Source organism: Physcomitrium patens, chromosome 1, assembly GCF_059467195.1.
Source record: "Physcomitrium patens ecotype Gransden chromosome 1, ASM5946719v1, whole genome shotgun sequence".
In the NCBI taxonomy this organism is placed as follows: Eukaryota; Viridiplantae; Streptophyta; class Bryopsida; order Funariales; family Funariaceae; genus Physcomitrium; species Physcomitrium patens.
The window spans coordinates 21,442,028-21,494,711 of NC_143410.1; the positions used below are offsets into that span (position 1 = coordinate 21,442,028).

A 52,684-nucleotide genomic window follows, 5' to 3' on the forward strand; every position below is an offset into this window, starting at 1 on the left:
TAATCCTTAAATAAGCAAAATTTAAAAAGAGATTAATCACATTAAATATTACTAAGTTATTATAATCTTTAATTGCTATATCTAAAAGAATTATTTCATAGATAACATCTTTAGAAGATAATAAACAAGCATTTATGACTTCTATATGTACAAGTTTATTTTTCTAAATTATAGATATTTCTTGTTTTTTAATGACATTTTTTATAAAAGAAGTTGAGGCTCTGAAATCTACCAAGGAAAAAACTTAATGATTTTTAGATCCTAAATAAACTTCTATTGTAAAATAAGGTAAGGAATTAGAAAAAAAAAAAATAAGACTTTTAGTAGGTGTTATACAAGTTTTTAGCCACATGATTTCTATTATAGTTAAGAAGACTCATTTTTTGATACATTACCTTTTTTAACAACTATGATCTTTATTTTTTGATTATATGGCTTCTTTACACAATTTTGAAGAGTATGCTTAGATTCTCTATAATATAAGCATAATTCTTCTTGATAATATTAAGTCTTTTTTTGCTTAATAAGAGGTTTGAAACGTATCATGTTAATTTGCATAGGATTTGACCTTGATGAATAAGCTTTTGCAAACTTAGAAGTTATTGCCATGACTTAACTTATACTTCTTCAATCAAACCTTTGTCCTTCGCATCATTCAAAAAATCAATTGTCACAAGCAATTACTTAAAAATTAAATTCTTCCAATGAATTTGTTCTTGGCATTGCCAACAATAAATTTTTGATATTATCTTTTAATCTATATTAAAATTTATTGATAAAGGATTTATTATTCCAATCTACATCACAAGCAAGGTTTTGAAATTTTGCAATATATATGGTGGCTGAATGAGATGTTTGTTATAAAAACAAGAGTTTAGTTTGTGCGACCATTTTTTGATCACTTTTTCTAAATATAATTATAAATATTTTTAAGAATTAATTAAAATTATAAAAAGACTTGAATCTTTTCTATTAAAGGTGCAAAAAAAAATACTTCTAAATAGAAGTATAACTATGAATCTAATGTAAGTAAATCCATTAGAATATAGAAAAAGATGCAACCTTAGAAAAAGCTTCACTTGTTATAAAAATCCTTAAAACTTTGATTTTGTTCTATTAAACTTCTTGGCCATACTTATTCTTGCCTCTTTCATATTTATAAAAATAAGCCATCTTGGATTTAATTGTGAATTTGATCTACTTGCTGCTCTCAATTATACAATTTTTTAGCGTAGAGTTTGAAGCTTATTTTTTTACTTCTTTTATAGGCATAGAAATAGTAATTCCATATTTTATATTAAAAATACATAAGATTTTGATCCTAAGAGATCTGACAAGCTCTTAAAGATTTGCAATAGTTACAAATCTATTTTTAATTTTACTAAAAATAATATCCATAATTTTTCTTTCTCAAAATAATTCAAGAAAATTCATAAATCAAATTAGAAGAAGATAATCTATAACTTTTAATATCAAATAAATATTTCTACAAAAAAAATAGTCTTCTCTTTTTTAAAAAAAATCAATGTTAAAAAACCAAATTACTTAAAGATAGATAATTTACAACCTTCAAAATACCATAATAGAGGTGAAATAATCCACTCCCATTTAAAAAAAAAAAAAAAATAATGAATTAGCACTCTTATCAAACTATCAATGATATGAATATTAAAAAAATAAAAGATCAATAAATTCTTACATTACTCAAAAAGAATAGCAAATCATTGAAAGATAGTATGATATTAAAATAGAATAGCTATTGCCAAAGATAATAAGATTAGAGAGTCTTGAAACAAGACTAAGTATTAAAAAGATATTGATAAGAGTAAAAAAATCTTTATTCTTACTTCTATATATAATATCTAATTAGGAGCTATATAACAATGTTCTATAAGACCTCTAATATGTATCTAATTAGTGAGACACATGTCCTATCTTACAAGGTAAGTTTCTTATAAAAATGCCAACTTATTAGCTTCCACCACAAGCTACCCACACGTGTGATATATGACTAATTTGTTGGCCAAGTTTCTAACCTATCAATTAATTATAAATATGCATCAAGAAGTTGAACAAAAGAATTTCAACAAAATACCTAATAAAAACTTGATTAAATAAAATGAATATAAGATCAATACTAAGAAAAGTAAACTAAATATCTAAGAGATGTGTTGTTAAGAGTGAATATCTCTTCAATCTTAACTCCAATATATACTAGGTATTAGAAAACTTCTCAAGAATTTTCTTATATTCCTTGAAGATGATGTAACCTTAAAAAATTTATCAAAAAGTTTCTATGTTGCTTAAAGATGAAACAATCTTTGGAAGCTTCTTAAAAAGTTTCTAAATTGCTTGAAGATGAAAGAACCTTTGGAAGCTTCTCAAATAAATTCTTTAAACTTCTTAAAACTTTTTAGAACCTATTAAAATATTTTAAGAACCTTTTAAAATATTTTAAGAATATTTTAGAATCTAATAGAATATTCTAAGAATATTATTAAAAACTTCTTGTTAGATATCTGTAATATCATTTCCTCATTTAACTTCGAGTTTCACAAGGACGATCAATTTCACATCAGCTTTTTTTATTATATACATCATTCTAGTAGTAGCTTTATAAAAAAGTTATCCTAAAATAGATTTAGGTTTTTGAAGATAGTATTGATGAAACTCTTATATCTTTTTAGTATATTAATTAGATTTTCTATTGATTTCTATATATGTTCATTAGTATTATAGCTATGCCAACGAATAAAATATTTCAACTTATTTCTTATCCATTGAAAATCAAGGAACTTTTCTACCTCATATTCTACATAATTATCTATTTCAATACAAGGTGGTGATAATTGTATTCTTTTTGAAATAATTGATTTTGAATAAACTTCTAAAAGAAAAACATAAAAGACTAAATGTATTTTTATAAATGTAGGTAATTCCAATCAATAAGCTATTGAATTGATTTGCTTTTGAATACAAAATAACTTTATTCTTTGATGGTCCAAATTTTTGCAAAGTTGATTGATTTTAATATTTTATCAAAGAAGCCATACTTTATCTTCAACTTAAAAAGCAAAGAATTTTTTTTTAAATTTTCTAAAGATGCCTTATAAGAATCTTGAGCTACTCGTAAATAGAGTTTCAAAGTTGTTTGAAGCTATGAGAATTATTTTGTAAGATCTTCAATTATTGGATTTTCATCTTTTGATGTATCTAATAAATCAAGCTTTAGATACTAACTATAATTGGCTTAAAATGGTATTTATTGAATTGAACCATAAAAAATATTATTATAAAAAAACTTTACTAAAGATAAATACAAGGTCCAATCATCTTATTGATAATTGATAGTATATTTTAAATATTGTTCTAAAACTTAACTAACTTATTTTGTTTGACTATTTTTTAAGGGTGAAAGATAAAAGAAAGTTTAATATTCACCTTTAATATCTCAAAAAAAGATTTCCAAAACTTTGATATAAATTGAGATCTTTGATCAAAAATGATGTCATTACATAGCCATGATATTGATATATATTACCAAGAAAGAGCCTTACTGTTTCTTCTCCAAAAATTATCTTTTTGTATAGAACAAAATGTGCTATCTTTGTAAGTTAATCCACAACAATGTAAACAGCTTCAAATATAACTAATGGTAGTAAGTCAATGATAAAATCCATTGATATTCAAGACTATGGTTGCTTTGAGATTGGTAGTAGTTATAGAAGTCCATAAAGACGATGTTGGAAAATCTTAGATCTTAAATAAATGTCACACAAGAAGATAAAGTCCTTCACAATCTTTCACATTTAAGACTATTAAAAATCTAAAGAGATAAGCTCTAATATTTCATTAAATCCTAAAATATCTTGTAGCTGAAATATCATGATAAAATTGAAGGACACAAAATCGTATTGGTCTTTTTAGAATATATAAATGATCTTCAAAATAAAAAATATCATCCGTAAACTTGAACTTATTATTGTCATGATACTACTTGATATTACAAAATAATGAATTTATAGCTGACATTGTACAAATCTATTCAAAATAAATTAAATCGATAGGTATAACCATAGAAGTAGAACATAGGCATAATTGTTTTGACTTCAAAAGAGTAGTTTATTGGTAATCAAATTTTGCTTCTTCAGCCTTTGGAGTAAGATATGATCTCTTTACTAAAGTATTTGATGGTCCTTCTTGCTTTCTTGATGAATATATAATCACATATTCTAACGAGTTTAGTAGAAATTTTATATCGAAGTTGACATAAAATACTCCAAATTTTTGTAATCTATATATACAACCATTGGATGTATAGTGCTTTCTAACAAGTGATGCCATTCTTAGAAAAAGTCTAAAATTGCAAGAAGTTCTTTATTATGAATCTCATAAATGATTTCTATAATTGAAATTTTTTTAAAATAGAATCTATTTGGAAGAAGCTTTCTATCATTATCCATTGGTGATGATATAGCTCCTAATACAAAGTCGAAAGAATTAGTCTCTAAATAGTATGCCTTTGTAAAATTTGAATATAATAAGATTAAAATTTTAGTAAAAGTTATCTTCAAATCTTAAAAAGTCTTTATAATTGAGGTCTCTATTTCAATTCATCTTTGGATATCAATTGAATAAAAGGAGTGGCAACTTGAAAGTAATTCTTTATAAATATCCTTTACAAATTAACAAATCTAAAGAAATATTATATATTTCATATTGTCTTTGAAGTTGCCTATTCCATTAGAATTTAAATTTTCTTTGGATCCATCAATAAGCCTTTATTGGATATAATATATCCAAAAAATTCTAATTTTGGCTAATAAAATATATATTTTTTTAATTTGGCATATAAATCTGTATCTTATAACTTTTACAAGATTAATTGTACATGTTCTTTATGTTCTTCATAAATCTTGGAATAGATTAAGATATCATGAAGATAGCAAATAACAAACTTGTTCCTAGAATTTTCAAAAAACAAAATTCATCAAATGTTAGAATGTAGTTGGAGCATTTGTCAATCCAAAAGACATGATATTATATTCAAAATGTTTGTACTTTGTCTAAACTATTATTGTCTATTCATCTCTTTCTTTAATCTATACCAAATTATACACTCTATAAAGATCTATTTTGGTGTAGATCTTAGCTTGATTGAGTTTTTCTAAAATCTCTAATATCAATGGTAATGGATAACAATTTTTCTTCATTATTTTATTGAAGCTGTGATAATCAATATACATTTGCAAAGATCTATCTTTTATCTTCACAAAAAATATTGGTGTACATATTAGAGATTTAAAATGCCAAATAAAATTCTTTGCAAGATTTTTATTAATGTAATCCTTCAATGCCAAAAGCTTGTTTTGTAATAGGTTGTAGATTGGGCCATTTGATAGTTGAGTCTGTTTTTAAAGATCACTAGCACAATCATATGGTTGATGCTTCGGCAATATGTCAATATTCTTATTTTTGAAGACATCTTAAAACTCCTTATATTGCTCTAAGATAGCTACTAGCAAGCTTGCTTCTTCACAACTTGGAATTGTATAACTAACAAATGATATTTCTTTCTTAACCATCTTTATAAAAGCTCTTGCTTCCAAAAATAAAGGCTTTGTTGTTGATGACTTTTTAATAGATTTTTCCTAAAAAGATTTTATAGGAAATTCAATTTGATGACACCTCCAATCTATATGTAGATTATATCTTTCTAACCATTAAAGTCCTAGAATGATAAGATTGGATGGAGTTTTAATAATATTAAATATTATTTTGCTACTATGGCTCTCAAATGATATTTCTAGCAGTATGGTTTCATGAATAATATTATCTAAAAATAAAAATCAATCAATTATTATTTTTATATATACATGTTTTGACTTCTATATTAGAGGAATTTTATGAAGTTTAGAAAAATCCTCATCTAAAAAACAAGCACATGCTCTTGAATCTAATAAAGCATTTGTTTGAAGTTTTTGTGGACTAAGAAATAAAGATATAATAAATCAATAAGTAAGTTGGATAAAAAAAGAAGAACCTTACTGAATTTCAGATGTTGCAATGTTGAGCCATATGATTCCTATTGTGGTTGGACGTCTTCATTTTCTTGAACAATCATACTCCTAGTTTAATTGTATATTGTTTCTTCAAACAATTCATAGATTTGAGATCTTCTTTACTACAATATAAGTATAGACCTTGTTGTTGTCTATTGAGCCTTGTCAAGTTCTTCAAATGCCTCTGCAAATACTTCTAAGAAAGCTTAAAAGTTGCTCAAGATTAAAGATTTCTTCTCAAATAAAAGAGAAAATCAAGATAAAGCTTATGTTATGACTAAGGTTCCAACTAAACCAACTTGAGGCTCTTTTGTTGAATATTGTTGAAGTTGTAGAAAAGTTACTAATCAAATTTGGTTAATAAATCCTTAGAATTGTGAGCATGTGCCATCAAACTTTTTTAGAAGATTAATTCATTTATTCAACAACGTAATGTATAAGATTAATTGCAAGTAGAATTAATGTATTTAATATAAATAGTATCAAAGTCAATTATATTGAAATGAAGCAAAATAATCCCAAATTAAAAAAGACAAGTATCACTAACTAAGTAATATGCAACCTTCTTTTTCTCTAAACCTTGCTAGTCTTTTGGATTTTTTTTATTTCATACTTAATTCTATTACATAGACATATAAATATTAAAGAAAGAAAAAAAAAAAAAAAAAAAAAAAAAAAAAAAAAATGGTGAGACTTAAGAGGTGTTAGGGACATAATCCTTAGAACCTTCTAGAGACAAGTTTCTAGAACCTTCTAGAAGCAAGTCTCTGGAACCTTCTAGAAGCTTCTTAGTTAGCAGAAGATGTTAGGGACATAGTCCTTAGAACCTTCTAGAGATAGGTTTCTAGAACCTTCTAGAAGCAAGTCTCTGGAACCTTCTAGAAGCTTCCTAGTTGGTAGAAGTTGCTTGAAAAGCTTCCTAAATAGGAGTATATATTGGAATCGAGGTTGAAGAGTTCTTCAATCTTGACAACACATCTCTTGGAGCTCTAGCTCACCTCTCTGGTGTTGTTCTCATCTGATTAATCTAGTTCTTGCCAGTTCTTCTTGAACTTCTTGTTAGATCTCGAGTCTGTATTTCCATGTCCGTGACAGTTTGTCGAGACTTCACTCACCTCAGATATCAGAGCTAGTTTCTTCTTTATTAGAGTGTGGATTACCCCTCTGCTTGGAAGTGTACTAGCATTTTAGAGGTTGCGGATTACCCTCCTCTAAATTGATACTTTTTTTGTTACAATATTGGAGTCTTATTCTTCTTGGAGAGAGTGGATTATCCCTTTTCTTGAAGCTCTTAAGCCATTTTAGAGGTTGCGGAGTACCCTCTTCTAAACCAATATTATCTTCTTGTAGAGTCATTTCTGTCCTTCTCTTAGAATGGCCGGGGGCCAAGACATTAGTATGACAGAAAGTTCGGAGTCCAAGTTAGATGCTATCATGAATGCCCTCGCTACGTTAACGCAAAGAACTGCAAAGATTGAAGGAGTCGTGGCAAGGCTTTATAATGATGGAGCATCTGGCATGGTACAATCTAGGTTGTACTAGCCTCAAACTTCTGTACTTGGAGAAGCAACTTTGCCTCAGGTTTGACAAGCACCGCTAGTTCTACAACATAAGGAGTCCCGAGTTAGCCTTCCGGACAAGTTTGATGGTATGCGTTCCAAGTTTCGAGGATTCGTGAACCAAATCAGGTTGATAACAGTTTTACAGCCCGAACGCTATCTAACGGAGGAGTCGCGTGTTGGGCTTGTTGGAACCTTACTTACAGGACAAGCTCTATCATGGTTTGCTCCTTTGTTTGAGAAATGATCGTCCATACTAAACAACTTTGAAACCTTTTTGGAGGCATTTGCAGAAGCATTTGGTGAACACGACAAGGTTCGATGGGCTACAACAAAGATCTGGTCACTACGACAAGGGATGCGCTCTTCATCAGTCTATGCATCGGACTTCAGGCAATTAGCATGCGACATCAATTGGGACGAAGAAGCGTTGATGAGTCAATTCTATTGGGATTTAAAGGATGATGTGAAGGATTTGCTGTTAACTCTTCCTGATCCACAAACGCTCAACGAAGCTATTAGCCAAGCTGTGAAGTACGATAACCACCTATTCCAACGCCGCCAAGGCCAACAAACGTTCAAGACAATATACGGTTTGCCACGCCCCAACTATATAGGCAAGCATCGTGAATTCACATTCAGAGATAGAAGATATGCAAATTGATGTGGTACATGTCAAATTCCTTACTCTAGAAGAAAAAAAGCGGCGTATGGAGGAAGGTCTATGCTTGTATTGTGGTGAAGAAGGCCACAAAGTTGGAAACTGTCCCAAAAAGCAAAATCGACATATTGTCAGGACTAGGGGCGTGTTTATTCAGGAAAACGAGGATGCCCAGCCACAATAGGAACCATGCGGCTGGATAGTGAAACATTGCAACAACAACTAGGTTTCTTTCTTTCAGTTCAACCTACCCTTTGTTTTACAATTCCTTTACTTATTGGCCCTCAGAAACTGAGAACCTTAGCATTATTAGATCCTAGAGGATTTGCTTGTTTCTTAGACGAAGAATTTGTAAAGCATCATAAGATCCCTTTAGTACAAAAATCCAAACCTATTCAAGTTAAGGTCATAGATGGGCGATCTTTATTCTCTGGTAGTGTCACCCATAAATCAGAACCTATAGAAGTGACGTTTAAGGGCCATAGTAGTCATATTATTTTCAATATTATTAGAACCCCATCAAATCCTGCTATTCTTGGTCTTTTTTGGTTAGAAAAGCATAACCCATCCATAGATTGGAAGTTACAGAAGATGACCTTTCCCACAAAACCACCTAAGAGCAAGCCTAGTAGAAAACCCCGAATAGAGAAATCCTTATTTATTGGAGCAAGAACGTTTATAAGATCGTCTAAGGAAGGCACACCGTTTGTCATTTATGCAGCTCCAACTACCGGGGAGAAGATCTCGACAACAAGTATACCGGAGCAATATAAGGATTTTAAAGACGTGTTTCAAAAGAAAAATGCGGACATGCTACCGGAACACAGACCATATGATTGCGCCATAGACTTACAGGAAGGAGCACAACCGCCTTTTGGCCTAATCTACAATCTATCGCAGACGGAGTTGGCGGAGTTGCGAAAGTACATCGACGAGAATCTAGCCAAGAACTTCATCCGTCATTCAAAATCGTTAGCTGGAGCACCCATCTTATTTGTGAAGAAGAAAGATGTCTCATTGCGGATGTGCGTGGACTATCGAGGCCTCAACAAGGTAACAAAGAAGAATCATTACCCATTATCCTTGATTTCTAGTCTCTTTGAACAACTTGGATGTGCAAGGATTTTTACAAAAATTGATCTAAGGGAAGCTTACAACTTCGTACGAATCAAAGAAGGAGATGAGTGGAAGACAGCGTTCAGTACAAGGTATGGCCATTTTGAGTATAATGTCATGCCCTTTGGTCTTACCAATGCTCCAGCGATCTTTCAACATATGATGAATGATATTTTCTGAGAGTACCTTGACAATTTTGTTGTCATCTATTTAGATGATATTCTGATATTCTCCAAAAATGAGGAAGAGCATGAAAAGCACGTTCATTTGATCTTCGAGAAACTACATGAGTGAGGACTATATGCCAAGTTGGAGAAGTGTTTATTTCACCAAATAGAGATGGAATTTTTGACGTTCGTTGCGACTACGAAAGGCTTGAAGATGGATCCCAATAAGGTGGAAGCAATCGTGTCCTGGGAGGTTCCAAAGATAGTGAGAGACGTACAATGCTTTCTTGGCTTTGCCAACTTCTATCGAATCTTCATCAAGAATTATTCTCAAGTTGCTGCTCTTCTCACTCGGTTGACATGCAAGGATAAGCTGGAATGGAGACCTTTAGCAGAGAAGGCATTTCAAGACCTAAAAATCGCATTTACTATGGCTCCAATCTTGGTACATCCAGACTTTACAAAAGCCTTTTATTTAGAAACTAATGCTTTGGATTTTGCTTTAGGAGCTGTACTTTCACAAATGGGAGAAGACAAGAAGCTCCATCCAGTTGCATTCTATTCTCGAAAGTTCTTTGTTGCTGAAATCAATTATGAGATCCATGATAAGAAACTTCTTGTTATAGTGGATTCTTTCCAAGAATGGCGTCATTTTCTTGAAGGAGCTGTACACCCAGTGACCGTATACACAGATCACAAGAATTTGGAGTATTTCATGTCGGCTCAAGTTCTAAATCGACATCAAGCTCGATGGAGTATGTTGCTATCTAGGTTCGATTTTGTTATCACTTATCGACCTGAAAAGCAACAAGAACTATCTAATGCCTTATCGAGGAGATCGTATCTTGTACCAAAGGCTGGAGAAGCAACGTTTGATCAACAATGTATGACGTTGTTGAAGCCAGAGCAATTTTGGCTTTACGCTACTATTGTGCCAATTGATGCTGACTTCTTGAATCAGGTACGTGCCGCGACCATTAAAGATTCAGTAGCCATTGATATCAAGCAACGTGCCAATGACGACAAATTCAAGGTGGATAGAGATCTTTTATACTTTAACAAGCAGTTGTATATCCCAAAAGGACCACCACGACTCCGAGTTCTTCAATCTTGCCACGATTTTCCACTTGCAGGACATTTTGGATTCAATAAGACCTTGGAGCTTATTTCTCAAGATTTTTGGTGGCCCCAAATGTGGAAGGATGTGAAAGATTTTGTCTTCTCTTGTGACATCTGTTCAAGATCCAAGAATCCTCGGCATTGCGTTTATGGACTCCTACAGCCATTGCCGATTCCATATCGACCATGGTCTTCAGTTTCCATGGACTTCATCACGGACCTTCCATCATCGAATTCATTTGACAACATCTTTGTCGTGGTAGATCGGCTTACAAAGATGGCACACTTTGTTCCTTGCAAGAAGACATCATCCAGTGAAGTCACAGCAAGGCTCTTTCTCGATAATGTGTATTGATATCATGGACTACCAGATGATATCATATTAGATCGAGAAACCCAGTTCGTATCAAAGTTTTGGAGATCTCTCTTTGAGATACTGAAGGTGGATATCAAGCTTTCTTCGGCTTTTCATCCTCAAAATGACGGCCAAACGGAACGGGTGAACTAAGTCTTGGAACAATATTTATGATGTAGCATCAACTATCAGCAAGACGATTGAACCACATATCTGTCACTAGCCGAGTTTGCATATAACAACACCCTCCATGCGTCGACTCAATACACACCATTCTTTTTCAACTATGGGTATCATCCGAAGCTTGATTTATTGAGTCCGTCAACAAATAACAATCCAGCAGTTGAAGGATTTGTGAAACAACTATCAGAGCTTCAAAATATGTTGAAGCTTCAATTACAATCCGCTCAAGAATCCTACAAGGCGTCTGCAGATAGATTTCGGAATCAAGCACCTACTTTCAAAATTGGAGATAAAGCATGGCTTCTTTAATGGAATATCAAGACCAAGCGACCATGTGATAAGTTGGACTATCGAAGATTGGGACCATTTATCATCCAGAAGCAAATCAATCCAGTGGCGTACCGTCTGGAATTACTGGCTTCTATGAAGGTACATCCAGTCTTTCATGTCTCTCTGTTAGAGCCTTATCGAGAGTCGTCTTTTCCTGGAAGAGTACAATGTCTACCACCTAGTATTGAGATCGAGAACCACGAGGAATACGAGGTTGAAAAGGTACTGGATTCACGGCGAAGGTGGGGCAAGTTGGAGTATCTTGTTCATTGGTGCGGCTATGACATTAATGAGCAAATGTGGGAGCCAGCTGAAAATCTCGCCAATGCGCCACAAAAGGTACAGGAGTTTCATCAACAACATCCTCATAAACCTAAGTTGATTCGACGATAGCTTCCTTCTGAAGCTTGCTCATCCAAGAATATAAGAAAGGATGAGAGCACCACCAAAATTCATAGTTGATGTAGTTATTTTCTCCAAGATAAAATAGGATTTTTTCAGTAGCCATAGTTTGATCTTCTGATATGGATAGCCAAGAGATAGATACTATGCCAGTCAGATTATCTCAACCGACTAGCTCAGGAAGGCGACCCCGAGATGAAGAACCGCCTACACCACGACGACGACGGAGGATACTGAGTAACCGATCACTGGTGATTGTATTTGAGTCCGAGCTTGGTTACGATGGTGAGCCAGAAGGCGTGTTTGCAGGACAATTTCATAATGAGGACACGGAAGTTAATGCTTGGTCAGAAGTTGAAGGAGTAGGCCACTACCGTTGGCTTCAAGGGCCGATGAACCACTTACCTCGCGAACAACAGTTGGAGTTCATAGTAGACTTTATGTGACAAATCTTCATTTTCTTGCATTGGTACTGATTAACAACAACATTGCTTCTCAGAGACCTCGAAGCTAAAGGAGGGGGTGATGTTAGGGACATAATCCTTAGAACCTTCTAGAGATAAGTTTCTAGAACCTTCTAGAAGCAAGTCTCTGGAACCTTCTAGAAGCTTCCTAGTTAGTAGAAGTTACTTGAGAAGCTTCCTAAATAGGAGTATATATTGGAATCGAGGCTGAAGAGTTCTTCAGTCTCGACAACACATCTCTTGGAGCTCTAGCTCACCTCTCTGGTGTTATTCTCATCTGATTAATCTAGTTCTTGCCAGTTCTTCTTGAACTTCTTGTTAGATCTCGAGTCTGTATTTCTGTGTCCATGACAAGAGGTGGTTTTTATTTGTATTACATCATGTAGATAAAAACTAGATTTAATTCTATAACAAAAAAAAATTGTTACTTATTGACTAATTTCTTACAACTTTAAATAATCTAATGTTTTGAAGACTTGTCTTATGAATCTAGACAATAAAGACACCAATCTAACAACTTCCAACAATGATTACAACCTCAATAAAAATAAAAAATAAATAAAATATATATATATATATATATATATATATATATCTTAACAATAATAAATAAATAGCTATATTCGTCTCTAGCTTGCAGCACTAAGCAGATGAGGCTGAGCAGTGAGTTCTTATTGATGTTGAGTCATGCTCAAGAGATTTATTGCTCGTTAGAAAAAAAATCTACCCATACAAGAGGTTTCCCAGTTCCTCAGTAACTGGACCTAATGCTGTTGAATGGCTCGACGTCAAGCTCGAACATGTATCAGATTGTCAATTCCATGAATTTCCTCAACAACATTTGGCTCCTTGGCATTAACACTAACTTGTGCAATTTGGCTTCCTTACTTACTTACTCACTCACCTCATATATTTCCCTACTCGCCGCTACATCAACAACCTGAAGTTGATTTCCTCTGCACCGATGGTGGCCGACAATTCTGGATCTAGATCTAGTCAAATGCTGTCTCCGACTTTCCTCGCTCTACTTCCACGCACGCCAGAAATTCGCCCATCTTCCCTGGCACCACGCCTCCCTGCGCAATCTCTTAACTAGATTCACCAGACCAGCGGACTTCTCCACGCTTACCTTGCTGATCTCCTCTATCATTACTGTCGGGGTCGACATCGCGAATACGGGCTAGGCTCTGCTCAAACTCTCTTAGAACACAATATATCTTTAATCTGTATTATTGAAGTTTTCTTTAGTGGATTCAAATAATGTCCGTACTTTGGACTCGTCAATGATCTCCACATTCTTATAATTGAAAAACAAAATGCTAGTGGTTGTGACCTTTTACCAGACTCACCTAATGACTATGATTTGATACACTCCCAACATGCACCACCACAGCAAACAATGAGTACTCTACCTCCGACACAGGTGTATTGTATTATGTGTTGCACACTTTGGTTCCAGTAGGAATATTACACATTACGACTGTTTTTTTGTAACGCCCAACAGATCGATGTACTTGAACTGCTTCAGGTGGAGTGATAACTTGCAAAAAGATGACTTGATTTTCATCCTCTCCTCAGCCTCCTGCAAACCTGAAGAATTTTGTACACCCAGGTAATAACTAGTTCCTTGTGGTTCCCAATTGCCTGTCCGTTCGTTGACCGTTGCTCACCACCTGATAATGATTCTGAAATATTGTTCGTCATTTCTTCCACCAATCGCTGAAGATGTTAACCCAGCAAGCAGATCATCTGCTAGAAGGATTTTTCTTCCAATCTATATCCTGACCTTGTCCTAGTTTTTGAAGAATACAACTCTCGGTAGAAAAGTAATATGTTCACGACCAAGATCCTCTTTCCATGATATGACGCGGTGAGGTTTTGCAATTATTTGTCTGATTGTCAGCCTCAGCTTTTTTCTCTAGAGACACCACCATCCTAAATCAATCTATTCACTGCTATATGTGATCCAAAATTCCACACAGCCTTGGGTGCTAAAAAGCATCATCAATCAGGGACAACCCACACAACTGCTTTGTAATCCTTTAACACTCCATATTTTGCTAGCGGTTTGTGATCGGGAAAACCTTTCACATAAATAACAACACATCAATGACTAATTTTAAATTCGTGTGATGTACACTAAAAACTGTGCTGCGGGATATTCCTCCCATAAATTTCCTTGCACCTGCCTGCTTGCAATATCTGCTTCAACAAAGAAACTATCATATTTTATCTGACATCCACGTGAGTTACCATCGTTGTTCTCCAAAGAGAGTGATTACGTTTAAGGAGTAAGCTAGATGTAATCCGAGCACTCCTATGTCTATTACCAAAGCAGGTTGTTCAATCATCCAAGGCTCCAGCACCACTGAATCGGCAGTAGCATGTATTATAAACTAGGTGAGAAGAGGCAGAAGCTCCATAACTCCAAGAAGCTCACACATTCTTTAAGCTGCAAAACACTCCTCAAGCCTCTGTTACTTTGCACTTCCATCCCTAAACTGGGTCTATGCCTCGTCCTCACCGAATGGATCTCTTCTTGATGTGCATCCTACATCTTCTACAAATCACATTTAGCTGCTTCAACTTCGTTCCTTGGGTCTTCAGAGGAAACTTGTTTGTTCGACTTGATTTTAAGGCCTAAATCAGTAATAAATATTGTACTTGATCTGCATTCCAACAATTGCTTAAACTTCAAAAAGAATTGTTTCAAAGTCTTGTTGAATAACTCCTACTCAGGTACTACTCACGAAGTTGCAAGTAAGCTCCCTGTTATGAAATAGTTGAATTACACATAATCCCAAATTTTGCTTCACATATGTGTAGATCTTTTTTAAAATTTCAAATAGTGGTGAACATATGTTTTTAATTTTACTTTTTTTTTCTTTTCTTTTCCTGTATTAATGACAATTAAAAAAACTTATTTTTTCAATTTCTTATAAAATATAAAATTATGCATATTTGCACCACCATATCTAAATTTCCAACTGATATACATATTTTTATATACATACTATTTATTTATTTATTTATGATATATATATATACCTTCATGTACACTCTTGTAAGATTTTCTCCTATTTGCTTTTTAATCACTAATTTTGAACAAATTGTATGTTTCGTAATTTTTTTAATTCTTTTGATATGCTTCCTTTTACCTATATATATATATATATATATATATTTAAAAAAATTACTTATTTTTTATAATAATTTAACTAATAATATGAAATTTAAATTATTAATTAATTTTTTATTCCTAAATATATTTATTAAAGAAATCATTGTCTTCAAGAAAAGATTTCAAATATTATAGAACTACTTGACCTGTGGGCACTAAGATTATTTATACTGAAACAAGTTCTTTAGTACCTAAGAATTGTTAATCAATCACTAATCTAACCACTAATAATAATCTCAAATGTCTCTAATAAAACTTATGCTATTCTATTTAAGAAAATTATATTCCTTATTTTAAAATTGAGAGTTAAATAAATTTTAAAGATTATTGCTAAGATATCCATGATTACCTTTGTAAAAAATATTATAAAAAAATAAATAATTCTTTTTGCAAATTAAAAAAAAAAAAAAAAAAAAAAATGTTGTAAAGTAATTTTATATCATTTTTTTAGATTTAAACTTATAAGAGACAAACAAAATGTAATAATTTTCTGTCATTTAATAAATACATGTAAAGGGAATTTATCATTTAATTTTTTAAAAACAAAACAGATGTTTTGACGAAATAACCAAATCAAAATTTCTCCTATCCAAAATAAATCTACATATGTTTTAACTTATATTTCTACTAACAATAGTTTACAAATTTATTGAAAAATTTCGTATTTTTTTCAAGATAATTGCAACGATATATATATATATATATATATATATATATAATATTTTATATTTTTATCAAATAGTAATAAAATAACAAACTTGTTTTTATATGGGTTGTTATTTTTTCTATCATCTGTTGGATACATTTTTATTTTTAAAAAAATCTATGAAAACTAACTAAAAATGTGGAAATAAAGTTCTTGTTTGTATTATATTATGCATAATTTCTGTAAATAATACATCAATTTTTTTCCATTGGTATAATAAATAAATATGTGTATAGTAATAAATTTATGTAATAAGATTTACATATGTGTTTATTTATTATCTTATTACATAAATTTATATAATAAGATAATAAATAAACACATTCAAATCTTAAATTATATTTTTAATATTTCTTTTACCTACAAATCTTTCATTTTATTTTAAATTTGTATTTTTTATTATTAGCATCGATATGTTATTTGAAATATCAAAAATATTGTTATGATTTTGTTTTAAGAATTCTATTTTTTTAAAAATATTATTTAAAAATTAAGGAATAATACTATATTTATTCTATATGCCTTATAAATCTCAACTAACTTCCACATCTCAAAGACTATTTCATATTTGCATTTGTATATGCTATAAATAGTTATACATAGTTATTTTTAAAAATCTAACTTTTGTGTCATCTACATCTTATTTTGTTTTAAAACTACAATTTTTCTTTAATTTATCACCTACATACTTTAAAAATATATCTAAAATCTTATAATAAATTATATAAATAATTTTTAATGTATTAGAACTTTTTTTTATTAATATTAATGATACATCTATTTTCAATCAATAAATATATATATATATATATATATATGTGTGTGTGTGTGTGTGTGTGTGTATTTTTATATTATTATTTAAAATTATTTTTAAAATATAGATTTAAATATATATAATATATATAATTTAAAATATAATTAATTTAGGATTACTAATTTTAAACTAAATAATTTGAATTTATAATTTTAATATAAGAATATTCTATTTAAAAATACAAAAAATATATTTGAAATTCATAAATTATAATTTTTTAAGTTTTTAAAATATTCTACTAATTAATAATAATATGTCTACTTATGCTTTAGAAATTGTTTTTTTTTTTTTGAAGAATAAAATATACAAGGGCCTCAACTATCTTGAAGGTTGTTTGTTAAAGTTATATTTGTTGATGTTGAGTGCATATGATTTTGATTATGTCTTTGATGACCATATTTGATATTAATTATTGTGGTTTAAAGTTTCATGTATATAAAATAGTAAGTAATCTTGTTTATAAGCAAAGAATTACTTTCAATTATATATCACCTAATGAAATCAAAACTAAAATAAAAGAAATAGATTCTTTGAAGCTTTCAAAAAAATCATTACAAAATTAAACTAAAAGGTTAAGAATTGAAAATTAAATCGTGGAACAAAGTATCAATATTTTATTTAAATCTTGTTTAACATCTATTTTCTTTTGATATAGTCTATATTTGTACTTATAAAGATATAAGGAGTTGATGGCTTAAAAATGAGTTAATTATTCAATTATGTTTTTCTAAATATTTAAAATACTAATGTTAAAACTTTTATCAGCACAAACCATTTGATATGTTTTGTAAAATTCATATTATGAATTGTACAACGTAAAATATAAAAAAATAAAGCTATAAGGTATACCACAAGTTTTCCTCTTAATCAGTTGAATTTTCTTATTATGGTTTTCCTCGTGCTTATATATAGTAAATAGTGTCCTTGCAAGTTTAGTCTATCTTCAAATAAATATGAAATAAAACTTTAGCCACATTGCTAGCTTAAAATAGATTGGGCTCAACAGTAAAGTTTGCAAAAACCTTGGTTGAATTAAAAAAAAAAAAAAAAAAAAAAAAAAAAAAAACACACACACACACACAAATACACACACAATGGTCTCAAAATGCCTTAAGAAATAGAAAAGATTATATGAATCTCACTGTAAAGTACCGTGTTCACACAAGTTTGAGAGAGTCTCCGCTGACTGTACCCCTCCTCACCATTATCATCCACGTGTCACCTCCTAATACGAGAAATCGAGGTCAATTCTGGATTGGCGAAACCCCTTCATTGCCGCCAGGTCAGCACAAGTGACGACGATGTCGTTCAAAAACATCATCCAGGAAGTGGATTATTTCGGTTACTCTGACCCAGGGATGAGAATCCAGGAACCGAGGCAGACGAAGGAATGGCGCCGGAATGGCTGCAATGGATTCAAACCACGTGCCGCAGGGGATTTTGCTCATGGAAAGTCCTTTGTCGTGATCGGTGAAGGCGGAGGAGACCCCGTGGACTTGCCAGATTGCTCAAAGTTGCGCGTCGCGACGGGACTCGCATGACGTTGAATAGTATTCAGATTCAATCGGTTGCGTCGCGAGCTACACAACCGTGTCAAACTTCGCAGCAATTTGAGAAGTTAACGTCGCGGATTCGCGAGTGTTGGCGAGTTGGAGCGATGAAGAAGCCCGGGAGCGGTGGTATGATTTTGGAATCCCGGAACGAAATTGGAGGCTCGGAGGTTTAGCGGGGATTGACGGAAGAGCTGGCAGGGGGCGAGAAGGGAGGTGATCGGCGATGGCGCTCTCGGGGATGAGAGGACTCTCTGTGTTTATCAGCGACGTGCGGAATTGTCAGAATAAGGAACAGGAGCGGGTGCGTGTTGACAAGGAGCTTGCTAACATTCGGACGCGCTTCAAGAACGAGCGGGTACCTTGCAATAGTTAACTGCGGTAGATAGTAATTTTGTGGAGATTGTTTGTCATTGTAGTGTCGCGTAGGGTTTATTGTCTCTGGATTTTGTTTGAATTGAGGAGAGTATTGTTGGTGATGGAATGAGAGCCCTAGGTAGAGTTGGAATCGTTACGTGTTAGTGAGAAGGCTTGATTGGTGACTATGCAAGCATCGCCAATTACAGCGGGGTTTTGAGCATTCAAGAATGTAGGTCGTGTGTTCTTCTGTTGAGTTTTAGCTACTCAAAGCTTGTATTGGTTAGGATCGTTTGGAAAATGTCTAGCCGGGAAAAAAATTGTCTCTCTTAGTTTATGGACCACTTTCAATCGTCGTATATGTGTTGATTGTTGAAAAGCATGAAAATGAAGAATCCGAGATTCAAAGGATAAAGTGTCAGTTGTATTCCGTTCTATTCTTCTCCTACTTCAATTCTCACTTGCCTTTGTCCTTCAATCCTTCTGACGTTTTTATCATTTCATGATCTGTTTGATCTTGCGACGTCATAGAATTATCAAATGCAGGCTCTTTTCACGTATATTTGTTTTTACAGAAGGATTAGGACGTCTCAATCAGTTTCTGTTATAGAAGTCAAACGTTAATGCAATGCAGATTTCATGGCTCAGTTCCTCAGCGAATCAGACCGATATAGATAGATGCGGTGAACGTTCTACTATCTCCTCTATCATGGTTTTGGTTTCCACTTTTCTGCAGATGCTGGGTTTTCGAACTCAGACCCAATTCAAAGTTGTCGAAGAGGATATCCTTAAGGCATCCAGTCTCAGGGTTTCGATCGTTGAAGTAGGATTCTACCCGGAGATTTGATTTTGTGGCAATCCGTGCTTCCAGGGCTTGTCTGTTTACGAGAAAAAGAAATATGTCTGGAAGATACTGTACATATACATGCTTGGGTACGATGTTGATTTCGGTCACATGGAAACAATGGCACTCATTTCAGCTCCAAAATATGCAGAAAAGCAGGTATATACGCTTTTTAAAACATTATGTGTAGTCGTCTTGTGTTCCACTGTTGTATTTGTCACTGGTTTGGCAGAATATACAGCTCTGCTTGACTATTACGGGACTTGTCATCGTTGATTATACCTGACATTGCTAGTTTATGAAGATACGTGAGGTTCATAGCTCGCTCCATGTTGTGAAATGGTTGGAATACCTTTTAATGAGGAAATCATGATACCCAGGTTGGCTACATTGTGACATCTTGTCTCCTCAATGAAAACCACAATTTTTTGCAATTGGTCATCAACACTGTTCGTAACGACATCGTTGGGCGAAATGAGACCTTCCGATGTCTCGCCTTAACAATGGTACATTTTCCATGCTTTTTTTCTGTTGACATACCTCTTCGCAGGATGTTAGTACTTATTTAACACGTAAAGATTTGAACCACGTTTTGGTCTTCGTTGTAGATTGTGTTCTTTACCTGCGAAGCAATAATAAAAGAATTACGTTATATAGGGAGGTGATATTTGTGCGATTTCGGTTCTGTTGTTCTTAACGTCGTCCACGTATCATATAGGAAAATACAAATTCCCTACTCTCTTTCTGGGATTAAACAATTCATTTATTTTCTTTCGTTGGGTTCCATATTTCCTTGTTCAATACATTTTGCCCTACTTGTCTTTGGCAGAACAGGTGTGCAATCTGTGATTGATGTTACTCTTTGTTGTGCAGTACCTTTTCAATATCATCATTTTGGAATTACTTGGCTAGGATTGTGTGGTCAGGTTTATTCTTTTAGTTCTGCGTGTTTCCATTTGAGAAAATAATTCTCGCTTCGGACTGGCTAAGAACTAAGTTGCTGCCTAAAGCAGTTGTGCTGAAAATTAAGCTAATAACTTCTGTACTCCTGATTGTTAAATTTTGGAAGTTTTACATGTCGTATTTATAAAGATTTACGAATTATTTTTAACTAATTATTGGAATATATTTTCTGAGGAAGAATCTCAAAGTCCGTCCATGCTGAAAATTTTACTAGTTTCTATGTGACTATCATTCTTGACAAGATTGTGACATTTGATAATCAGGTGGGTAATATTGGTGGTAGGGAGTTTTCAGAATCCCTGGCTCCAGATGTACAGAAGTTGCTGGTAAGAGTAAATAGTTCATGAAGTTTCTTTATTTATTTCTGTTGTATGGTGATGCTTTTTACTGAAACGGTGCAAATTTGCTTCACGTGCTGGATATGGTTGATGAATGGAATCCTTCAGCAGCAGCTGTCATGTCAGTTCTACGGTGTAGGTTTGTTAGCATTCAAGTGCATAGTTGTGTGCGTGATTTTTCCTATTAAGGATGGCGCTTGTTCCAAGCAAAGAACCAAAGCAAATCAGGTTAGTATAAAATTATGTGGAATTCCAGAAGAAAGCTATTAACCGAGAACGGATGTTGACAGGATTATAATTCGTACAAGGAAAAGGTAACAACAAACAGTGCTTACTTTGTGTTTGGAGGTGTTCTGTTGCAGATGTCGAGCTCATGTAGACCCATTGTGCGCAAAAAAGCAGCTCTGTGCATGCTTCGCCTCTATCGCAAGAATCCCGACGTAGTTAATACCGATGGCTGGTAAGTGGCAATCGTTTCAGTGATGAGTTTAACTTGAGTTACTGCGGCTTTGACGATGGATACAGCGCTGAACATTCAATTTTATTTTTGAACTCGGCCCACTTATTATCTGCTTCAATCTGCACCCTGGGCCCTATAGGCTGCCGTTTTCTTGTTCTTTGTCAACACTGTTGAATTGTCTGGTCTTTATGGGGAATATTTTAATTTTTCTAGCTCGTTGACAGGCCGGAATGCATGGCGCATTTGCTGAACGAACGAGACCTTGGGGTTTTGATAGCTGTCATGAGCTTGTTAGTGGCGTTAGTGGCCAACACTCCCGAGGCGTACTGGAATTGTGTACCGAAGTGTGTGCAAATTCTGGAACGATTGACTAGGGGTCAAGATGTTCCGCAAGATTATACATATTATGGCATCCCCTCTCCCTGGCTTCAGGTGTGCTTCCAAATTTGTTCTAATTAATCTTTTCTTCTAGACATCAGTATTTCACTCTATCATGATCCTTTATTGGTTTGGCATCTGTACCACGGTTCTTAGAATGTCAACACTACTTCCATATCTATAGGTTGATGTCCAGTCTTCTTATGCGTTGTTTTCGTCATGGTTACTGACCTTCGCCTTGGTTGTCTTGTATATTTTTTCAGTAAGGATTTTTGGTTCCAGGGAAGTCTGCGTGTAAGTGCTTAAAACGTTCATATTATTAGCGTGTATTGATGTTTGAGTCTTTTTTACTTTGGTTACTGAACGGAATAGGTTAAAACAATGCGAGTGTTGCAATATTTTCCTTCAATTGAAGATCCTAGCATCAGGAAGTCTCTGCTTAATGTAAGTTGATTACTCAGATTCCTTGAATACCTTACTTTGTCTCTAACTTGTGTATTTGTAGAAGTACGTTCTCATTCATGCGTACTTCTGCATATTGAATGTGATGTACTTAAATGTGTGATTTGAATTGCTCTCTGCGTCACGTTTTGGGTAGAGGTTTATGTTAGTTACAGTTTAAATGTGACTGCGCCTCTGTAATTCCTTAGGATCACAAATTTTTCTTGCTGTGCAGGTTCTACAAACAATCTTGTTGCGTACAGATGTTGTGAAAAACATTAATAAAAACAATGCATCTCATGCTGTTCTCTTTGAGGCACTTTCTTTGGTACGTCGATTTTTGCCTGTTTAATGTTGCATGTCTCCAGCGTGATTGCTGCTTTCAAATCTAGTTTCTGGAGTTTTCTCGATTTCTGTCCCACTCATTCTTTTAGCGGAACAACGTGAACTGAGAGGTTAGCAGGTTTTCATATGTTGTCGATTTTCTGTCAAGTGCTACGTCATGGACACCTTGTTATGCTGTTGAGTTTAATGCAGCAGCTGTCCTTCATATACGCACAACATTCTATTACGGATATTTCAACTGAACATATTCTTTACCAGGTGATGCACTTGGATGCCGAAAAGGATTTGATGTCTCAGTGCATAGTGTTACTGGGCAAATTTGTCTGTGTCCGGGAGCCAAATATTCGTTACTTGGGTCTGGTACGTAACAAATTTTGTGAGGACAAATTCAGTGTTGAATTTCTAACTGCTATTCCCGGAATTATTAATCTTGGACAATATGAAATATCATCTGGAGATGATTGCAAGTTATGAAGTGAGATATCCCTGATTTGGAAATATCAGCGGCTCATCGTTCGGTTCCCTTTATCGATATAGGAAAACATGACAAGAATGTTACTAGTAGCAGATGTGGTGGACACCATCAGGAAGTATCAAGCTCAAATTATTGCATCGTTGAAAGACCCAGATAATAGGTAAAGGAGATGTCTCTGCGTGAGTTAATCAGGCCATATTTTCTTGTTGCCGTAGCGGATTTAGAGTCTTCCTCTAAGGATAAGTAAGCTGGGGGACGAAATTTCATTACACTAAACACATTTGTAATTTTATGTGTTTCTATGTATTCATTTATTTCAATGTGCGGCGAAAAATGTCGCGCAGCACGTGTTGGGCGGATATAGTAATGGTTGTTGCTGTATACAGGGTCATTTCTATGCAGCGTCTGAAGCTGAACGATAGCACATAATCCTATAACTAGTTTCTTTATTCAAATTGAAGATTCTGACAGTAATATGAGTTGTGTAGCATTCGGAGGCGCTCTCTGGACTTGCTATACGCCATGTGTGATGTCAGCAATGCCAAAAATATTGTGGAAGAGCTTTTACAGGTCTCCACCCCCACTCGATGTCACTTGATGTCTATTCATGATGATACACATCTTCATGAAAAGCTTGGATTCTGCTGTTCTCTATCACGGAAAAGAGTGTTATTTTTTGATTGTTCAATCAGCTTCGTTTTTGTGACAGTATTTGACAACTGCTGATTTTGGGATTCGGGAAGAGCTCGCTTTGAAAGCTGCCATTCTGTCAGAGAAGTTTGCCCCAGATTTGTCTTGGTACTCCTCTGTCTATGTTAAAAAGCTCAAACTTAGCTGACTTTGTTCCACGCTTTTGGTATCTGCCTCCGGGGTATTCATTTGCCTATTTAGGTTATTTGAAATCCACTGTCAGGATCGAGTTTTTTATTTTTGGAAATGATATTATTATCACATTCTCATTTTGAATAATCATTTGCAGTCTTTTAGTGTAGAGTATTATGGTGCGCTCCCCATTGTGGTTGTCGTGGCAGGTATGTGGATGCTGTACTGCGGCTTATTGACAAAGCTGGTGATTTCGTTAGTGATGATATATGGTATCGAGTGGTCCAGGTTGTGACCAACAATGACGATCTGCAGGTATTTATGTATTGAACAACGCAACCCATTTAATTTGCATGTTATGGAGAGCAGCGTACTGTGCACTCCAGTTTATCTAAATTTATGAGAGGTATCTTGATTAGTCGTGGCTGAGGAATTCAACACGATTATGAAGATTTCTTAAGTGTCAATGTTCTTTGAAATTTTATGTAAAACACAGGCTTATGCTGCTGAGAAGGCACGTAATTACTTGGATAAGCCTGCTGTGCATGAAACTATGGTGAAGGTATTGCTTTCTGTTCCTCTAAAATTATCATTTAATATCAATTTAGAATATGGCATTCCATGGGCGGGTTTCTTCAGTATTTACCAATTTCTTCTGATGAAGCATTTGGAATTGAAGTTCTGGGTTTTTAATGCTGAAATCTTGACATGTGTGAGAAAAGAAAGAGATACATTTGGTCACTGCACTTTCTTTCACTTCGATTTTCTGGCTATTGCAGACAAATCTGCTATGGTTGTTTCAAATGACACAATGCCTGGTTATTCTACGAATATCATGCATTATCACGTACAGATTTGTAGAGTTTCTGGCTATAAGTTCTGGAAGTTCAAATTCATAAACAATTCTTTCATGCATATAGGTTTCAGGATATTTATTAGGAGAATATAGTCATCTTCTAGCTCGGCGACCTGGTTGCAGCTCTAAGGAGATTTTCCATATCATAAAGGAAAAAATTTCAGCAGTCACGTGAGCAATTTTAGTTTTCTTATTTCCTGCAAGTTTATTGAAAATAATTTCTCAAGTTGTTATCTGAATACCATGTCACATTAGTTGATGAATGTAATTATTTATCCACTCCCACCGCATCTGAACCTGTCGTATCTTCTTACTTGTTAATGTCCATATTGCAGAACTGTTACCAAGGCCATTCTTCTTTCAGCTTGTGTGAAGGTTTTGATGCACTGTCAACCTCCTAACCAGGAACTGTTTGAGCAGGCCACTGCAACATTTAGAAGGTAACTTAAAGCTTATTTCGAGATGCGTAGGTTCGTCATTAAGATTTCCACTCTTGGTCACTTTCGTCGAGACTTATTATTCCTTTCCTTATAAACAAATGAAAAGTTCGATAAATTCTTGTATCCCATCTCTTTCTTTCTTGCTTGCTTTTTTTTTTTTTTTTTTTTTTTTTTTTTTTTTTTTTTTCTTTCCCCTCTTCTAACTGCTATTTCTTCTCCTGCATTTTTCTTTTCTTCTCTTTCTTTCTTCCGTTCTTTCTTCTTGATTCGTTATTGTGCTGAAAACTTCAATCTCTATTTATTCCACTACAAGTTTAATTTGTGTATTAGAAGACAACATGTTATTGTTTCGGAGTGGTGGTACATCAAAGTGATTTAAGATTGTTTATTATTGCCTCTTCAATTCTTTTTGTTCTTATAGAACTGTTTAAAAAAACTGATGAGCAGATATGAAAATTCAGTGGATGCTGAGGTGCAACAGAGAGCGGTGGAGTTTCTTGCACTGAGTCGCAACGGACTAGCTATGGTGGACATCATGGCGGAAATGCCTAAGTTTCCTGAGCGCCAGGTATGGATCAAGTTAGGGAGTCATCAAGTTTGGATTGGTGATCGATTGCAACATATTTGGAGGTAAAGATATCGCGGTGGTCGTGCAAGATTAATGTGAAAAGCTTCCTCGTCCAATTCGCGTTATAATACACTGCAGTTGTTCACACATTCTTTACTCGTATTTTATTTTTCATCGTTAAGTGCACCTTGTGGGAGCTGCAGTCAGCTTTATTGAAGAAAGCAGTGGACACAGATGGGGATGCTCCTGAAGTTAGTGCAACCAAGTTGCGATTGCAGCAGCAGAATTCAATGGCCTTGGTAGTGGCAGATCGGCGGCCTCCCAATGGTGACCTTCATCTTCTTTCTGTAACAGAAGCGGGTGCTTCAAACCAATACCCAGTATGCTCCTGACATCCTTCAGGCTAGAACAATAGTCAAGTGTTAATCAGTAAAAGTCAACCTCTTTAATTACTCGTGTTTATCATCATAAGTTAATTAAGATAATTAAGGTTTTATTCAATAATTTTGGTCGATTGAACTTCATGAACAGTACTTAGTATAATGAGGGTGTTTCACGAACCCAAAGTATATCAATCTATGTTCAGCTTTTGTATTTTTTAATCCTTTTTTTCATTTAAGGAACAACTCGTGTTAGAAGATATACGAAGCCCTGGGGACTGTTTTTCTTTGTCGCATTAGTGCATACAAATAATTGATATTGCTCCAAAAAAACATGTCGAAATCCTCAAGCATCACGTTTTATTGGGTTTCAAGAAGATTTCAATGTAAGAATAGGCGCAGCGTGATAAACTCTGAAGACTTGGTCTCTTCAGAAGAGCTACATGAAGATTCTCGAGTGGGTTGTTTCTTGATCATGTCATGTTGGATGTCCGGATTGGATTTGACTCATTTTGTTTATGAAATTCATGGCATGCAGAAACACGCAGCAGTTGCTGAGTCTCAGGCATCAGAAGTACCACATTCCTCACAATCACAAGTACATTCTAATGGAGCAACCCAACAGCACGCTTCTGGGACACCTCACGGTGACTTGTTAGGTGACCTTATTGGCACACTTGCTATAGATGCACCTCCTGCTGAACCAACTACAGGTCCAAGTGATTCACAGGCACTGGAGGCTCCTCCCAAATCACCTGCTATATCAGCTGCCTCTGCAGACTCCCTTGCGTTGGTCGTACTTGACGCAGCTCCCACACAGGTCCAAGTATGTGCCTCGTGACTTCTTTGAAAAAACGATCCTCAATTGCTCTTAAACTTTTCTTTGCCTCTAGTACGTAGTAAACAGGTCTCTTTTTTTTTGGATTAGGTTTGTTACCAAAGATTCCTATCAGTGGTTTAGAATGTGAATTACAGGTGCCGAATTCCCATTTCTCTCTGAAATTGGTTGGCCTCGACTTTGCAATGGATATAAATGATCACTATTTGGTGTGATTTTTGTTGCACAGCCTCTTAAAAGTGTTTCGGAATGGTTCAGAGAGCTGTCCGTGAAAGACAGTGGTGTATTATATGAAGATCCTTATGTACAGGTAGGTTCCGCATCCTGTATGAAGCGCTTCTTTTTCATCTTCACGAGTTACTGGAGTTCGTGAATACTGTAGAATATCGATACTTTTGAAGTATATTATCAATTCTGATCCGTACAATCCCTCAGCAACTTTTAACCTTTGTCTCACAATGGGTAAAAGAGTTTTATCGTTTTTTTTTTCTTGCAGATTGGTTTAAAGGCGGAGTGGCGTAACGCCCAAGGCAGAATGGTTCTTTTCTTTGGTAATAAATTTACGGCACCATTAAGGAATGTCAGAGGTTCAGTATTATCACCACCTCATATAAGAACACGATCAGCAGTTGTACCAGAGACTATTCCTCCAAGAGCACAGGTATGCTTACCTGTTTTCAGCTGCTCAGGATTCTCGTGTAGTGTTTATTCAAGCTTAATTGTTTATTCAAGCTTAATGGTTTATTCAAGCTTAATTGTTGTTTCAGTGATGCAACGCTTGAGCGGCTAATCATCTATATTTTACAAGGAAAAGACACAGTATTATAAGCTTTTCTGTTGATAGCAACCTGCATGGCGTGACCTCGTTTGGTTTTGTATTCTTTTGGTTCGTTTATTCTTATCGTTTTTGAACATGATTTTTGGCAGGTTCAAGTTCCAGTTGATGTGGCATGTATAGGTGCAAGCAGAGAAACCGCAGTTCTTGATTTCAGCTATAATGTTGAGTATACACCTGTATGTACTCACTCTTCGATCTTTGAAGATGCCTAAGACGATTGAGAGTGAGCATGGATTGAAGTTAACTAACTTACGTTGTGAACCATTATGTTGTTTTGCTGCAGTTTTATTTTATGCATATGAATTTGTTTGTGTACGAAGGTAAATGTTTACTCATTTTCTGTGATCAAACTATTCAGCTCCCTCGCAGGCTGAATTGAAGCTCATATGATAATGAATGGCAGGTGAAGGTGCAATTAAAATTGCCGACTTTGTTGAACAAATTTTTGCAAATTGCTCCCGTATCGGCTAACGAGTTTGTAGCCTGGTGGAGGGCACTTGGGGGTCCACCATCAAAAATTCAAGAAGTGGCAAGTGTTTCTTTAACTTTGCGTCAGGCCCGGAACTTCATGAATGCATTTCTCTAGCCTTTCTGTGTACTTACAAGATATGTTTAGGAATGATCATAGATGTTCACTCCCTATTGTTCTGCACGTCATCAGTACTTAGTTTCAACTGATTTCACCCGCTCACTTTTATTCGTCGATTATTATCGCAGTCAGATAAGCCGTGGAGAGTCGGTTGATTAGATAAATATGTATTTTATCATGCAGCGAGAATGTTTGTCAACTTGGAAGTCAACATTTCAGCAAGTTCCAAATGTAATTATCATGGTTGCCCAGTCTCTGTGGGATGAAGTGCTTATTCCGTAATTTTAATTTACAGGTCCGTGGTGTAAGGCCTATGCCTCTCACGGATATGGCAGACCTCTTCATCCGTCTGCATGTTGGTGTTTTACCTGGCCTCGTAAGTTTCTTCTTGTGCACTTTTGACCCTCAATGCATTTTCTAAGAAACATAATATTTTCATTTCCAGATGGCCAGTCAAATATTTCGTTTTTGCGAGAGGTATTGATCTTTGGACTCTGCAGGATCCGAACGTCAACAATATTGTTGCTGCAACAACTTTCTATTCTGGAACTGCAGCCACTTTGTGCTTGGTACTTTAGCGTAACCAATTTTTTTCCCAGAATCCCACTTCAGTGGATCAATTTACGTCAGAAATTGTGAATGGCGCATCAAATACCTGGGTTGCGAATGTGCACAGGGCTCTTCAGTCAGTTATTATAGCAGTATGTGTCCACTGCAATTGAATACCAATTAATTGCGACGGTGACTAATATAAGCAGATTGTGTAGTGGCTTTTCTCCTAGTGTAGGATTTAGATTAGGTTGGTATTAACTATGTGGTCATGTGCTACAGGTACGAGTTGAAACAGATCCCTTGGACAGAACACAGATGAGATTAACAGTTGCTTCAGAAGTGCCCAATACAACATATGAGTACTGCACCTCACTTAAGCTCCACTTCTGCATCCACTTTCTGCGTGTTGCTTTCAACTCAATGTTCACAGTTTTTATAGCGTATTTGAAAGCAGCTCTGTCTGGAGGCGTTGACGGTTGGAAGTTCGGTTATTTCCCCACACTTAAGTGATTCTGCACATTATATACCCGATACTGAGAAATTGTGTGCAGTCTTTGACTCTTTTGTGACGTTTTATACTCTTTCACAGGCTGAAGGAACTCATGAAGGAGCAACTAGTGGACATCCCGTCATTAGCACAACCATCACGAACTTCAGCATCATCACTTGCTGCAATGGGTTTGACAGCACCTGCTGCTGCTCTGGCAGGTCTTATTTAAGACTCATGCTCCAGTTCGTAAATTCGCTTGTTTTACACAAACTTGGGATGCAGAGGATTGATCTTACAGCTTCCTGCATTGCATTGCCTATGCAATACTCGGTGCAACAGTTCACGACACGCCCCTCCTCATTCATTACACTAATACACCATTTTCTCGTCGATCCTCTTCATCGATTTGTGAGGGAGACGGTTTGGAGGTGATTTAACCTAATGCATCACGCATAGGTTTGTACCACCTAGCATTGCTTGATGCATAGGTTCTGAAGGTGCATCAGCAGGGTTGTAAGTAGTCGAAGGATAGCTGATGTTTTTATGAATATGGGATCGGCATCCAAGTGTTGCTGTCGCCGGCAAAACAACTTTGGTGTGGCACTTGTTAAAAGCATGATGGAGATTGTTAGTGTGAAATATTAGATAGATGCATCATTTTTACACTGAAATTTCTCACACCTGGTTTTAGCTTTTTATAACATTTCTTAGTGTTTTTTGTTTAAGTGTTACGTGATGTAAAACAATATTTTAAAATGGGTGCTTCATTATCGTTAATGGTGGCAATGTCACGCATGACGAAGTTGCGTTATAGTCTATTTTCTATTTCTGCCCATGCACTGGTTGTTCAGAAGATGGTGCCAGTGTTTCTACATGCTTTTCTAGCCTCTCAACCACTTCATTGAATGCACTGCTCAGAGTTACAAGATTATCAACGAGAGGTACAAACCTATGCATCACGCAACACTGCACTTGATCTCTACGTTGGTTTCCAATTACCCATCCATAACAGAAGTACGCTTAAGAAATTAGTGCTCTGCTTTGCTTGAAATGACGAAAGTTGGGTTAGTTAAAGGGCCCATACATGCTTCCCTGTGACATAGGCACAACTGCAGTAACAACTCATGCAAACCTCTTTATTTAGGGGTTGTTCGGTCTTTTGAGAATAGTCGGCAGGGACACCAACATAAGGATACAAAACAGACACCATCCATTAAAACCCCTTTGAATGGATCTACTTGTGGCATCTGCTGCGAAACCATGAGTTTAAACTGAGGGGGTCCGATGCTTTTGACGAACACAGCTGCGCACATCATTTGACCGCCACCACGAATTGATTTTAATCCAATTTAAGCACATCAATTGGTTGTTAGTGTGACAAGTACATGTTGCGATAGATCCAGAGATCTCTCCAAATTCCTCTTCACTAGCTCTCTTATTACGAATCCATTCACGCGAGCGTGATGGCCGTTATTTTTGACAACCCTGAGTCAAAAATAAATTTTATGCTAAAGACATATCGGGAGGAATCATCCTCGACAACCTCGCCATCCTTCGCACACAAACCACCTCCTAATGTCGAATCGTACTGTTTGATTCGCTCGTCGAATCAAACCAAGAGAATGCGCACACACGGCACACGGATCGAGCTTCAAATACTTGTCAATGTTCATATTTTCCCCACTGAACCGGACCGAAATATCCCCTTCCCCTAGTGGTAAGTCAACCAGCGGTTTACAGTAGTCATGAAAGAATATTAACAGAATGTCATCAGCTGTTAGGGGCAAAATCAAATTAGCAAATTGCCGCTTCTGAAGGGCCTCAAGAGGAAGAAGACTGGCATGAAACATGAGAAGCGGATAGAATCTACGAGAAAAGCTTTTCGAAGCGTTGCTGGCGCTTGAACATGACAACGCTGCACACACCAGCCGAAACGGTAGATTATTCAGTCCTGTTCTAATACTTCCATACGCCTTAAAGGAATGATCTTTATGATTCATATTAGAGAAAATTATGAATCATTGTCTAGTTGCAGATAGTGAAAGTTAGGTTTGGTCTAAACATAAATTTGTACAGGGTTCATTGACGTGACGAAACATCTTGCAGTGCAGACAAGAGGAGATGGTGCAATATGGTAAATTGAGCGGAAAATATACGAACATTAGAGGAATGCGAGAATTTGAAGGCTTTCCCGACAACTACTGAAAAGCTGCCTAGAAAAAATCAAAGAAACGAAAACAAAGGACCTGCTAGAAATCTTGACCACACAGGAATTACAGCTAATAGCTTTTAGAGCATACCTGCAGAAAGGAAGTAGAAAGAACTATGCAGTTAACAATGCTCAACTTACGATCAATCAAATAATTGTTCTAATACTTACTTCAATACAATAATAACCACATTCTAGAATTGTTAATTGAAATATGCAACATAAAGGATGGACTTCGGCCCCTGCTGAGAGCATGACCCCGGTTATCCTGATAAACATAGAAGATGAGGCAAATATTCTCAAGTTAGTCAATGTGCACTTAATGACGACCTTGCTCACCACTGTCACAAATCAGGATGTGTTCGCTCCCTGCAACAAAATAGTTCAGCTCTAAAAAAATTAGATAGGATAAGAGGTAAAGTAATGATCACATTTGTTCTAACCAAGTCACCAAGTTAGTGCGTATTCACTAAGAGAATTAACAAGTTATTCCAGGTAGAAGTATCGAGAGCATCGTCAGCCGTTTCAGACTGAGGGTTAAGTTAACAAAACTAATCCTAGAACAGCCCTAAAATCTACTGAAGGTGCTTTGACAAATCATTCCGATAACCAAGAGTTGGCACTGAGTATCCTCACATCGTTTCTTTCCAACTAGTTTTATTTTATTTCTTGCCAAAATAGCAAATCGATATGCACAATCAGTGTCCCTATCGTGAGCAACTACCTAATTATCTCTATAGAATGACGAGACTCCATGAGTAGGATCGAATAAGCCCTCAAGAGGCTGAATATTTAGCTTCTTTGCTCTCAGAAGATCGTCCCATTTGAGTGGCCGTCTCGTCGCACCAGGATACGTCACTTCTTGAGGCAAACTCTTCCCATAATAATGTTCCTCCCTCCTTCAACAACTTGGCAACACTTGTAGCCTGCGAACCGTCTCCACAATTCACACCTACACTGGGCTTTGATAGGTCACTTACTAGTCTTTTCATGTACCTGACAATTTTTCCACCAATGAGAAGTCTGATGTTTGTAGCGATTGCAGATCCAGATCAAATTTATGGCAGTAGATCCTGGAAGCCAAATATGAACAAGGTAGAGTACACATGGATATCAAAGAGAATTGTACATGGATTGAACTGCAAGTACTGTCTTTCTATTTCAACATCGCCTCATATACGGCCTGGAGGATTGTAATCAAATGATGCAGAATATGCTTTCAGATCATACCATGTATTGGCGTAGGCTTCCGTGACAACGACATCACCACCAATGCTCTTCAAAAACTCTATAGATTCGTTGACACACGACTTGTTAGGAAGAATGTTGATAGTCATGTAACCTCTCGCCTTCGCTGCCTTAATCAACGCTTTTCCGAACTCACTGTCGGCTTCATTGTGCACCACTACGTCCCCTGAACAGTTCAACCAATCCGTACAGAAGCTCAAAAACAAAAGGATCATCTGCTCAACCCCTACGGAAAGCGTAAATGACACAAATCTCAAAAGACCCCTCGAGGATGAGGACATAATAATATAACAATGCTTCAAAGAAAAGGGAGCAATTCAGAGATCGAACCAGGGTGGAGCTTCGCCGCTTGAAAAACCTTCTCGGCAGCGGAAGTGACATCCGTGGAAATGCAAGCACAGGGCTGCAGCAGCGACAGCAACCGCCAGGGTCGCAACGAAGCTACTGTGCGCATCGCCATAGCCACACGCGCAATGCGAGCGAGCTGGTATTCAAACCCCACGAGGGATGCAGACTGGGCCCTCTGCTTCACTCTCCGAAGCGGTTCCACATTGAATTGGTCCGGTCCTTTGGAGGAACCAAAGGCTGAGAGCCTTCACGGTGGTAGCTTCAACCCCAACTGGTTAAAAGTGTTATTCGTTGAATTAACTACCCTTACATTCTCTCTCAAGTTTTTCATTGTTCCAACGCCATCTGTACAAAATTGTTCAAAAATAATGATAACAACATTAATAATGATAAATATTTTGTAATTCACCTCATGATAAATAATGATCGTTGGCTAATCAGCCCTCTTTCTCTCCTTAGTATTTATCCTCCCTGCTATGTAGATATTCATTTTAGTGAATGGATAATTATTCACATATAGAAAATCCTAGTATATATATATATATATATATATATATATATTGATATTTTAAAAAACTCCCTTGCATAATTATATATATATATATATATATATGTATATAATTTAATATTTTCAAAGTATTTTTTTCTTTTAAATTAGAAGTTAAAGATTACAAACTTATAGTTGTGTTTTATAGTATTATTCATTCTCTTCAATTAAAAAATAAAACATTAAAAATATTATCTTGTATACATCAAAACATGAATATATAAAAATATAAATTTAAAATTTCAATGGCTTTTCTTATTTTATTATTTATTTTAAAAAATATACCTAAGTATATGTATATATATATATATATATATATGATAAAGATTATTACTTCATCTTTTGACACTTATTTATTATGTGCATGAAGAGTGCATTAGGATATAGTCATTTTGGTTGTTTTGTTGTAATTATTATTTGACGTCATTGTTAATGCTTGTGCAAACTTATGAGAATCTTTATGAACATTCATTAACAATGAATGTTCATGATTGTCATATCAAGTTGTAAATTTGACATTGTACCAAGATAAATTAGAGTAAAATTAATGTTTGGAATTTGTTGATTTGCAAACAACTATTATTTTACTCCAAAATAGGTGTTGAACAACACCTCTTTGAAATTGTTTTTGAGTCAATGTCATTCAAAAATATGAACTTATGAGAATCTTATCAAGGCTAAGATTTGAATAGTAAATAATATAAAATCCAGTAGATTTAACATCAAGGGAATGTTAATACATCCATTCTTTTACTAAATTTATCCATCCATTCTAACCATCATGAAAAGAGAAAAAAAAATGGCCTTTATGTTCATTTCTCCACTATTGGATCCAATACTAATAAAAACCAACCATATTTATCATGATTACCATATTCTTCATGATGGATAGGTTGATTTAATAAAAAACCTAAATCTATTTAGCATTCCCTTTCATATTATCATATATATATATATATATATACAAATACAATGAAAAAACTTGTTTTAAAATATACAAAAGTGACTATTATATTCTTCTTGAAAATATTTACAAACATGTATTTTTTAGCACATAATTTTTAATAGTATTGGTCTCTTAAATGATTTTGATAAAACAATATATATATATTAGAAATTTCATCAATCAAATTTTAAAATGAGCAAGCTCAAATTACAACATAATCAATCAAAATTAATTTAAAAAATCTTTTAAATATTTAATGCATGACATCTATATTATTCTAATTTTTTTATTTTTAAAGCATGAAAATTCAATTCTTGAGAATTAAAATAAATTATTCATAAGATCATAATTCAATCATTCATAGTGTAATACCTTCTTTTTTTGCAATATCCAAAAATATTTTATGGTTTTGTGATGAAAATATTAATCAATATTTGATTTTTTGAAATAAATAAACTAATTGAACTTATAAGGTATTCAAATTTCAAGTTATAAATATTGTTGATTTTTTTGGAAGCTATGTCAATATAATATAGAGAATATATAATAAAGAAACTTGGTGGATAAAATAGTTTTAGAAATACATCACACCAATAACATAGCATCACCTTGAAATTCATCACATTATACAACGTGCCAAAACAAAAAGAAGGAAAATATTGCATAATTTGTGGAATGTACTTATGAAGACACAAAGGGCTGCTCAAAGCTACCTCTAATTTTGTCCTAACTTTAGAATGAGAAATCAAAGAAACAAATTCTCCAATGAAACCAGATCTATTTCTACACAAATAAAACATCCAATCGTTATTTTTTCCTTTTCACCCCAAATATTATTTCAGAAAGATTTACAGAATCACGTTGTCCTTATATAAACACCCACGAATGACAAAGGAATCAAACATGTCCAAGGAACTGGATTCATTCATATCATAGACACACTAAAACCCCAAAATCGAGCGAAGGACTCTAGTCACCGATGCAAGTAGCCATGCCACAAGCGGGAAAGGATCGTGGAGACGGGGAGCCTGGTGAAGCGAGATCAGCGGATGAATGAGGAACTCAACCGAATTGCCGAAGCCAAGGAGCGAAGCTGCAGAGCAAAGCAAAGCCCAAGGACGCATGCGCAGCAGCGAGATAGGGAGCAGGGCACCAGGCCCCACGTCGAGAAAGAAGCGGCCCGGGAAATAGACATGACAACGTGAGATGACTCCGGGAGGCCCACCTGGGTACCAGAATTTAGGATAGATTGCGCCACTGGGATTCCCAGGACTATTTCCGGACATGAATCCCCTCTGTTTGTTTCTAGTTAATGGCATTCACGCATCGTAGCGTTGCGCTAGGTTGCAGTTCTGAGTTCCAGGGACGAGAGACTTTCTGGCTTCATCGATCGACGCTGTTTTCAGTGCCGATGTCAGGGAGTAGGAGTTGAGCTTGGAGGCAATCCGGTTGGGTTGGGGTATCAATAGTGCGAGAGATTGCTAGTTGGCGGACGTGGTCGTGGTTGCTGATGATTTACGAGTGGATAGGGTGCTTTTGTTTGTTTTTATTGAAGTTCGGAGAGGACAGTGATTTGCGTTGCTAGTGATGCGTGGGGACTAGTGTGCTTGGATCAGGAATGAGAACAGTGTTGCGGGTGGAAGAGGATGGAGGAGACGAGGATGTGAGGTGTATGGTTGGTGTGGATTAGTTTTTCAATGCAGGAATAAGTGTAGAAGAGGGATATGATTAGGACCATGGCGGAAGAGAGGGGAGATGAGAATCGGGCACAGGTATTAGCAGATGCAAAGCTGTGACCCTTCGCTTGCGTTGCGATTTGGAGGGGAGTGGGGAGAATGGCGACCAAGGGTTCGCGCCTGGCCCTGACGCCGACTTCGTCTGGGGCGTCATTGGGGTTGTCTGGACGTTTGACGGAGAAGACAGCAGAGGAGATTCAGAAATCTCACGACGAGGAATTGAGTGCCGCGCATCGTATTACCTTCAGTATAGATCTAGCATTTGCTGCAAAGCGTCTGTTGGGATTTCTTCGCACCATTGATAGCATGTCTTGTTTACACAAGGGCCCAGCAGTTATTCGGGCTATCCGTAGGTAATGCCAATCTTTGAATCTTCCAACATCATTATTGGACACGCACAATATGCGGAGAGCGGAGAGCTTAGTATATGTTACTTCGTCTACGATAAGCTGCGGTTCTGAAGCATGTAATCTAATACGATATTTATTGACTGGAATTTAGCTGTCGCTTGGCAGGTACAAGAAGTTTTGGATGCCCTTGGTAGCAGATTCCCTCAAGTTCGATGCATTGCTTAACGCTGATTCCAAAGGAAAAGGGCTCTTGCCTCCGCTGGACGTGCAGTGGGTGTGGCATTGCCATCGTTTGAATCCGGTCCGTGTTAAAGCCCAGCTCTTGTTTTCATGAAATTGTTCGAGATACATCACCCTCGATTGCAGTCGTGTAGAGTTTGCAATTTTCTAAATTTTATTGTAACGCCCTGTAGGTCGGGTACAGGCAATACTGCATCACGAAATTTGGCAGAGTTATCGACTGTCCTCTCTATCCCGACACAGCTAGCGAGAGTTTCGCCCAGGAAAGGTGTAGGAGACTGTGGTCAATCGTGTATCAAAAGGAGCCTTACGATATTTTGTCATCTTTCTACAAGTTCCCAGGAACTTCCAGTCATGCGTCTGGTCAAGTTTGTCCCGTGGATGACATTGACGGCTTAGAGGAGCTTATCGCCGCTGTTGCCAAGCAAAGCAGTTTCTACTACTATGTAGGATCTTCTGCCGCCTGTGCCGCTTCACTGGGTTTCTCTCTTCTCAAGCTAGGGTATAGAGGTTAGGCACTTGGATATTGATTGCTGGCTTCTGTTTTTCTGAAGTTTCATGGTGTTCGTGTGTGATTTCCAGGTTTCGCAGCCTTACATGTGGGAGGATAGCTTTTTGCAAGCCGCGACGGAGAGATATAAGTGCTTCTTGCATTTAATGTACAAATCGAGAGGAAGAATCATCTGTATTCCAACCTTCGACATTGATCTGGTTTGGCACTCTCATCAGCTAGCACCTGTGGCATATGCGAAAGATACCAAATCCTTGTTGGGGTCTGTTGCAGATTACGGCACTGGCACTGTAGATAGGGGACCCGGATCAAAAGTGGGACAGGTTTTCGAGGACACAGCGAGGTTATGGGAGAGCATGTTTGGACTCTCTTACGAAAGAGCGGGGTCGATGTATCGCAACTTCAAGCCTGTTAATGTTCCGCCCCCGCCTGTTTTTGAACTTAAAAACAGCCTTGTGCTGGAAAAACCACCCACTTTCCTGCCCTGGGATGCCCGCGTGGCAGATCAAAATCCTACCAAGTATCCTGTTCTCACTCCGAGACACGTCGTACAGGTTTGCGTCTTAATGAAGTGTGTCACAAACATGGTGGCCATTGGAAAGGAGAATTCGGATCTGTTCATACGTTTGAGGACATTAGATGCATACACACTCTTGAAGCTAGATACTCCCGTGGTTCCTTTAACACAAGATCCCCAGTGGCAGAAGCTATGGGCCCTTCAATGCGAAACCAAGACCAAAGGCGTAACGTTGGAACTGCGCTCCCACGTCGATGGCTGTATGAGGACTTTCCACAAAACGAAACGCATAGGCCGGGCGAGGCTCACATGGCAGGATCTCCAGAAAGCGCCAACGCTATCCCATGAGATCGTCTTCCCCCTGCATGAGAAGCGGTACAAGTCAATCGAAAGCAGGCAACCCCTCCAGCTCCGCCTTGATGTATCGATTACACCACCTGTACAGGTATTGTTATAGAATGGACAGTGTTTTTGGATTGGGTTTCAGGCACGGCGCATGTTTTAGTAGCCCATGTAAGTTTGCCGCCGCTTTCTTTGGTCCTTTATTTCAGTAAGACTGTCTCTTTAATTTGAGCCTCATGCGGTTTTGCAGGCTGCGTACTTTTTGAAATCACTTCCCGACAGAGTTACGGACGATCAGGGGGCCATGCTGTCTGGCACTATATTGCGGAAGAGGCGTTGGGAACCCCAAGCCGGCCGATGGATCTCACGAACTGTCGTCAACCACGCTGGAAAGGAAAATTTTGTCATCCGCATTAGGTGAGTGCGGTGCTGTCTTCATCACAACTTTTGATAGGAAGAGTTGCAGCTGACTGAATATCGCCTGAAATTTAAAAAATTGGAATGACAAAACCTAAACGTGGCTTGCTATCTGTGTTTGGCTCTGGAATGATGCAATAGAGCTGCCAAGGGATCATGGAGGAAGAGGGGGGATCGACCAGTGGGTGTGGACTGGAACGAGCGAGTCATCAACATTCACGAAGGAGGGTGGAATTATGTTGTCAACAGTGTTGGTATCGCGCCAGAAAAAATTGTTGGGAGTGCAACTCCCTTGGCTCATGAGCTTGAGGAATACAAGCTAAGCTGGGCGCTGTCTACAGGAGACACGCTCATAATTTCGAGACAGATGAGTGACGACAACTGGGAGCGACATCTTGAGTTTACTCTTAAAACTTCTGGCAGAGGAGCTGGCTTGGTTAGATTGATAACCCTAAGCTTTTAGAATCTTGTTCCGCTTGATCATAAATGTGAAGTTCAGGTTGCTAGTGTGCTAGAGTTCTTTACTAGGGCTCGGTCGAACTTCTCTTGAATCTGAAGTCGTCCTTGCTTTGGATGGTGAGTGCAGGCGCGGCTGGTGAACGGTCGCAAACAGCAGTACGAAGTTCCTGGAGCGTCTCCCCAAGACGAGGAGGGTTTTATTACCCTCATCCGCTACGGTCCTCATACGCCCCAAGGCAAAGCGACGGCTCTATTTAGTTTTAAGGTGTCGGCCATGGAAGTTCTTCCCGAGGAAGACGTAGTGCTGGTGCTTCTTCTCTGCACGGCGACCATGCGATCTATTGCTGACTTTGGAGGATTGTCCGCTGGAAATGATTACACCCGGCGACGAACCAAAGAGAACAATTCTGGTTACAAGGATTGGGGTTCGGTTATTCTTGAGAACACCGCTCGTCACCCCAATCTGGCCCATTGGTATTGGGATTGTAGCCAGAATGCTGAGGAGGACGAAGGTGATGGCGAGAATCATCCTGGTATATCCAGCCCAACGCATCCTTCACTAGCATCTTCCAGATACTCGAAAAGCATTCGAAGATAACGTTATTCTTTCATTTGGTCAATTATACTAATGGTGTGCATTTTTCAGGGCGAATTGCAGCTTCCGACACGAAAGTCGTGGATTGGAGCGGCACTGAACTCGCACTGAAATCAACTTCGAGCAGAAGATTAGCCACTCAGTCATCAACGGCCACTGCACCTGCTGTTGAAGGCTGTACTCCAGTGAAAGGGCATTCAGGACGAAGATCCGGCAGAAGCATGTCACAAATAACTCAAAATGTGAATCAATCAAAGCGTCCGACAAGTGTTCCTTAACTTGTATCATATGGACATTGTGGTACGCCTTTGCCGCCCGTTGTCATTGCTTCCATTTCTCCCCCCAGAGTATACATGCACCCCTATGCCACCATCAAGAAGAATGCAAGTAGAGAAGACAGTCACCTCGTGTACATTGATTGGGGTGATGAATCTGACATAATTCGAATTGGAGAGGATGCACTAGTTCACTATAGTTGGAATAATTTGTGATCCAATTTCGTAGCAAGGAGAGTAAAGGTGGACGATTAGAGTATATGTGGACCACCCTGCTCAAATTCAGTGCAATCCTCGGCTTTTTCAAACCAAAAAGCCGTGCTGAACGTGCAGATTGTGGGTCAGTAATGCAAGACAACTGGCAGGCGTTCTTTTTACTCCTCCTTGATGCAAGAAGGCGATACTTTTCATGAAGTATGGCAGTCTACGGTTTTCATGTACAAAAGATTTTCATAAATATTATTGCAACTACGAAGAAATTGTTGCCCAATAACAACTGGATACATCCACCCGCAAATGGCAATATCACTGTTTGTAAAGGTGTCTCATCTTGGTTGGAAAATGATTGTTCCAAACATGGTAGGATACTACCACTCACAAACCTGTACATGCTGAATTTATGTGCCTGACCTAGTCACAAGGAACGAACTCTCCGAGAGTTCAAGATTACGAAAACCTTGAAACCTCGGTAGGCACACCCTGAACTCAGCGCATTACGATACTGGACAGCCTTGCACATCCCGCCACTTTAGATATACCAACCCACCGTGGTAGTGAACATAAGCACCCGCCACAACGAGAACATGAAACAACTGGTGGCTGTTGCCAATGATGTCAAAAGTGCCTGGTGTCCATCGCTCCGGGATACGGGTGGCATATATCAGGGCGCTCAAAGCATAAATACCGCCCATGAAGATCTCCATGTTAAACGCTTGGTAAGCCAAAGGCTCGTAATGGTATAAGAAAATTTTGTGCAAGCAGGGAACGATTCCCGACAACCCCATCGTGCAGAACACAGCTGCACGAACTTGACGATACTCTGCTGTCTGAAACACAGGTATCATGGATGCAAGCAAAGAGCATACCCCCATGGTTGTGATCATGCCAAGGTACATCTTGCACAGTGCAGGATTGCACATGAAGCTGTAGTATACCTGCAGCATCGAGAACACATAATTGAGTCAATTTAAAATCAACATCTTCGCCTAAACAGATCAATTTCATATCTACAAATCTGTCAGTCCACAATTTTGGCGAACGATCCAGCTAACATAACCATAACATGGCAGAACGATACAGCAGGTGCTTCTGTTTCAAGATGGCTGTTTCTTAACTAATTGATTAATATTAGGATGGCATTAGGAACACGGTTTCATCAAATGTCTTAAAATATTGATCGTTGCAAAATACAACCATAAAGAAATCCTTCAATGCCAGCTCCTCAGAAGTAACATCACTTGGATTTGGAACTCTCATTAACCACTGAACCTTGGCAACAAATAGAGCTGACAGTGATCCATTCTCTTGTGCGGCTTATTAGTTCTTAAAAAGTCTAAGGATTGGGGATGTTCCCTGCACCTCTACATCAGAAAGCTCCTCTAGAAAAAATCAGGGTCAATAACTCGTTCCAACGTCAGGTATGGCATGAGTGTTCTCAACTTTCAAGCTTTTGAAGATCAAGGAATTTTCCTCAGATAGTGTAGAATGTCCCACAGACTCTCGTGCTACACTTGATAAGTTACATTGCAGCAAATCCAAGCCAAAGTGCATGGACATGACTGGCTCGGATGAGAACATGAATAGTCATAGATAGTGGCCCAGAATACGTACAGGAGGGAAAAATGATGTTGCGATGAGAGTTGCGATCCCTGCATAGTCCAGCCGCATCAATAGGTAGAACGTTTTAGCTGAACGGCAGCCCAGCAGATGACACATGGTACTTGCAAACATGCAAAACATGGCACCTCCCAAGAATGCGAAGAACGGCCATCGTGTGATTGGTTTCTAGATCAAGACCCAAGACCAACAAGAGCAAGATTAAACACCACAACATGGGCTGATTGAATACAAACTTCCTCGATTGAACGCATTGAAGCCAAACAGCTGATTTATTATATGATTCATACAAGGACTCGTATACAATGTATACAAGGCTTAGAACTCCGCACCTGTACACAATGAATGCCGTCGAAAGTGCCAGGCACACAACTGGAGAGAGCTTCGTTCAGCTGCAAATACGAGGGCATTACATCGTTGATTTCATGTTGCCACTTGTGAAGAGTTGACGGCTCTACAATTGTCGGTATATGCATTGCTGTGTAAATAGTAAGTCCCAAAAACAGAAGAAAACCAATCAGATGCCTGCCAAATCGCCAAAGCCACAAGCAGGTATATTAATCAGCACCACCGCATAGCATGTGTGAAGTCCATCATGGGTGCGTCAGGTGCCGAAGGTAAGAGAGATATGAGCTTGTAAATGCAACAAATAATCACAATTCGAAATGTTGGCTTGAAAGGAACAGCGAAAGGGCGAGAGTACGTACGACCAAATGTTGAAGGTTTCGTTGTGCATGGAGAAGATTGAGAGCAGAGAGTGCTTTAGAGGCCAATCAGCACGGTAATGCCGCAGAATAAAACTGTTGTCTTGAAGGTACTCTGGCAGAGCCGAGAACTCCACAAGCTGGTTCAATAATTCAGTAGCTTTCTCACTACGACTACTCATACTCTTATTAAAGGTCCTCTCTCCCCCATAGCTATCCCTCCCATTCAAGTCCTTCAAGCTCTCTACATTATTTCTCCTCCGAATGATACTCTCGGGCGGAAACTCCACCTCATAAAGCTCCTCTGCTCCCATCTTCTTTCCCACAGCAAAGAATCAACGTATCCTTCCCACCTAAAAACCAAAAAAACAAACAAAAACACGCAGAAAAGAAAACTCCACCCAGAAGCTACAACTAAATTCTCTACACTCTGTCACCAAACTTCTCAACAAATCCAAGACCACCACCTCTGCCAATACAATGGGCAGGCTCCACGCTCTTGAACCCAGAGAGCTACGTCTCAGCAGTAGGGCAGCGAGCCATCCAAAGCATTTATAGGACACCGGCGGAACAATCCCCGCATCTGATCACAGCAGCATTCAATTCCCCGACGAGTCCAAACCTAAATATCAAAATCAAAACCAGGACATCATCCACATGCAGCATTGCATTGGACCCCAAAGCGTCAATCCCCGCCTCTCAATCTCGCCTGGGCGATCACGAGCTCTGACCCTCTCTCTCTGGGACAATCCCGGGGGGGGGGGGGGGGGTCAGATTAAAAGCTGTGGTACATCAAGAGAACATCTGGTGTGGAAGAGTCGCTGGGTTGCAGTTGAAGAAAGTATATATTGCAGCAGCAGGAGAGGAGAGCAACAGGCCCCTTGGAGGCAGCTCCACCAACAGGTGGCGCATTCGGGATCCCAAAAGGGAAATTCCCTTTCCCCTCTTGTAGCATCATCTCTGTGCCCCTGTCCTGCCCTTGTCCTGCAAGCCTGACTGCAAACCTGTCTACTACTGCGACTACTACTACTCCACCAACCCACCAACCCACCCACACACACTCTCACACGCACTCAGACCCAAACTGTCTCCCGCCACTTCGCCGCCGCGACGAGGCGACCCAGGAAACGGAAGCCACGTGGCGAGTGCTTTGTTGAGTTGGCATCTCGGACCTGCAGTTCCAGATGCGGGTAGATTCCCTAACTTGATGCTTTGTGATCCACCTGGCATGTGGCTAAAAACCCAAACTTCCAGTGATGTCATCCCTTATTTTGGGACCAACTCAGGATGAGTGACCGTGAGTTTCACTTCTGGTCGTTCCCACGTTTTGGATTATGTAGGTGTCCCCTCCCCCTTTTCTTTTCGTTTATTAATTGGGTTTTGGTTTGTGTTGTTCCCCTGAAGACGTTGTTGATGGAGAACATTTTTTTCTTTTTTTCTTTTTTTTTTCTCTTTCACTTTCATGCTTTCGAGAAAGATGTAGGATTATTGAAATTTATTACTTCCATTTGTTTGTTATTTTACTTACCTTTCTCTTTTGAATTAATGATAGCCATATCGTTACAACAGTCTTTTTTTTCTGGTTTTCTGATAATACATTTTTTGTATCAAGAAATGTGGGAAAAAGTCTTTAAAGACATAATAAATAATTTTGTTGAGGAAAATAAGTAAATAAGTCAATTTTTTAAAATAATAGAATAAATAAATGTAATCATTCCAAAATGATATGATAAATATTCACAATAATAAGACATAGACTTAAACTGATTTAGTTGTTTATTCAGAGAATTTTTCAATGCATGTCAGTCCCACATCAATTTTTAAAAATGTGAAAACTTCTTGAAGCAACATGATGTGATTAAATTAAAGTGATTTTGAGACCCATTTAGGTTTTAAGGTTTTAATTTATAATGTAATCTACAAAATAACATAGAATTATAATTTACGAAATTTACTGCAAAATAATATTTGTAATAATACCATTTTAAAATATAATTTATATTTAAAAAGTATAATTTCCTCTTAAAAAATAATGATGCATGTTTAAGTATTAAAATCAATAACTAAACAATCACATTAAGATTGATATATAAAGAATTGTTTTTTTCAAACATGTTACAATTTTTCTTCAGATGTAACAATTGGATAAATCCATCACATAGAGTTGAGACTTCCAAAGTGGAATTTAAAGTGCCAACCTTTGAAAAACGCTTTTTGGTACATTTGCCATCCTCTAATAGTTTTAAGGTAAAATCGGACTAAATACATCACAATTTCTGGTAGCTAGTGCATGTATTTGCAATTACAATAGATAGAGTGACTGTAATCGTCTGTTATTTTATTTTCCATCCAAAAGTAATTTTAAACACATGTTCTGGTCATGAGTGGTTACAACACAAATTTATGATCAAATGATAAGACCTTCTTGAATAAACAACAGTTAACCGCCTCAATTATCAAAGTCCAATTGTTGTTTGAACCATTGTTTTAATAAGATGTACAATGACTCAATATGATTTTACAACAATTCATTACAAATCAGTCGGTATATCAATTGAAAGTTGCAATCTTGCTAACTAGTGTAAACATTGTACACGAATTGTTAATAATAATAATCATAATAAGCCATGCCTCTAAACACTGTAATAGTGCTTCCACTGAATTCTTCACAAAAAATAATAATTTTGATGATTTCCATAACTTACTTCAGTACACATTCACAGTATCATTTGAAAGTTAGACTTGTCAGCACAAATTGGTAATTGACATTATTCCATATTCATTCAAATTGAACAATATCTGTTCTAAATTGATCCATTGTCAACAGTATTAGTGCCATATTGATTCATATTGATCTATATTGTTGTTCATCAATATTTATGACTATGAGATAATAAATTAGAGAAAATATTAAATTGACCCACCTAAATCTTAATCCAATCCACCATGCAACTTCTGGATAATAATTATGCCAGTTGCTTTGCACCTCACCTTCATAATAATCAACTTTGATTTTTTTCTACTTTCACATGTAGGTTAATTTATTCCAAGCCAGCTAATCATTCTCCACAAGCTAGATGCACTCTAGGCCAATCAACCATTCTACACAAGTTCATTGTGTTACACTAAGCTTAGCTTTAGCCACTTAAAGCCTTTACTACCTTTAGTTGTTTGCTTTGATTAACTTAAATAAGGTTCTAATGCAACATAACAATAGATAAACCAATTTAATATTTAGGTGGGTCAATTATATTTTTATGACAAGTTGAATAATAGTTTACTTTAAATTGTACTAAGAAAAACTATATCACATTGTATTTTAAATATATAAAGAAAAAGATACTCAATAATATACAAAAAAACCAATGAAGTATATGAAAAGAAATGGATTTAGGGGAATGCTAAATATACTAGGGGGTGTATTTAGCATCACAAGTGCTTTAGGGGGAGTCCAAAAGTCATGTGGGCGGTGGAGATAGCAATTTGAGGGGTGCATTTAGCATTGCCTTACAGCGAATGGTGTGTGTACGAATGAATGTCTAAGTACATATAATTATGTGTTTAATAATAAACAACAGCAAAACACATAATTTGAAGATTTTATTGTAAAATTTACAACTGAGTTGTTAACTATTTAAAAGTAAAGATGTGAGAATTACAGTTTAGCATCTCGATATGTTAAGTGTAACACACGAACTGTACTTGACTATGAATATATAGGACATATACATACTCTAAACTTCACTTCTAGACTTGAGACAAGGAAATTCCTAATGCATTTAAATAAACTAATGATGCTGTTATTCATAAATACAATACACACAACTGTGTACAACGGAATGGTCCAAATCGTTTTTTAATAAACTTGTAGTGATTCACAGTAATTTAAAAGAACACAAAATATATATGGCAGCAAATAGAACTTGTATTGATTATAGTTTAAGGGATAAGGCAAAAAGCCGAGAATGATCCATTTCATGATAATAAACGTTTGTTACTGAACAATAAAAAGTACACTATAAATGACAGCCTCTGAATTCATTTTAATATATTACAAAAATATAGTTTGTGAAACAGAATCAGTGCCAAGCAAGTTGTAACGTAAATTTCTAACAAGAAAAATGTCATCAACCGTGTAACATAGCATCAATAACACCAACAAACAACTTCAAGTCATTATCAACTAATATTGGCACCGTACAATTCCCCTGTAAGTTTTAAGAAAAAACTAACAAATACGTCGATACTCAGACCCATTCAAATGTACATCTACAACGCACAACCAAAAACCATTAAGAATAATACAATCCTAGTACAATAACCAACAAATTCAATTCATCTAAAACTTAAACCAGAGTATCACACAGCTGACTTGAAATTCTGTCGAAATAAATTCAATAATCTGGACAACAAATTAAAATTGAAGTAGTACAAAACTAGAAAACAATGATAAAACTAAAATATCCTAAAGAAAGAAAAGAATCTCAATCAAATACATGCACAACATAGGCGAATACCGAAGATCCACACAATAGATAAATTCGCAAAGTCATAGTGATAGACTAAATCTTTACCTTCCTTTATTTTATATTTAAAAGATGAAAAACAATTCTACAAAATCTAACATACAACTCCTATATCCACGACTCACCTGCAAAGAAATTCAAAAAAGGAATAAAAGAGAATTATTCGGAATAAAAAACTGACAAACAAAGCAAATACGCTATACCTTCAACTTCACTCTGGCATAACTAAAACCATTAATACAGCACAACTGTATCAATCATAAATCATAACCCAATTGGCTCCCGAAAAGCGCTGCCACCGTGAAAAATCAGCGCACCCTCCTCGGAAGTGTGGGAACCAGAAGCTGGGGCAGCGGGCGAATACCACACGCACTGCGGCTCCCTTCGCCAAGCGCCTCCCCTCGCCTCGCCTCGCTACTTTCTCTGCACCCGAATCTGCATCCGCATCCGCATCCGCGTCTCTCCCTCAGTCCTCAGTCCTCCTCAGTATGTGTAGCCCTTCACGAACATCCCCTCCCTCGCTTCCTTGGCCTCGCCCTCTGCTGAGTACTTCCCCAGCTGCGCCAACGAGTTCGCCTTCGCCCTCACCAGCAATGCCTTCTTCGCCGCCTCCAGGTTCTCTGGTTGCCCCTTCCACGTCTTCAACACCGAGTTCTGCAGCGCCCTCGCGTACGAGAACGACACATGCCATGGGTTCGGGCTCTGGTTCATCGCATTCAGGTTCAGCGTCGCCTCCACCTCCGACTGCCCTCCGGACAAAAACTGCACCACAACCCCACGTGCTCAGAATCGCCTCCCTCGCCCATCCCCACTACTCATGCGTCGCACCCAACACTCCTGCATCCCCCCCCCCCATCAACCCTCCCACGTTCACCCTCCAATTCCTTGCACCACACTCTGCTTACCATGATTCCGGGCACCGCGGGTGGCACTCGCCTCCTCAACATCTTCAGCGTGTACTCTGCCACCTGCTCCGGGGTGGCTCTCTCGGGGCACTCTGCGCCCGGAGTCACCATGCTGGGCTTTAACAGAATTCCCTCCAGCAGGACGTTGTTCTCGCCCAAGTAGTAGAACACCTTCGACCACACCTTCTCGGCCACCTCCAACGTTCTGTCGATTCCGTGGCTTCCGTCCAACAGCACCTCGGGCTCCACGATAGGCACCAACCCGGTGTCCTGCATTCACACCCGATACTCACCACCATCACGCCTCACATCCTGGAAACTCACCCCATCTTTCACACCCACTGCACTCCACGCAACTACCGCACAATTGTCCAAAAACATACCAATCCACACTCAAGCATCCCACTGTCCTTCAATGCACAGCCTGCTCTCCATGCTCAAGCCCAAGCCCCACATCACAATGCTTCTCATTTCACACCACCCCCGACCACCAAATGCGACCCTCCTCCAGCTTTCGCATTCGTTGCCACCCCCCACGCACAATTACCCCCACCTTATAACTTCCAGTTCGTCGCTGGAAACAATCCCATCCCGCAACGCCAACCTCACTCCTAGCTACCCAACATTCTTGACGTTCTAGCACATCTCTGCCCAAAACCCCTTCCAACAAACACAACGCCTTCCCCCGCCACCAGTTCCCACGTACTTGACAAATAGCTGCGTAACGCGCCAGCCCCCATGCGGCCTCTGTCACCGCCAAATCCGACGGCCCGTTGGGAATGCTCACCACCGTCCTCCTGCACGACCAACCACGCCTACCGCTCAGAGACCAACCCCACACCACACTCCGAGTGCGCCAACACATCCATCCATTCAACAAAAACCCACGCCCACGCCCACGCCCCAAACCAATCCATCAGCATTCTCGCCTCTACGCATCCACCGCACGCCGCGATCGTCACACCACAACAACCATACTGGGAGACCGTTCACACCACCATTCTTTCACCCACCCACTCACTCACTCTCTCACTCACCACTTCGCAAACCTCGCTCCCTGCTTGTAGTACGCCGCTGTCCGAGACGCCAACCCGTCCAGCCCCTGGCACCACGACTCCTCGTTGGATCCCGCCAGAGGCACCAGACCCTTGTCCACCTTAATTCCGGGCACGATCCCTCCCTCCACCAGGCAGTCCACCATCTTCTTCCCGTCGCTCGTCGACTGGTACAGAGTCTCCTCGAACATGATCGCTCCAGAGATGTACTCCCCCAGCCCCGGCGTCGTGCACAGCAGCTGCCTGTACGCCTGCCGGTTCACCTCGTTGTTCTCCAGCCCGATCGACGCCAACCGCTTCCCGCACGTCGCATTCGACTCGTCGATCGCCAAGATCCCCCGCCCGGGAGACGCGATCGTCCTCTGCACCCACCACCCACAATCCAACGCATCAGCCCCTTCTTCCATCGAACTCATACCTACAGCCACTAATTCCACTCGCTCCCCTCTCCCCCCCTCTCTGGCCTCCTAACCATCCGAACCCGCATCGACCCTCAACCCCCCCACACCCACGACCACACCCGAAACGAGCAACATCACACATGTCGCGATGCACCCTGCTCCAAACCCTCCGCAAACTCCATCACCATCGCAAACCCCACCAAACCACCATGGAGACCTACCGCGGTCTTGATGAGCTCCTCGTCGTAACCAGCGGCCCGCACAGCGAACGCCACATTCTGGGGCCGACCCGAAACAGCAGCCTTCTGCTTCAACGAAGCCCCACAGAAACTCGACTGCAGCCCGGAGGCCTGCTGCATCGCGACGGCGGCTGCCATGATTTACAGACGCTGGTGATGCTGGAGAGCTGGATCGTTGCAGACTCTCGTGTTCGTGCGCAACTGCTTCGATCGAATCCGTCAACTGTGGAGGTTCAACCTCTTCTTTTACGCCCTACGATGCTCCGGAGGACGAAAAGTGGAATCTTGCAAGGCAACAACACGAGGAGGAGAGGGGACAAGCATGAAACCAACTCAAGGATGGCTGTACTCCGAAGCACCTCGCAGCCCCCTCGTTGTGGGCACCACCTTCCAGTGGCGCTTAGAAGGTTCCGCCCCCACCCGCACTTCGCAAGCCCCGTCCCTTGCGTGCGTTTTGATTCCCTGCTTCGCAACCCAGGCGCGACATGCACCTCGGCCGTGGCCCCATTCTTTCATTCATTCATTCATTTTGGCTCCCCTTTGCTGCTCTTGGTTGGACACTCCGGATTCCAGAGCATCCTTTCTCGGGAATCCGTGGGTTCTGGATAGTTACTGCGGAATTAAGTGCATTTTCTAGATCTATTACCGTATTAGTTGCTTGCATTGAAAGGCTGTCGGATTGCGGTTTTATGTAACTCCATGATTTTAGGTACCTTGTTGATGTGACTTTTCTTGTTCATTTCTGTTTGTGTGAAAGACCACATTCAAATTTCAAGTGATACACATTTATTGCTGTAGTTTTTCCTTGAAAATATGTGAATATATATAAATATAAGTATATATATAAATATAAGTATATATATAAATAAATGTTAAAATGACCCATCCATTTACTACATCAATTTATCCTATCGTATTCATCATCAAAAAATAGATCATCTCCAAAAACCATCATTACAATCATGGCCCTCATCCCAACCTCCCTTGTTCTCATCTTTGCTCCCTATGTTCTCAACTTTCTTCATTCCTCAATTCCTCTCCGCCTATTTCTAGCCTTTATTCAAACTTCCATCATTTCTCCTCCTTCCCTACAATAGAGCAGATCAATTTAATAAGTAGATGGGTTATTTTAATATTTTCTTATGTATATACATATATATATATATATATATATATATATATATATTTCACGAGTTCTAAAAACTTTTTTTCAATAAATAATAATAACAACAATTATATCATTTTTAAAAAAAATTATTTTCATCTAAATAAAATATTCTTTTAAAAAATTAATTAATATTAATATAATAAGATATTTTTTAAATTAATTAATACATATTTGTAATTCTTATCGTTGTTGTTGTTTTTATTTTATAATTTTAAAACTTGGTATGCATCTTAGTAATTTTGAATATTGCTTGTATGTTTTTTCTACATCTTTATTAACATATTCTTGTAATTTTAATTTTAATTTTTTTCCCAACATGTTGTAGATTGTTTTAAATAAAATTAAAATTTAAAATTATATTTAATTCATAGAGTTTGATTGTGATTCATGTATTTAATGATTTTCTAACATTTTAATATTTACTTTCAAATATTTATTCTTTAAGACATTTGTCATAGAGATAGAAGAAAAAAATTATGGATGTTACATTTGACAGAAGTGAAAATAGATTTATAACTATTCTAGATCTTCATGAGCTTATAAACATTCTTTAGATGGAAATCTCACATATTTCTAATATCAATTATAGAAGTTATATTCCTATATCTAAAAAAGAAATCAATATTAATGTTCAAAGTCTAATTCAAAAAGTTGTGCAATTTAGAAAAGCAAATAGATCAATCTCACAATTGATTTTGAAAAGTCTTATTACTACAATTATGAAAAAAGCAAGGATTAGCATACTAGAGAAATTTAATAGAACAAGATCAAAATTTTGAAGATTTTTACAACAAATTAAGTTCTATCTAAAATTGCATCCTTCTCAATATTTTAATAAATTTACTCAAGTTGGATTCATAGGCATATTTCTATTTGAAAGTGTTCTTTCTTGATTTTTATCTTTAATTAAAAAAAAAAAAAACTCACAACTCCTTTGTAATCTAAATTTATTCTTAGAAGTGTTTACAACTATATTTTTAAAAATTTATTGAAAAATAATAGTAAAAATAAAATTCCTAACTTTATAGCAAGGATCATGTTCAACTATTACACATATTGATAAATTCAAAAACCTTCTTTGCAACGTAGATTAAAATGACAAAACTCTTATTAATCAAGTTTGATATGAATCAAAAGATAATATTGAAGACTTATTATTGATAATGCCAAGAATAAACATATTAGAGCAATTTATAGCTTAAGCTATTCCATGCAATAATTACATTTTTGAAAGACATGAAGAACAAAGATTTGAATATAGAAGAACAAGTCAAGTCATGATATCAATTCTTAAGTTTTTAGAAACTTATTCATCAAGGTCAAAATCTATGCAAATTGATATGATATATTTTAAATATCTCACTCAACAAGAAAAGAATTGATATTGTGAAAATGGTTTGTATTTATATTTTGAAGAATCTAAGCATACTAATAATTTTTTTTCAAAGAAGCAATGATGTTACAAGA

At 37.4% G+C, this 52,684-nt stretch overlaps 5 protein-coding genes across 8 annotated transcripts; 2 read left to right on the forward strand and 3 right to left on the reverse strand.

Annotated features, from left to right (window-relative positions):
• The first annotated feature begins 18,686 nt into the window (after positions 1–18,686).
• LOC112284558 (AP-2 complex subunit alpha-1) lies at positions 18,687–30,420 on the forward strand. Of its 2 annotated transcripts, XM_024524444.3 has the most exons (27): positions 18,687–19,027; positions 19,898–20,029; positions 20,251–20,376; positions 21,097–21,159; positions 21,534–21,631; positions 21,856–22,063; positions 22,382–22,453; positions 22,686–22,778; positions 23,054–23,155; positions 23,333–23,430; positions 23,759–23,840; positions 23,980–24,068; positions 24,302–24,407; positions 24,589–24,654; positions 25,013–25,119; positions 25,284–25,388; positions 25,836–25,956; positions 26,160–26,336; positions 26,875–27,162; positions 27,404–27,484; positions 27,671–27,835; positions 28,102–28,188; positions 28,416–28,541; positions 28,897–28,977; positions 29,102–29,170; positions 29,433–29,512; positions 29,743–30,420. In XM_024524444.3, the coding sequence occupies exons 1-27, from the start codon at positions 18,896–18,898 to the stop codon at positions 29,870–29,872; spliced, it is 3,084 nt and encodes a 1,027-aa protein (XP_024380212.1). In that variant the 5' UTR covers positions 18,687–18,895; the 3' UTR covers positions 29,873–30,420. The 2 variants fall into 2 exon arrangements, with proteins under 2 accessions (XP_024380212.1, XP_024380222.1); XM_024524454.3 differs by lacking the exons at positions 28,897–28,977; positions 29,102–29,170; positions 29,433–29,512; positions 29,743–30,420 and having other exon boundaries at positions 28,102–28,235.
• Positions 30,421–32,492: 2,072 nt separating this feature from the next.
• LOC112284965 (uncharacterized) lies at positions 32,493–33,589 on the reverse strand. Of its 2 annotated transcripts, none has more exons than XM_024525424.3 (3): positions 33,431–33,589; positions 33,083–33,266; positions 32,493–32,848 (listed from the first exon to the last, which is right to left on the reverse strand). In XM_024525424.3, exons 1-3 carry the CDS (start codon positions 33,558–33,560, stop codon positions 32,629–32,631), a joined length of 534 nt encoding a protein of 177 aa, XP_024381192.2. In that variant the 5' UTR covers positions 33,561–33,589; the 3' UTR covers positions 32,493–32,628. The 2 variants fall into 2 exon arrangements, with proteins under 2 accessions (XP_024381192.2, XP_090109412.1); XM_090253286.1 differs by having other exon boundaries at positions 32,493–32,925.
• Positions 33,590–36,106: 2,517 nt separating this feature from the next.
• On the forward strand, positions 36,107–40,879 carry LOC112286114 (glycine-rich domain-containing protein 2). Of its 2 annotated transcripts, XM_024527719.3 has the most exons (8): positions 36,107–37,030; positions 37,193–37,328; positions 37,441–37,713; positions 37,850–38,740; positions 38,888–39,054; positions 39,196–39,490; positions 39,641–40,046; positions 40,160–40,879. In XM_024527719.3, the coding sequence occupies exons 1-8, from the start codon at positions 36,777–36,779 to the stop codon at positions 40,384–40,386; spliced, it is 2,649 nt and encodes an 882-aa protein (XP_024383487.1). In that variant the 5' UTR covers positions 36,107–36,776; the 3' UTR covers positions 40,387–40,879. The 2 variants fall into 2 exon arrangements, with proteins under 2 accessions (XP_024383487.1, XP_024383498.1); XM_024527730.3 differs by lacking the exon at positions 37,441–37,713 and having other exon boundaries at positions 36,506–37,030.
• A 33-nt stretch (positions 40,880–40,912) lies between these two features.
• On the reverse strand, positions 40,913–43,387 carry LOC112286122 (heptahelical transmembrane protein 4). The gene is made up of 4 exons (XM_024527740.3): positions 42,927–43,387; positions 42,552–42,744; positions 42,214–42,387; positions 40,913–41,537 (listed from the first exon to the last, which is right to left on the reverse strand). The coding sequence occupies exons 1-4, from the start codon at positions 43,235–43,237 to the stop codon at positions 41,097–41,099; spliced, it is 1,119 nt and encodes a 372-aa protein (XP_024383508.1). The 5' UTR covers positions 43,238–43,387; the 3' UTR covers positions 40,913–41,096.
• A 4,094-nt stretch (positions 43,388–47,481) lies between these two features.
• Positions 47,482–50,358, reverse strand: LOC112283980 (fructose-bisphosphate aldolase 1, chloroplastic). The gene is made up of 5 exons (XM_024523420.3): positions 50,032–50,358; positions 49,392–49,771; positions 49,061–49,151; positions 48,355–48,624; positions 47,482–48,211 (listed from the first exon to the last, which is right to left on the reverse strand). Exons 1-5 carry the CDS (start codon positions 50,185–50,187, stop codon positions 47,933–47,935), a joined length of 1,176 nt encoding a protein of 391 aa, XP_024379188.1. The 5' UTR covers positions 50,188–50,358; the 3' UTR covers positions 47,482–47,932.
• Between the last annotated feature and the right edge of the window lie 2,326 nt (positions 50,359–52,684).

Coding starts and splice junctions, on each gene's coding strand:
- LOC112286122 (XM_024527740.3), bottom strand. CDS start 43,237: ATGGGAGCAGAGGAGCTTTATGAGGTGGAGTTTCCGCCCGAGAGTATC. Junction 42,745..42,926: donor GAAACCTTCAACATTTGGTC/GTACGTACTCTC, acceptor GCGATTTGGCAG/GCATCTGATTGGTTTTCTTC. Junction 41,538..42,213: donor CAACATCATTTTTCCCTCCT/GTACGTATTCTG, acceptor TCGATGCTGCAG/GTATACTACAGCTTCATGTG.
- LOC112286114 (XM_024527719.3), top strand. CDS start 36,777: ATGGCGACCAAGGGTTCGCGCCTGGCCCTGACGCCGACTTCGTCTGGG. Junction 37,714..37,849: donor AAAGCAGTTTCTACTACTAT/GTAGGATCTTCT, acceptor TGTGATTTCCAG/GTTTCGCAGCCTTACATGTG. Junction 38,741..38,887: donor CGATTACACCACCTGTACAG/GTATTGTTATAG, acceptor GCGGTTTTGCAG/GCTGCGTACTTTTTGAAATC.
- LOC112284558 (XM_024524444.3), top strand. CDS start 18,896: ATGGCGCTCTCGGGGATGAGAGGACTCTCTGTGTTTATCAGCGACGTG. Junction 24,408..24,588: donor CCAACAATGACGATCTGCAG/GTATTTATGTAT, acceptor TGTAAAACACAG/GCTTATGCTGCTGAGAAGGC. Junction 25,957..26,159: donor CTAAGTTTCCTGAGCGCCAG/GTATGGATCAAG, acceptor TGGGAGCTGCAG/TCAGCTTTATTGAAGAAAGC.
- LOC112284965 (XM_024525424.3), bottom strand. CDS start 33,560: ATGGCGATGCGCACAGTAGCTTCGTTGCGACCCTGGCGGTTGCTGTCG. Junction 33,267..33,430: donor AGCGGCGAAGCTCCACCCTG/GTTCGATCTCTG, acceptor TGAACTGTTCAG/GGGACGTAGTGGTGCACAAT. Junction 32,849..33,082: donor GAAGCCTACGCCAATACATG/GTATGATCTGAA, acceptor AAAAATTGTCAG/GTACATGAAAAGACTAGTAA.
- LOC112283980 (XM_024523420.3), bottom strand. CDS start 50,187: ATGGCAGCCGCCGTCGCGATGCAGCAGGCCTCCGGGCTGCAGTCGAGT. Junction 49,152..49,391: donor GGAGCGAGGTTTGCGAAGTG/GTGAGTGAGAGA, acceptor TTGGTCGTGCAG/GAGGACGGTGGTGAGCATTC. Junction 48,625..49,060: donor GTTACGCAGCTATTTGTCAA/GTACGTGGGAAC, acceptor GTGTGAATGCAG/GACACCGGGTTGGTGCCTAT.